The 57,509-nt window shown below is 43.0% G+C and overlaps 2 protein-coding genes and 2 pseudogenes across 18 annotated transcripts in view; 3 read left to right on the top strand and 1 right to left on the bottom strand.

The window, feature by feature from the left end:
• The first annotated feature begins 1,427 nt into the window (after window positions 1–1,427).
• LOC308624309 (glutathione S-transferase A2-like) lies at window positions 1,428–8,362 on the top strand (annotated as a pseudogene). Its single transcript, XR_014017903.1, has 4 exons — window positions 1,428–1,508; window positions 4,415–4,466; window positions 5,677–5,809; window positions 8,219–8,362. The product of XR_014017903.1 is annotated as a glutathione S-transferase A2-like (transcript).
• Window positions 8,363–11,769: 3,407 nt separating this feature from the next.
• LOC308623386 (glutathione S-transferase A2) lies at window positions 11,770–29,913 on the top strand. The gene is made up of 7 exons (XM_081245685.1): window positions 11,770–11,870; window positions 21,343–21,456; window positions 23,525–23,576; window positions 24,799–24,931; window positions 26,597–26,738; window positions 28,540–28,671; window positions 29,535–29,913. The coding sequence occupies exons 2-7, from the start codon at window positions 21,370–21,372 to the stop codon at window positions 29,658–29,660; spliced, it is 672 nt and encodes a 223-aa protein (XP_081101811.1). The 5' UTR covers window positions 11,770–11,870; window positions 21,343–21,369; the 3' UTR covers window positions 29,661–29,913.
• On the top strand, window positions 13,308–17,611 carry LOC308624308 (max dimerization protein 1-like; annotated as a pseudogene). Its single transcript has 3 exons — window positions 13,308–13,419; window positions 14,981–15,041; window positions 15,970–17,611. The product of its transcript is annotated as a max dimerization protein 1-like (transcript).
• An 18,577-nt stretch (window positions 29,914–48,490) lies between the features above and the next one.
• TMEM14A (transmembrane protein 14A) overlaps window positions 48,491–57,509 on the bottom strand; it is a gene marked incomplete at its 3' end in the record, with an annotated part of 15,987 nt that continues 6,968 nt past the window's right edge. For 6 of the 15 annotated variants that reach the window (XM_081245862.1, XM_081245855.1, XM_081245864.1 and 3 more), the window contains 4 exons: window positions 54,093–54,177; window positions 52,135–52,236; window positions 50,504–50,591; window positions 48,491–48,781 (listed from right to left, as the gene is read on the bottom strand). In XM_081245862.1, coding sequence (XP_081101988.1) covers window positions 48,742–48,781; window positions 50,504–50,591; window positions 52,135–52,236; window positions 54,093–54,162 — 300 coding nt within the window. In that variant the 5' untranslated portion in view covers window positions 54,163–54,177. The other 9 variants (XM_081245865.1, XM_081245863.1, XM_081245851.1 and 6 more) reach the window with 7 other exon arrangements.

Genomic DNA, 57,509 nt, shown 5'->3' with positions numbered 1-57,509 from the left:
CCTGGTTTGGGGTTTTGGTTTCTGTAAACCCATCTAACATTGTTCACAATAGAGTAGTGCCCGTCAAGGGCCACTATAAATCTCTTCCAGACACTGAAGAACTGGGAAATTACTGAAGACTGCAAGTCTATTCTCCAAAAAACCACATCCTGTAGAGACTCAGCCAGCCTGGGTACTGCTGTGGACCAGAATAGACATAAACCCACCCCCTTTTCCAGCACCTTGCCCTCTGAAGCCCAATAAAAGACTCAAACTCCCACCCTTCGGTGCCGATGCCACTCTATGTGTCTGGCCCCTTTCCTCCCTTGGAAAGTAAATAAAAACTCTCTTTTCTCTCGTTGCTAATATTTCTGTGAATTCTTTCACAATCTATGTTGGCTCACCGAACAGTTTCCAGCTTGCCCAATTTTTGTTAACACGGATATTTTGACCCATGGGTTTGCATTCCGAGCCTGGGCCAGGCTTGGTCTTCTCTGTTACAGACACTCACACACAACATAACTATAACTGAAATGAAAGTTTTAGTAAAAAGTACTTAGCCTTACTATGTATGATACACCCTGGTATTTACTATTATATTGCAATTGAAAAATGGTAATTAGAACCCGCTGTGTTGATTTCACAGTCCACAATGGGCCAGAACCCATAGTTGGCAAACACTGGTATGGAGAAGTTCTAAGACATTGGTGTCAAATAAAAGTGCATTTGAATAGGTTCCCCACTCGTTTTAGGCTAGTCGCTTAATCTCTAGAGACATCAAAATCCTCAACTGTAAACTTAGAATAATAACAGAATTTACCTCAAGTAATTTTTATGAACATGAAATGAGGATAAAAATGAGAAATGCCCGCTATGTGGTAGACACTAAACATATGTTAGTTCCTTTCCATATACTATAAAGGTAATGTACTAACATCTCTTTCTCTAGATGGTAAAATAAAATTCACCCAGCAGTGAAAAAATACAGAATTCCAATAGAAAAAAAGGAATGAGCTGCCTCTTCTGTGGAGAGAATTTAGAAAGGTTTGGAGACAGTCAAACCAGGATTCAGCCCCAGTTAATGTTTTTGAACAAGTGTATAATGGCAGCCAAAGACTGACACTGCTCCCTGCCCCTCTCTGTAAGTGAAGTTTTCTGGTTTCAAAGCCCCTCACAGGCCCAAGGTGACAGCTATGTAAGAACAAAGCTGCTCTGTTTATGTCCTCAGAGTGAGGACAGATGCAATCTGAGGCTTGGTTTGGTGCAATTTCACAATGATGCCCACTGATAGGTGAGAATTTGGTCCAAGGAAGGACCACATGGGACCCCTCCAATGCCGCCATGAAGAAGGCAGACACTAACCCTTCCATTTGAACATACATTATAAAGTGCAGTTTGCTTCTGTGGTCTGATTCATCCAGCTTCACGGTAACTGAGGGACAGCTATCATGGCAGGAAAGCCCAAGGTTCACTATGTCAACGCATGAGGCAGGATGGTGGCCATCCGGTGGCTCCTGGCTGCAGCTGGAGTGGAGATAGGCCCTCTTAACTTGGATCTAAATTGACTCTCAAAGTGCTTTTCTCGTATAAGGTAGGAGGCTTCCACACTTGAGGAGCTGGGGATGATTTTTCATTACATAAAAGTAGCTGCACATTAAAAAAGAAATGGACTGATTTGACCAAATGAATATGTAAATGATCCTGCCCATGGAAGAGCAGGAAAACAATTTTTTTTTTCAATTTTAAAGGAAACAAAATGGGGAGGGTGGGAGGGAGGGAGATGCATGAGGGAAGGGATGTGGGAACAGATGTATATGTATGACTGATTCACTTTGTTATAAAGCAGAAACTAATAAAAAAAATAAAATAAAATAAAAAAAGGAAACAAAAGAAACATCAACTAATCCAGTTGCGTGAAGCTTATTTGGATTTCATTTCAACAAACTGTAAATATTATTTGTGACACATACAACAAGTGGAAACTTGATTGTTGATTGAGCATAAGTTATTAAAGAACTATTGTTAATATTTTAGGTGTGATTTTAGGTTTATTATTGTGTTTATGTTCAAAATAGTTCTTACGTTTTAGAAATATGCATCAAGTATATAAGGATGAAATGATATGCTATCTAGGATCTTCTTCCATTTTTACAAGAAGGGGAGGGTGGATGGTCATATAGATGACACAAGATTGGCTTGAGCTGATAATTATTAAAGATGTATGAAGGGTATGAGAACCACTGTACTTTTATTTTTGTACATGCTAGAAATTTCCACAATAAAAGGATAAATGTATATAATATTAGAAAATAAATGTAGTTAAAGTTGATATAATCACAAATATGGGAATGAGCCAACTGTAACAAACCATCTGTTAAAGATTTAATATATTGGGCTTCCCTGGTGGCACAGTGGTTGAGAGTCCGCCTGCCGATGCAGGGGACACGGGTTCGTGCCCCAGTCGGGGAAGATCCCACATGCCGTGGAGCAGCTGGGCCTGTGAGCCATGGCCGCTGTGCCTGTGCGTCCGGAGCCTGTGCTCCGCAACGGGAGAGGCCGCAACAGTGAGAGGGCCGCGTACCGCAAAAAAAAAAAAAAAAAGATTTAATATATTCACTCAGCAATGATTTGGGTGGGGGGGCACCTTTAGTACCTGGCTCTGTACTAAGTTCTGGGGATACAGAAATGAATGAGACAGACACAGTCCCTGCCCTCAGGCAGCTTACACTCTAGTGAGGATGCAGACAAGTAAGTAGGTGATTAAAAGAGGGGTGGGAGGGCTTCCCTGCTGGCGCAGGGGTTGAGAGTCCGCCTGCTGATGCAGGGGACACGGGTTCGTGCCCCGTTCCGGGAAGATCCCACATGCCGCGGAGCGGCTGGGCCTGTGAGCCATGGCTGCTGAGCCTGCGCGTCCGGAGCCTGTGCTCCGCAACGTGAGAGGCCACAACAGTGAGAGGCCCGTGTACCGCAAAAAAAAAAAAAAAAAAAAAAAAAAAAAAAAGAGGGGTGGGAGCATCTAGGAGGACACCCAAGCATTTTACAGTGTTAAAATGCCATATTCCCAGGAGCACATGTGGGACTCTGTTGAGTGCTTCTCTCTAGAGGTGTCACTGAGAAAAGCACATCTTAACTCAGGTCAGAAGGACACAGCAACTCTGTGTGGGTTTCCTGGGGAGGGGGTCATGGACAGACTCCAGAGATCTGGTCCCTCAGGGGAGAGCAAGCAGTAAAGGAGGGTTTCAGGTGAGGTGTTGTCCTGCAAAGGGAACCTCTAGTGTGCTCTCTTAGCCTCCTAACGGCATGTTTACCTAAGCCTCGGGATTGCACTTTCTCGATTGCTTCATGAATGCACAGGACGTTAGCCTTGTCCGTTATCAAGTTCATGAAGAAACAAGTACATAAAAATTCAAACAGTGCCAGTTTAGGTTGTTTAGTTTCTATAAATCAGCAACCCACAGTTTTCGCTGTGGTCCAGCTTTGGGGCTCAAGGATGTGTTCAGAGCCCCCAGGCAGGATGAGTTCAGCACAGGAGGCTGAAGTAGGGGGGGATTTTGAGAGGATCCCAGGCCTCCTCTTCTTCAGCTCAGCTTGACTGAGGAGGGTGTGGGGCAAGGCTTACCAGAGGCTCTTGGTCAGGACTTCTGGGTTCTCTGGGCCCAGAGGCTGATCCTCACAACCCCATCTCCATCAGTCTCACAAGCAACATCACACCAGCAAGTCCTATCCTACCTCGGCCACCCTCCCACACTGACCACCCACCATCCCTTATGTTGTTTTGAACTGGGTGCTTTATAAATTGTTTCCCACACACCTCACTGTCTGTATAGTCTGACCCTATAGGATCATGTAGAGGCACAATAAACTGTTCCACTGAGCAAGTTAGAAACCCCCAATTCTCAAACTTTTCACCATCAAGACCCCTTTTCAAAATATAAAATTGAATGGAGGGAGGTAATATACAGCAGAGGCCCCCGGTGGCAGCATCTTGGGGGTCAGTGGCCCCATGGGTACCCCATGCTGGGGGACACCCAATACCCTGTCCTGATCTCACAGGGAGAGAAAGTCTTTCCAGAGATATTGAAACTCCATAACTAAGGAACTTCCCAGTCTCTTCCCACCAGTGATATCCCCCTCCCAAATCACTACCTAATCACTGACAGAGGTGGAGACAGGGTGGAGGTGAATTGAACTTGCAAAATAAGCAGTTACATGCTGCAACCCGTGCTTTTATCTTGGTGGCTCTAATCTAAATTTCCAGGTGGCCATGATCACTGTCCTCTGTGGACCCCTCCAAACTCAGAAATCCTAGTCTCCATAGTCTGCACCAGACAGAGGCCATGCTGTGGAATGAAATAACAAAAATGCTGTGGAATGCATGCTCAGTAATGCTGTGGGATGAAATAATAAAAATTCACTGACTATTTCTGCTTTCCAGTTTGAAGAGATATTTATGGAAACTTCAGAAGACTTGGATAAGTTAAGAAATAGTAAGACCAAGAAATTAAATTCCTCTGATGGGAGGATCTAGTAGAAGTCATAAGTTGAGGTTTGAACCCCAGCAATGCCGTGTGTGTGCACGGTGGGAGTGGGGTCAGTGGAGAGGGAGAAACATGGTTAAAGGTAAGGGGTGGGGCTTCTTGAGCAGGTCTTGCAGCTCACTCAGGACTAGGAAGGGCTGGAACTCTGAGTATTTGCTAAAGGAACCAGCCCTGGTGCCCTGTGAATGCCCTCTCTGTGCACTCCCTGCCTTTCTGCACCGTGAGTGACTGTATCAGTTCAGGATGCCACACAGCCCTCCCGCCCAAGGAAAACAAATGCATTAGAAAGAAGAGGGGAGAAACAGGCCCAGCAGTTGCCTTGAATTCTTTTCTCTGGCAAGTTTGACAAGGTAACATCCTAGCAATATTGCAGACTTGGTGAGCAGGGAAAGGGACCTCCACATACAAATCTCTCAAAACCTGCCTTATATGATGTGAGACTTACGTGAGAACTTCCCATTTGAAATGGCAACCTATTGCAGCTTCTTCCAACTTCTTTCTAAAATATCCGTGAAGATAAATTGACACAGAATTAAAAGGGACCTCCCATGTATCTGAATGGGAAATAAAAAGAGAAATGAAATAATAAGTTCAAAAGTAAAAGGCAGATTGATAGGAAAAAGAAGGACTATAGGAAGCTAAAACCAAAATGCCACCCTGCTTAAATGTACCAGATCATTTTAGCGTTTCATTTTATATCTGCAGTTATTTCAACATTTTTTTCATCCTAGAAGGGTGTAATTCATCGAATACTTCACTCTATTTCTCTTCTTCTTTCAAAAGAAGGGAGTTTGGGCTTCCCTGGTGGCGCAGTGGTTAAGAATCCGCCTGCCAATGCAGGAGACACGGGTTCGAGCCCTGGTCCGGGAAGATCCCACATGCCGCGGAGCAACTAAGCCCGTGAACCACAACTACTGAGCCTGTGCTCTAGAGCCTGTGAGCCACAACTACTGAACCTATGCGCCGCAACTACTGAAGCCCACACGCCCTAGAGCCTGTGCTCCTCAACAAGAGAAGCCACCACAATGAGAAGCCCGTGCACTGCAACGAAGAGTAGCCCCCGCTGCCCGCAGCTAGGGGAAGCCCACGTGCGGCAAAGAAGACCCTACGCAGCCATAAATAAAAATAAATAAATAAATAAATCAAAATAAATCAAAAGAAGGGAGTTTGATGTTCCAGCAAGTGCCCATGGTTGAAATTGATGGGATGAAGCTGGTGCAGACCAGAGCCATCCTCAACTACATTGCCACCAAATACAACCTCTATGGGAAAGACATGAAAGAGAGAGACCTGTACAGTATTTTTTCTCCTCTTTCATTAATGATTAATAGGAACGATCTAGGTCCTTCCCTGAGTGAGCAGGATGTGCTCACAGGGGTCATGACCGACAGCAGTATAGACCTTAGTGGGTATAACTGAGTACAGTAGAGACCTATGAGGATGAGGGAAGAGTGGAACTTGGAGTGGAATCAAGAGCTTATGAAAGAGGATGTGGTCCATGGATATAGTACAGTGACAGAGGTTTCCAAACACGGATGAACTATAAAGCCAGGAGGATGCTGGAACCATGACTCCAGGAGCTCAGGCTGGACACCCACCAACAGCTAGAGACAAGGGACAAAGTGTCTGAGTGTCTAGAGGATAAAGACTGGAAAGGGAAGGATCTAAAGGAATTGATTCTTACGTTTCAGAAATTTTAGAATGATGACCAGGAACCTAATTTATCAGTCCTTTATATGGACTGGCCACTTGACAGAGTAAACAAAAGCTGGTCCTCAAGATGCCAGGATTATCTGGAACATTTTACTGTAAGTCTGAAGCAACCAGATTTTTGTTTTTACAACTTTATTGGAGTATAATTGCTTCACAATGGTGTGTTAGTTTCTGCTTTATAACAAAGTGAATGAGTTATACATATACATCTGTTCCCATACCCCTTCCCTCTTGCGTCTCCCTCCCTCCCACCCTCCCTATCCTACCCCTCCAGGCTGTCACAAAGCACTGATTTGATCTTCCTGTGCTATGCGGCGAAGCAGCCAGATTTATTCAATACAAGCGTGTTTGAGGGAAATTTGTTCTCTGTTGTGATGGGGCCACATGACTGATATTAAAATCCTGTAATGAACTGTGAGCAGTTACTCAAAAAGTTAAACATACAGTTACCATATGACTCAGCAATTCCACTTCTAAGTATATACCCAGGAGAGTCAAAAATACATCCATACTAAAACTTGTACACAAAAGTGCATAGCAATGTTGTTCATAATATTCAAAAACTGGAAGCAAACAAAATGTCCAGCAACTGATGAATTGATGAACAAAGGGTGGTACATCCATACAATGGAAGATTTTTAGCCACGAACAAGAGTCAAGTACCGATGCATGTGACAACATGAATGAACTTTGAAAAATACTAAATGAAAAACTCCAGACACAAAAGGCCACATACTCTATGATTCCAAATGTATGAAATGTCCAGATGTTCAAATCCATAGAAATAGAAAGTAGTTGAGTGGTTACCTGGGGCTGGAATGTGGAAGAACTGGAGAGTGACTGTCAAGGGTACTGGATTTCCTTTTGGATAAAATGATAAAAATAATGTTCTGGAATTAGAATGTGGGGATGGTTTCAGAATGATAGTATAATTTAAAGGATGAAAATGATGCCATGCGAAAATATTTCAATAAAGGTTTACTTTAAAAAACTCCTGTAGGAAGCCCTGTTTGGAACAAAAACAAAAAATCACCCAGAATATACATTGTTGAAACTGTGTGAAGAATTGAACTATTTCACGATATATTTGGGTTTTTTTTAAAGATTTATTTATTACTTATTTATTTATTTTATTTTATTTTTGGCTGCATCAGGTCTTAGTTGTGGCACACAGAATCTTTCGTTGTGACATGCAGGTTTTCTCTCTCTAGTTGTGGTGCACAGGTTCCAGAGCGGTGAGCTCTGTAGTTTGCGGCATGCAGGCTCTCTAGTTGTGGCGCTCGTGCTTAGTTGCCCCTCCACATGTGGGATCTTAGTGCCCTGACCACGGATCAAACCGCACCCTCTGCATTGTAAGGCGGATTCTTTACCACTGAACCACCAGGGAAGTCCCCTCACGATATATTTTGGGTGGAGTCTTGAGAAATGCAAACAAGGCCAGAGCCAGGCAACCGTATGTGGAGAGGGTTGTGGAGCCACGTTCTGTGGGAAATAGTTGGAGGAACTACTGATATTGGGCATCTAAATGGTCCTGGTGGTGTAACAGGATGGGACAGGGAGAGGGATGTGACTGGGACCGTAGTGCCAGGACTCTCTCTGGACGTGACTGAGGTGGTACTAATGCATCACACTGTACACAGAACACACCACAACAGACATGGCAAACCCTATGTGTGGTTTCAGTGGTTACCTGTAGTGATTCACCCATTTCTCTCTTGCCTCTGACTCTGGATGAGTCACCGGTGTGCTTTGTCCCTATATTTGATTTGTGTATAACCAAAATATTAGACATATATCTACCTTAATGGCTTGTTCTAGAATGAAATGTTACAATTAATAAAACTCATAACTGAATGACTGGCATAGAAAAATGCACCCAGTGGAGGAGAATTACTTTCATCACCTCCTGATGCCCCACTCTTATCCATTCTTAAACTATAAAATCTAAGGCAGGAGACATTTGACAATTTGGTCATTTTGTCTTTCAGGATTGATATGTATTCAGAAGGTGTGACAGATTTGGGTGAGATGATCATGCTTTTACCAGTGAACCCACCTGATCAAAAGGATGTCAAGGTGACCCTGATCTGAGAAAGAACAACAAACCGTTACCTCCCTGCATTTGAAAAAGTAAGTGGACTGTTTAGTATTTTTGGCACTGAGATCAGAGGACCAAGAAAAATAGTGCCTGGCATTGCAGGGGCATTGACCTTCACCTCTGTGAGTATTCCTGAATACTAATGTAACATCCTGATTCTCAAGGTATTTTATAAAAATCGACTATGAAGAAGAATTGTACCAGTTTTACCCAAGTTGTAATGTTTCAGCAAAATTTTGATTTACTTAGACCCAGTCTGGAATTCTCTACTTGATTACATTTCGTGGTTGTACTTAGAGCTTGGGCTGTAGAAGCTCTGAGAGCCACACTGGAGCCTGGAGTAGATGGATCCTGCAGAACACAGGGCAGGGGCTTTGATCCAAGAGGAGCACAATGACAGCAATGCATCAGAAAACATTCTGGTAGCATGTGTAGGGGGACATGAGACCAGATGTCCTTCAGGAGAATGTGGTACTGTTTCGGGGATGAATGAGATGTTTCTAAACAGAGATGGGAGCAGTGGGGTGGGAAGGAAGAGACAGAGGAAAAGCTGTTCAGGAAAAAATAATCTACAAATTTTGAGGACATGGCTCTCAGAATTTTGAAGAAAGTCATACAAAACCAGGGAAATGATGTTCCATCATTATACCTAGTATATATCTCAGTTAATGTTTCTCTTTGAAGGTAAGAGGAGAACATTTCAAGATCAAAACTACCTGAAATCATGGGAAACAAAAATCATGAACCAAAAAAAAAAAAAGACTTAAAGAGATTCAGGAGGCTTACATATAAATAAAAAGATTAACACCAACACCCACATTTTTATAAAGCATAGGGTCATTCTTTCATTTATTCAGCAAATGCTAATTCATTGCTTGCATGTCCAGCCATGATATTTAAGGAGTGAAGAATTTAACAGTAATCACAAAGCACACCCTCCTGGCCCTTGTGGTGCTGAGTGTTTATGGAACTTTCACATGATGATAAGCTCTTCAGTGATTGCAGTTTGAGTACAACTATACTTTGAAAACAAAGGGCCCCATGACAACATAAGTAAAAATTATATATTACAAAATACATTTATTGTTTGTTTGTTTGTTTGTTTGGCTGTACTGCGCAGCTTGCAGGATCTTAGTTCCCCAACCAGGGATCAAACCCGTGCCCCCTGCAGTGGAAGCATGGAGTCCTAACCACTGAACTACCAGGGAATTCCCTATTACAGAATACGTTTTGATGTTATTATATTCTTTTCCAAATAATTATCCGTTTGTCCATACTTCTATATGTATACATAAACTGAAAGTGTATTTGCTAAAATGTTATTATCTTTAGTTGGTGGTGCTGTGTGTGTTTTTTCTCTTTGTACTTTATGATTTCCAGATTGGTGGAATATTTTAATAAATATCACATATTTCCCTAACATATTATTATAAAACGTTTCATACATTCAGAAAAGTTTAAAGATGTATAAAATGAACTCATATGAACCCACCACGTGGATACCAAAAAGCTGTGTTTTCCATTATCATATGTCATTATCTCTCCATTCTTGTTCTGTCAATCAAACGTATTATTTTGGATAGATTACAAAGTGACCTTAAGTCATCAGGGAAGTTCATTCCCAGACATTACAGCATGTGGATCGTACATGCTGCAAATTAGGAGTGCAAGCGTGGAGTGCAAGTTAGGAGTCAGGGAGATGGGAGTTCAAGTTGATCCAGGTTTATTTCAGGTCCCAGAGAGAGAGACCAGGAAATCAGGAAGCAGAAAAGAGGAGAAATGTAGACTCTGAAATGGTTTTCACAGGATTGAAGAAGACTGTCAAGAAGTTGGAGTCACCGCCCAAGGGAGAAAGATGAGAGAGATATGAAGGGCCATGTCATGAAGCCCAGGGCTGCACACTTTAGGGTGTGGGGCAACAGAAACACGGTGCAGACAGTGCTAAGCCCTCGGCCCAGGGGAAGAAGCAAGTAAGGCAGCCAGAGTGAGGTGGGCCCAGGACAAGGAAATGGTGGCCGGGCTTCCACTGAGGATGAGGAGGGAACACCAGGGACCCACTTGGCCCATCTTACTGATTCAGGGGGAGCAGAAGTCTTCTTTATTGAGAAGCCTCCTCAATGAAAAGCCCAAGTAGCCCCCACTCACCACAACTAGAGAAAGCCCACCCGCAGCAACGAAGACCCAACACAGAAAAAAAAAAAAAGTCATGTTTATGGCAACACTATTTAAAATAGCGAAGACATGGTAGCAACCTAACTGTCCATCAACAGATGAATGGATAAAGAAGATGTGGTACATATACGCAACAGAATATTACTCAGCCATAAAAATGAACAAGATGGGGCCATTTGTAGAGACATGGATGGACCTATAGACTGTCATACAGAGTGAAGTAAGTCAGAAAGAGAAAAACAAACATCATGTATTAACGCATATATGTGGAATCTAGAAAAATGGTATAGATGAACCTGTTTGCAAGGCAGAAATAGAGAGACACAGAGGTAGAGAACAAACTTATGGACACCAAAGCGGGGAAAGGGAGGGTGGGATGAATTGGGAGATTGGAACTGACATATATACACTAATATGTATAAAATAGGTAACTAATGAGAACCTGCTGCAGAGTACAGGGAACTCCACTTCGCTGCACAGTAGAAACTAACACAACATTGTAAAACATCTATACCCCAATAAAAAAATAATAATAAAATAAAATAAAATTTATTATGTAAAAAAAAATGAAATAATGCCATTTGCAGCAACATGGGTAGACCCAGAGATTATCGTATTAAGTGAAGTAAGTCAGACAAAGACAAATGTCATATGATAATATATTGCTTATATGTGGAATCTAAAAAAAAAATGATACAAATGAACTTATTTACAAAACCGAAATAGACCCACAGACCTAGGGAAAAAAAAAAAACTTATGGTTACCAAAGGGGAAATGTTGGGGAGGGATAAATTAGGAGTTTGGGAGTAACATATACACACTACTATATATAAAATAGATAACCAACAAGGATGTACTGTACAGCACAGGGAACTCTTCTCAATATTTTGTAGTAACTTATAAGGGAAAAGAATCTGAGAAAGAATATATATATGTATATATATGTAAATATGTATAACTGAATCACTTTGCTGTACACCTGAAACCAATACAACATTGTAAATTAACTTCAATTTAAAAAGAAAAAAAAGGTTTTAAAAAAAAACTGAAGAAAAAAAAGCCATACTTCAATACTTCACTCACTGGCAGAAAGGGTCCAATCAACCTGAAATTTTGTATTTAATTTTTAATTGCCGACCTTGAAAAGATATTAACCAGTTGTATCACGATAAGGGAATGACTCATCATTTTTCTTTTTTTAAATCTAGCATGGAACCAGCGGCCCTGAATGCTGTGGGAGGGGCTTTTCGCTAACCCGACTCTCCCTGCTTCAGAGAGGAGGAGTTCAGTCGACTGTAACAACAGCTTATAAACACATGTGGACTTGGCATTGAGGTGCTGAGCCAAGTGGGAGACAGACTTTCATAAGGTACGTACTGATTTTATACATCTGTATAGTGTGCTCATAGCACAAGAAAAACTGTTTTATACTCACATTGTGCCTTCTTGCTGTGCTTAGGGGACAATTTTAGTCCATTGCTGTTGGATACCTCATTACAGAAATGTAAAAATGAAGAATTTAGAAACCTAGGCATGAGAATTTAGATCTGAGAAAAATTAATGATATGAGGAGAAAAAAGAATGGTAGCATTTTAGACAATTGGAGAATATGACCAGTGTGTGAGGGAGTGTAGGTGTTTATGCTGCGGTAACTTTCTCTGTAGAAGTCGTCAGTTCACAACAAGTGCAAATTGTGATGCTGTAATACTGTGTGGGCTGGGAAAAATCAAAATTAAGATTCATTAAAATGGGAATAAGTCTGAATGTCAACAGAAAATCAGAGTGGGCTGTGGCAATTCCCCTTCTCTCTCTGGGATTCAAGCAACGCATGGCAAACCTCCAAAGGAAGTCTTGATGGGAAAACTACATAATACGGGAGCAGAGAATTAGCTTTTAAAAAGTATAGAAATCCACCTGGCTAGAAGGTACAAGTCATTCAGATTGGAATGTAGGCGTGAACAATGCACTGTTATAAGTATTAATGTTGGGGGGAAAAAACAAAGGCCTTAGGAGAGGTTCAGTGAGATCCCTTGAAAGTCCTAGAGCTGTCCGGGGCAGGATGAATTCACGGGAGAATTATAGCACCTGAGACTGAAAAGAGAAGATATGGATACAGCAACGAGGAGAAGCACTTTGCAAGATGCTACAGACAGCAGCATTTGGATCCCATAACACGTTGGGGAGAGTCATTAACTTGGAGGTTGAGATGCAGTGGAGCTGGGGCCACCTGGGCAGGTGGGCAGCAAGCTCTGCTTTCTCAGCCTGCAGCCATTCCCCTTGCTTTGCCCTCCTTGGCTAAGAGAATCATGGTTCTTGGGTAGAACCAATAAAGTGAAGTCACTGATGGGCCCTTTATGCACTGTCAGCTGTCTACAAACCTGTTTTTCTGACTAGATTTAAACCCCTTTAGGGCAGCCACCACATCAGGCTCTTATCGTGTTCCCCAGCAGCCATCATTTCTTAGCATAGGAAACTGCCCAATGAGTCTTAGTTGAGGAAGTTTGAAGGAAACTTGTTAAGAGAAGGAAATACATTTACACGTCAACCAGAAACAAGGTGCTCAAGAAGGATCAGTGAAACGTCTGCATTTCCAGGGAAGAAACAGGAGGTAGGAGACAAGGGATCTTTTCCATGAAGTGTTGACAGTGAGACCCTGAGCTCCTGCTCTAAAAAGCAGTGGGTGGAACCCACTGCCATGGCTGGAACCCATGCAAAGGGGCTGGGGGACCAGAAGATTCCGGAGTTGTCCAGATCAGGGAGTGAGTGGGGCTGGGGCCAGGCCTGAGGGGAAAGGCAGGTAGGGTGCATGGTTCAGGGGCAGAACCAGGGGTTAGCTGCCGTCCTGGGGTTTCGAAAGGCTGTGTTCAGTGCTGTGCCAGACTGCACTGAATCTTCGCCAAAAACTTCCTGCATTCCAGGTTAACTAATCAGTGAACATCACTCATCTTTCACACAAGTCAAATAAAAAGGGAGCCATTATATGACTTGGCTGAAAAAAAGTCTGGATATGTATAAAATCTCATTCCTACTGGAGCTATAGGTCAAGAGGTAGATAGGTAGATAGATAGATAGATGTAGATAGACAGACAGATACAGACAGAAGAAAGAAGACATGTGGGCTATCCTGTGTGCTCAGAGACTTGCCTGTCTCTCAGGAACTGAGAGCAGGAGGGAAATTGGATTGCCTGGTCCCTAATGTGAATTTTTTTTTTTTTTTTTTTTTTTTTTTGCGTTATGCGGGCCTCTCACTGTTGTGGCCTCTCCCCTTGCGGAGCGCAGGCTCCGGACGCACAGGCTCAGCGGCCATGGCTCACGGGCCCAGCCGCTCCGCGGCATGTGGGATCCTCCCAGACCGGGGCACGAACCCGTGTCCCCTGCATCGGCAGGCGGACTCTCAACCACTGCGCCACCAGGGAAGCCCCTATTATGAATTTTTTATACCTTATCTAGTTTTCTCAACCATCCTCACTAATAGATATAACTATAGCTATGTATATATATATATATATATTTTTTTTTTTTTTTTTTTTTTTTTTGCGGTACGCGGGCCTCTCACTGTTGTGGCCTCTCCTGTTGCGGAGCACAGGCTCCGGACGCGCAGGCTCAGCGGCCATGGTTCACCGGCCCAGCTGCTCTGTGGCATGTGGGATCTTCCCGGACCGGGGCACGAACCCGTGTCCCCTGCATCGGCAGGCAGACTCTCAACCACTGCGCCACCAGGGAAGCCTGATATAACTATATTTTAAAAGAGAACATTGAGGTACAGAGATAAGACAACCCCCCCGGGTTTATGTACCTTATAAAGGAAAGGAGTTGGGCTTTGTCTCTAAGCCTCCCTTCTTTCTGCTAAGAAACGCTGTCCTTAGGAGCACCCCCAGAGACACAGATCCTTTAGTTCACAATGGAATTATCCCAGGATACATTCCTTTTAGGGAATATAAGCCTACTTCTTTATGAAGGTCAAATATAGTTTCCTAATGCTCAATTTACTCACAGTAAATTTTTAGGATGTCAGAGTAAAACAAGGCACCCTTTTGTCCATTTTTCCTCATATCAAGCCCTTAAGAATCAGCTAACAAAAAGGAACTCGTGAATTTGATGTTTCCTTCTCTTCTTCCCATTTAACTGTTAGTTGGCTAACGGATTCCGAATGGGGAAAAAATTAATAAACGAGGGTCTCAGAGAGCAGCAGAGAGACTGCCTAAGCATTACTTGGTTGGGCGGTGGCAGCCCGGGACCAGAAGTCAGAAGATGCCTTCAAACGACCCTAATGCTCACAAAACGTGTGAGCTAGGAAAGTAGCTTTATCTCTTTGAATTTCAGTTTCCTTCTCTGGATAATAGGATATTAGAAGCTGTTTCCCGGGGTTGTCCTGAGGGTGGACACAGTTGCTAGATATTGAGTGTGAATCAGGAACACACGTGTGTGACTGATGGCAAGTCATCGAATCTCTCTCGTTCCTCATTTTCTGGGGACCAGGAAGTTTACGTCACCTTTGCCCCAGCCTTGAACAGGCCTTTGGAAACCTCTTATTTGAAAGGTGAAGAAAGTTGCTTACAAGGAACATACGATAAAATATTACATAAGTGAAAAATTCATTTCCTTTTGTAAGGTGATCCTCAGTCACTGGATAAGGGAGCTTAGTGTGAAGGGGACCTGTGACCTCTGGTTCACAGCAGCACCCTTCAAAGAATTCTGCTGAATCACAGCACCTCCGTTAACCATGACAAGAAAGTACACAATCTCCAATTACAAGACAGATGAGTTAAGTATGTTTCCAAAGGATTCTTTACTTTCTAAAGGTTAGACCATTGAGTCCTTACTTTAAAAATGTGGATGTTGGGACTTCCCTGGTGGCGCAGTGGTTAAGAATCTGCCTGCCAACGCAGAGGACACGGGTTCGAGCCCTAGTCCCGAAAGATCCCACATGCTGTGGAGCAACTAAGCCCGTGTGCTCTAGAGCCTGCGAGCCACAACTGCTGAGCCCACGTGCCACAACAACTGAAGTCCGGGCGACTAGAAGCCCGTGCTCCACAACAAGAGAAGCAATAAGAAGGCAGCGCACCACAACGAAGAGTAGCTTCTGCTCGCCGCAACTAGAGAAAGCCCGTGTACAATAACGAAGACCCAATGCAGCCAAAAATAAATAAAATAAATTTATTTTTTAAAATGTGGATATTGAAAACTTTTATATCTAAAATCAAGTCATAACGTACTTTTCAGGGAGATCTTTATTGGGTAAAGAGAAGTCTATTTTTGTCCCAAACGCCACAATCACGAAATTTTGCAAGAGAATCTTAATGTTTTTCAAACGGAGCTTGAGAAACTGTCCGCGGCCGTGGCAGCGGCTGCTCTTCTCTGGGTTCTGTCACGGTGGCCGGTGGTGCCCAGCTCTCCGGTCCCCTCCCCCTTCCGGCGCGAGGGGTCGCCAGGGAGGCTCTCTCAGCCCTGCTCTGTGGGGTCCACAGGGGGGCGTGGGTGCTGGGCGGCGGCGAGCCGGTGGGCTGTGGGGCTTGTTCCCGGGGCCCCGGCGCCCGGTGCAGAACGGTGGCGGCGGTTCGCGTGAGCATCCAGGTGCTGCTGGAGGCGGCCGACCGCCTGGAGCGGCGGGAGAGAGAAGCTGAACGCCGTATGCCTCCATGTTACCGTGCAATAACAAGGACAGAGATGCCTTAAAACGGAGGAGCAAATCCCACAAGAATAACAGCAGTAGCAGATCTGCTCACAGTGAAATGGAGACGAATAGACGGGCCCACCCTGGCTTGTGCCTGGAAAAGTTGAAGGGCCTGGTGCCCCTTGGTCCGGAATCAGATGGACACACTACGCTGAGTTTATTAACAAAAGCCAAAGTACACATAAAGACACTTGAAAGTTGTGACAGAAAAGCCGTTCACCAAATACACCAGCTTCAGCGAGAGCGCGACACCGGAAGAGGCAGCTGGAGAAGGTGGGAATCGAGAGGATACGGGTGGACAGCACAGGCTCCACCGTCTCCTCGGAGCCTGCGACTCCGGCAGGGAAGAGATCGATGTGGATGCCGAAAGCACAGACTGCCTCACCGGCGACCTGGCCTGGGGCAGCAGCAGCGTGAGCGACTCGGAGGAGCGGGGAAGCATGCAGCGCCTGGGCAGTGTGGAGGGCTGCTCCAGCTCCAGCATCAAGAGAAGAAAGCTCCAGGACGGTCACAAGACGCGTCTGGGTCTCTAGGAGAGCGTGGTCGCTTCGGCTGCTTCCTACCCGTCGGTTCTGATTAGGTAGCTTATCGGACCTTCTCACAATTCCCTCGCATGTCGGCTTCCGTGTACCACCGTCACCAAAAGCAGCTGTGTGAAAGTTGTCAAGGAAGTGCTTAGGATTGTGGGTTTCTTTTCTTTTCTTTTCTTTTTATTTTTTTAATTTAAGTCCCCATCCCCATCTTGAATGGGGTTGAGCGGGCCCCCGCACCTGCTGGCGTAGGGTAGGCACAGCCGAGCCAGTCAGTGCAGCCAGGGCACCTAAGGGCATCACAGACCCGTTATTGCTCAGTCTGGGGTGGCTGAATGCCACTTGTCCCTCTAAGAAGTTGGAGGACGCAGACCAGGATTGTGGGTTTCTGATTGTATCCTCTAGCTTCTCACTTTCTCTCCGTAAAAATTCGTCTCTGAGAGACTGTACATTCCAATCAATTTGAAGCACCCAAGAATTCTTAGACCGAATAAGCACTTCTCACGTCTCGGCCATTTCCCCCCTCTTATTTACTGTCCCGGTGTAGTCTACCAGACCTTCCTTAAAGTTTTCTGGCTTCCTATGTGACTTGCTTAGCAGAAATGTCCGAATGTGTCTTGTGCTTAGGAAACTGAAGGAAACAGACTTTTAAAGTTGAGATCCTGATCTCAGAACTTCAAAGTAAGCTTTGAAAGTGGGATTTAAGAGCGCTTAACCATGGCCCTCACCGCCCGTGAGCAGGCAGGAATACCTCCAGAAAACACACCCTTCACACACACCCCGCGCCAACGCCACCGACCCGCGTGTGGATGGGAGCAGTATTTCTCACTCTCAAATGGACCCCTTGCGAGCACGTCTTTGGGGTAGCACAGCTAATAAAAGTTCCAACATCGTTTGTTCTCACGAACAGAACGGTACAATCCATTTTTGTGCACTGTTCTTGGGATCGTGCTGTGTCCCGCTCTCCCAAGACACATTTCCCCTCCAAGGTGGTTTTATTCTCCTTGTCTCTGGAACATTTTTTTTTTCCTACCTCAGAGATAAATGAGATCTCCATTTCCCACTTAACACAAACTGATTATGTCTCTTTTTTTTGTTTTTTTTTTCTGAATAAGTGACATTTTGTCCAATTCTAATCTATTTTCCTATTTAACTTTCAGCAATAACTGAGCTTTGGCACTAGCTGAGCTAGTGTGCAACATCAGTGAAAGGAAAAGTCCACATTTCTACTCTCTGTTGCAGGTGAACAGGAGGGGATGGTACAGTGTTACTAGAATTCCTCTCCTTATTGATTATTTTTGGACACACCCAGAAACTTCTTTAAGGAGGCTTTGGATTAATAGTTTAAAAGGCTGATTTTTCTTTTTGGTTATGATTTCTCCCTTAAGTGGTCTCCCACTTTGTAGCATTTTTGTTTAAGCTGAAACAGAGCACATGTATATGTACATGACACATTAAATCTATAAATACTATTTATTCATTTTATATAAACTAATGTAATGGAAAATAAATTCTTATGACTGTGCTTTTATAGATGTTCTAGAAACTTTGTATGTAGGTATCTACAGACTTGGTTCATTTCCCCTTACTATTTTTGCATTCATATTTTTGAGGTCTCGATGTTTTCAGCCTCTGGTGAATCTTTTTCATTGAATTTGAACCATTTGTAAAACCTGTGACGCTGAAACAGAGCGTGCGTCACAAAGTGATGAGAACATTCTTAAATCCACAGCCGCACTGCAACTTCAGGGCTCCCTGGCTGAACCAGTAGTGGCGGCGCCTGTGCCCCCGGCTGGCCTGTGGTCTCCCCGGCCCCAGCCTCACGTCCTCAGCGCCTCTTCCTTGCCCACGACTAAAAGTTCAAGCACGCTCCTCACGGAAGCTCATTCTAGACGTGAAGAGCAGTCGAAACAAAGATTACTTTCGTGTTTATTTTGTCTTTTTATTGATTTCTTAATGTATTAAATTTTTTAAATTGGAAGTAATGATTCCTAAATGATTCCAAAGTCATCTGTAATTCTTCTATTTTTGTTTTGTTCTCTTTTTCTCTTCCTTTCATCTCTGGGTGCGGGGAGGGGCAGGTGACACAAAGGACTTTTTCTTTTTTATTGTTGGAATCTTTTCCAGTTACCAGCTGAAGATTTGCACTGAAATACAACTTATATGCCTTTTGCATTTTTAAAACCTGCTTCCTGAATTTAAGCAGTGTGATAGTGTTCAAAGAGCCAGTTCAGCCTGTAACATGTTTGAAAAAGATATATCTGCACTTTGAGGTCCCTTTCGAATGCCATTCGCTAGACCTCACAAGCATTTTAATTGCTACATTCAAGCGCCCCACAAGTCCACGATGCTGGGTGCTGTACAGCATCGAAAACTCAAGACTTTGGGAAAAGCTTGTGGGCTTGCGCTGGTGGAGTGAAGGGAACAAAACTTGTGTATTTGTTTGTTTAATTTAGAAATAAGGCACCTGCGAGATGCCATTATTTTCTGTATTTTAATTGTTGTGCCTTTGAGTTGAACTGCATTTTTGTCTTTTGGTTGAAATATGAAATGTACTGTCCCAATATTAAATAGTAATTATTTGAAAGAAAAAACAGATTTGGATAGAAAATGCAACTGTTTCTCCCTAAGTCCTGGCTTTGGGACTCCTGCTTTTAATAAGTCCTGTGTGTTTCCCATTCACACCCATGATGGAACTAGTTCTATCTATTGTCGAAGCCTTTGAGTTTCATTCTCTGGTTCCCTGCTATGTCCACTCCTCATGCAGGCTGCTGTAGACCAAGGGCTTTCAAACTGCACTCACCCAACAAGACCCAAGTATCTCTTACCATTACAGTGAACAAATGAGTGTGTACACGTGCTTTCTTTCGCCCATACACGCAACAAAACTAAAAACTCATAGAACGATGCTTACCTCTTCAACATGTAAGGCACTCTGGTATTTTCTATTTTCTTCTACTTTATTTTAAAAATTGGTGGGGCCTCCCTGGTGGCGCAGTGGTTGAGAGTCCGCCTGCCGATGCAGGGGATACGGGTTCGTGCCCCGGTCTGGGAGGATCCCATATGCCGCGGAGCGGCTGGGCCCGTGAGCCATGGCCGCTGGGCCTGCGCGTCCGGAGCCTGTGCTCCGCAACGGGAGAGGCCACAGCAGTGAGAGGCCCGCATACCGCAAAAAGAAAAAAAGGAAAAAAAAAAAAAAAAAAAAAAAAAAAAAAAAAAATTGGTGGATTTCACAATCCACTGAAGGATTGTCATGCATATTTTGAAAAACATGAATATGGAAAAATGAAGCCTAGACTTGGGTTCATATAGAAGTAGATTTGAATCCCAGGTCCGCCACCTACTTTGAGCAAGTTACCCTAGACACCTCAGTACCCCCAACTGTAAAATGAGAGCAATGACAAACTTCACTGCAGTTGATTTTTGTAGGGATAAATGAAAATAAATTTGTGAGAATGCCCAGTGTATGACAGACATTGAACAAATCTTAGTTCCATCCCATGCTGTAAAATTAATGCAGCAACATCCCTTGTTCTAGGTATAAGATGTACCAAGAGAGGTAATGTAGAATTCCAAAAAAAAAAAGGAAGGAATTAGCATCCTGTGTTTGTAGAAAGAACTAGGAACTTCTGAGCGACTGTTAAGCAAATCTGAGCCCCGTCTCAGCTTTTGAACAAATGCAGCATAATAGCCAAGGAGCTGAAGACAGACTCTGCAGCTTCCTTCTGTCAGCGAAGTCCTCTGGCTCCAAGGCCCCTCCCTCCCAGGCTCCCAGGGCCTGCATCTGTGTGGGTTCCAGCCCTGCCCTCTTTTTAATCCTGGGCGTGGATTTCCATGAATGTCATTTAAGCTCTGAGTGTCTGTTTCATTAATGGAAAAATGGAGATAATAACTATTTCATGAGACTGTTGTGAGGATTAAAGATATAATGCATCCAAAGGGGTTAGTGTTGGGTCAGGACCATTAGGAGGTCTTTTTTTTTTTTTTTTTTATGTTGGCGGTAGGAGTTTATTAATTAATTAATTTATTTTTGCTGTGTTGGGTCTTCGTTTCTGTGCGAGGGCTTTCTCTAGTTGTGGCAAGTGGGGGCCACTCTTCATCACGGTGCACGGGCCTCTCACTGTCATGGCCTCTCTTGTTGCGGAGCACAGGCTCCAGACACGCAGGCTCAGTAGTTGTGGCTCACGGGCCTAGTTGCTCCAAGGCATGTGGGATCCTCCCAGACCAGGGCTTGAACCCGTGTCCCCTGCATTAGCAGGCAGATTCTCAACCACTGCACCACCAGGGAAGCCCCATTAGGAGGTTTTTAATAAATACTAGTTCTCTAGTCGTTCTGCTCCCTAACCCCCAGCCATGCATCCTCACCACAGACTCACCTCTTAGCCTGCCAAGACAATCAGATTTTACCCAATGGAGACTGGACAATGGTTTGGTGCGATTTCCCATGGTTGGCTGTCGGGGATGGGAATTTGGGCCAAGGCAGATATTCCAGGGACTCTTCCAACTCTGCGACAAAGGAGGCCAATACTTCTTCAGCATTGTTGTTGCTGTTCAGTCGTATATCATAAAGTACATTTTGCTTCTGTGGTTTTATTCTTTGTTCATTCATTTACTCATTCATTCATTCTTCCATTAAGGTTTAGAGAAACCAGGAGACTGCCATCATGGCAGGGAAACCCAAGCTTCACTACTTCAATGGACGGGGCAGAATGGAGGCCATCCGGTGGCTCCTGGCTGCAGCTGGAGTAGAGGTAGGTCCTGAGTTTGTTCATCTGAAGTTGAATCTAAATTAACTGTATCAAAGTACTTTTCTCACATAAGCTAGGGGACTTTTCTTACTAAATGATCTGTTAAGAGTTTTGCATTAAAACAAAGTTGTCAGTTATTTAAGAGATAAACAGATTTGTCCTAATATGTTATTAAAATGTCCTCTTATTAGAGAGAATAAACAGTTAGAGTAAATTTAAGAAACTAATCACATCGTGTGGGCCTAATTTGGATTTTGATTTTTAAAATTATAAAATATTATTTATGACATTTATACAGTTGTTAAAAACATGAACATTAAATATCAGTTGATATTTAGTAAACTTTGTTAATGTGTTAGGTGTTATAATGTATTGTGGTTATTTTTAATAGTTTTAATGTTTTAGAAATATACACTGAACTATTTAAAGATGAAATACAAGATATCTGGGATTTCTTTCAAATTATTACGAAGGGGAGAGGGGGTAGGCATATAGATAACTCACAGCTGGGTTGAGCTGATAATTATTGAAGCTGGTTGATGGATACAAGGAGGATTATCATAATTGCTGTTCACTTTTCTGTACGCTACAAATGTCCATAATAAAAAGACAAAAATATACATATTAGAAGATAAATGTAATTAAAGTTAAAACATAAACCAGAAATACAGAGAGGGGCGGATTGTAACAAACTGCCTGTTAGCTTTAATGCATTCACTCAGCAATGAATTTGTTGGGCACCTTGAAGTGCTAGGTTCCCTGCCACGTCCTGGAGATACAGGGGTGAACTAGACAGACACAGTCCCTGCCCTCAGGCAGCTTACACTCTAGTGAGGATGCAGACAAGTAAATATGTGATTAAAAGAGGAGTGGGAGCCCCTAGGAGGACATCCAAGCACTTTAAAGTGTTAAAATGACATATTCTCAGGAGCAAGTGTGGGACTCTGTTGAGTGCTTCCCTCTAGAGGTGTCTCTGAGAAAAGCACTTCTCAGCCCAGGTCAGAGGGACACAGCAGCTCTGTGCGGGTTTCCTGGGGAGGGAGTCATGAACAGACTCTGGAGACTTGGTCCCCCAAGGGAGAGCAAGCGGTAAAGGAGGGTTTCAGGTGAGGTGGCATCCTGCAAAGGGAACCTCTAGTGTGCTCTCTTATCCTCCTAACGGCATGTTTACCAAGCCCCTGGGCAGGATGAGTTCACCTCCAGAAGGTAAAGTAGGGGGAGATGCTGAGAGCATCCCAGGCCTCCTCTTGTCCCGCCCAGCCTGACTGAGGAGGGTGTGGGACAAGGCTTACCAGAGGCTCTTGGTCAGGACTTCTGAGTTCTCTGGGTCCAAAGGCCGATCCTCACAACCCCATCTCCGTCAACCTCACAAGCAACAGCCCACCAGCAAGTCCCATCCTACCTCGGCCACCCTCACACACTGACCACCCACCACCCCCTATGTTGTCTAGAACTGGGTGCTTTATAAATTGTTTCCCACACACCTCACTATCTGTATAGTCTGACCCTATGGGATCATGTAGAGCCACAATAAACTGTTTAGCAAGTTAGAAACCCCCAATTCCCAAACTTTTCACCATCAAGACCCCTTTTTAAAATATAAAGTTGAATGGAGGGAGGTAATATACAGCAGAGGTCCCTGGTGGCAGCATCTTGGGGGTCAGTGGCCCCATGGGTACCCCATGCTGGGGGACACCCAATACCCTGTCCTGATCTCACAGGGAGAGAAAGTCTTTCCAGAGATATTAAAACTCCATAACTAAGGAACTTCCCAGTCCTTTTCCACCAGTGATATCCCCCTCCCATATCACTACCTAATGACTGACAGAGGTGGAGACGGTGTGTAGGTGAATTGAAGCTGCCAAATAAGCAGTTATGTGCTGCAACCCATGCTTTTATCTTGGTGGCTCCAATCTAAATTTCCAAATGGCCATGATCATTGTCCTCTGTGTAGCCTGCCAAACTCGGAAATCTTAGTTTCTCCACAGTATGCACCAGACATTGGTCATTCAAGTTCAATAAAGTTATAGAATGAAATAACAAAAACTCATTGACTGTTTCTGCTTTCCAGTTTGAAGAGATATTTATAAAAACTCCAGAAGACCTGGATAAGTTAAGAAATGGTAAGACCAAGAAACTAAATTCCTCTGATGAGAGGATCTAGTACAAATCTTAAGTTGAGACTTCAACCTCAGCAATGCCATGTGTGTGCATGGTGGGAGTGGGGTCAGTGGAGAGGGAGAAACATGGTTAAAGGTAAGGGATGGGGCTTCTTGAGCAGGTCTTGCAGCTCACTCAGGACTAGGAAGGGCTGGAACACTGAGTATTTGCTAAAGGAACCAGCCCTGGTGCCCTGTGAATGCCCTCTCTGTGCACTCCCTGCCCTTCTGCACCATGAGTGACTGTATCAGTTCAGGATGCCACACAGCCCTCCCGCCCAAGGAAAACAAATGCATTAGAAAGAAGAGGGGAGAAACAGGCCCAGCAGTTGCCTTGAATTCTTTTCTCTGACAGGTTTGACGTGGTAATATCATAGCAATATTGCAGACTCAAATAACCAGGTGGTGTTGAATTAGTTCGAAGTCCAGGTGAGCGTGTGAGGAGGGAGATTAAGAGCAAGGGGCAGCATCAGTGGAGTTGGGAAAACAGGCCTGCCCTGCACACCATCCAGTGGTGGGATTTGAAGAGCATACAAAACACTCTATGGGGCTTCCCTGGTGGCGCAGTGGTTGAGAGTCCGCCTGCCGATGCAGGGGACACAGGTTCGTGCCCCGGTCCGGGAATATCCCACATGCCGCGGAGCGGCTAGGCCCGTGAGCCATGGCCACTGAGCCTGCGCGTCCGGAGCCTGTGCTCCGCAACGGGAGAAGCCACAACAGTGAGAGGCCTGCGTACCGCAAAAAACAAACAAACAAACAAGAAAACACTCTATGTAGGAGTCTCTCTTAGAACTGACCTTAATGCCATGAACCCCATGAGACTTACTCTGAGAATTTCCCTTTTGACTTGGCAACTGTCTGGTGGAACTTCTCCTATATTCTTCTTAAAAATCCATGAAGACAAATCAAACACATAAAATAAAGGGACATACCATGCTCTGAATGGGAAATAAAAAGTTAACTGAAATAATAGACTGAAAAGTAAAAGGCAAATTGATAAGCAAAAGGATTACAGGAAGCTAAAAGCAAAATGGCATTTCCATTGAAATTTTACCAGGTAAAAGTTTTGTTTCCTTTTATGTCTTCAGTCATTTCAACAAAAATTTTGATACATAAAATGTTTCAGTTCACCTTAACAGTATGATTCATCCAATATTTCACTCTATTTCTTTTCTTCTTTCAAAAGAAGGGAGTTTGATGTTCCAGCAAGTGCCCATGGTTGAAATTGATGGGATGAAGCTGGTGCAGACCAGAGCCATTCTCAACTACATTGCCACCAAATACAGCCTCTATGGGAAAGACATGAAAGAGAGAGCCCTGTACGGTATTTTTTCTGTTCTTTCATTAATGATTAATAAGAACAGTCTAGGTCCTTCCTTGAGTGAGCAGGATGCACTCACAGGGATCGAGACAAGGGACAAACTGTCTGAGTGTCTAGAAGATAAAACCTCAGAACGTAAGTATCTAGACGAGTTGATTCTCCAGTTTCAGAAATTATAAGAATGATAACCAGGAACCTAATTTAACAGCCCTTTATATGGACTGGCCGCTTGACAAGGGTTTGCAGAGACTGAGCCCATGATGCCAGGGTTATCTGGGACATTTTAATATCGGTTTGTAGCAGGCAGATTTATTCAATACAGCCATATTTGGGGGATCTCCTCTGTGTTATGATGGGACCACATGATTGAATCATGGAATGTGGCAGTTACTCAAAAAGTTAAACATAGAGTTACAATACAACTCAGCAATCCACTACTAGGAATATACTCAAGAGAATTAAAAATATTAAAAATACAACCACACTAAAAGTTGTACACAAAAGTTCATAGCACTATTGTTCATAATATTCAAAAAGTGGAAACAACAACATGTCCATAAATGCATGAACAAAGGCAGGCACATCCATACAGTGGAATGCTGTTTGGCCATGAAAAGGAATGAAGTCCTGATCCGTGTTACAACATGGATGAACCTTGAAAACATTCTCTTACAGAAAGAAACCAGACACAAATGATGCATATTGTATGATTCCATTTGTTTGGCATGTGCAGAACATTGCTATCCGTAAAACCAAAAGTAGTTTAGTGTTTGCCAGAAGCTGGAGGGAGGGAAGAATATTGAATGCCTGAAAAAACACTCAGCATCTCTTTTGCAAGTGATGAAAATATTTTGGAATTAGAGTATGATGATGGTACAGGATTCTGTGACTTTACAAAGAAAAATCACACAATTTTACACTTGAAAAGGGTGACATTCTGGTATGTGAATTATATTTCAATAAAGCTTTTATTTAAAAAGACTATTGTAGGAAACCATGTTTGGAAGAAAAACAGCAAAATTACCTGGAATTTGCACTGTAGGAACGAAATGAAGAAACGCACTATTTCAGGGGATATTTTGGGTGGAGTCTTGAGAAATGCAAACAAGGCCAGAGTTGGGCAACAATATGTGGAGAGGGTTGTGGAACCATATTCTATGGGAAATAACTGGAGGAAGTGCTGGTTGGGCATCTAAAGGGTCCTGGTCGTGTAACAGGATGGGACAGGGAGAGGGACATGGCTAGGTCCGTGGTGCCAGGACTCTCTCTGGACATGACTGAGGTGTTACTAATTCATCACACTAACTGTGTACAGAACACACCACAGAAGAGATGGCAAACCCTAGGCGTGGTCTCAGTGGTTACCTGCAGTGATTCCAGCCGTTTCTCTCATGCCTGTGACTCTGGACAGGTCACTGATATGCTCTGTCCCTACATTTGGTCATGTATATAACAAAAATATTAGACATATATCTTCCTCGATGGCTTGCTCTAGAATGAAATGTTAAAATTAAGAAAAATCATAACTAAATGACTGACATAGAAAAATGCACCCAATGGGGGTGACTTACTCTGCCACCTCTTGATGCCCCATTCTTACCCGTTCTAAACTGTAAAATCTAACGCAGGAGACATTTGACAATTTGGTCATTTTGTCTTTCAGGATTGATATGTATGCAGAGGGTGTGGCAGATCTGGGTGAAATGATCATGCATTTGCCACTGTGCCCACCTGATCAAAAAGATGCCAAGACGACCCAGATCAAAGAGAGTATAAAAAACCGTTATCTTCCTGCATTTGAAAAAGTGAGTGGACTGTTCAGTATTTTTGGCACTGAGATCAAAGAACAAAGAAAAATAGTGCTTGGCATTGCCCTTCACCTCTGTGAGCCTTTCTGAATACTAATGTAGCACCCTGACTCTAGGGCATTTTATAAAAATTGACTATGAGGAAGAATGGTAACCAAGTTTTACCCAAGTTATAATTTTTCAGCAAATTTTTTTTTTTTTTTTTTTTTTGCGGTACGCGGGCCTCTCACTGCTGTGGCCTCTCCCATTGCGGAGCACAGGCTCCAGATGTGCAGGCTCAGCGGCCATGGCTCACGGGCCCAGCCGCTCCGCAGCATGTGGGATCTTCCCAGAACCAGGGCACGAACCCGTGTCCCTTGCATCGGCAGGCGGACTCTCAACCACTGCGCCACCAGGGAAGCCCCTGTAGTATATATCTTAGTTAATGTTTCTCTTTGAAGGTAAGAGGAGAACACCTCAAGATCCAAACTACCTGATATCATGCTAAACAAGAATCATGAACTGAAAAAAATAATGATCGTAAGAGATGCAGAAGGCTAACATAAAAATAAAAAGCTTAACCAACACCCTCATCTTTATAAAGTTTAAAACACTTTCATTTCACAAGTATTAATTCATTGCTTATGTGTCAGGTCCTAGTCAAGGAGTGAATAATAGTAACCAGAAACTACATCCTTCTGGCTTTATGGAGCTCATAGTTTAGGCACATTCACATGGTGGAAACCGCTATAGTCATTGCAGTTTAAGTACATCTGTGTTTTGAAATCAAAGACCCCCATGATAATATCAATGAAAAACGTATATTACAAAATAGCATTTGATGTCTTACTATGTTCTTTAATTTTTAGCTATACTTCTATGTTCATACATAGTCTGGTAGGATATTTGCCAAAATGTTATTATCTTTACTTGGTGGTGATATGTGTGTTTTTGCCTCTATGATTTTCATATTGTTGCAATATTTTAAGTAAGCATCATATATTTTTTCCAATATTTTATTATGAAAAATTCAACACATAGAAAAGTTGAAAGAGATGTACAATCAACTCATACATACCCACCACCTAGAATCAAAAATTAGTATTTTGTTATTATGTTTGCTTCATCTTGTATCTCCCCATCCTTTTCTCCTCTGATCAAACATATTATTTTTGGGGGTGTTTCAAAGTAAGTTGCAAACATTAAGTGCAATCACCCCTAGACAGTTCAGCATGCAAATTATAACATATTCCACAGTGTTATTGACAGACACAGGTGGAATAGGAGTCAGAGTCAATGTTGTCAGGGAGATGGGAATTCAGGTTGACCCAGGTTTATTTCAGGTCCCAGAGGGAGAGACCAGGAAATGAGGAGAGCAGACAAGAGGAGAGTAGAAATACAGACTCTTCAATAATTTGCTTAGGGTAGTAGAAGGCTGTCATGAAGGTGGAATCACCGCCCAAGGTGGGGGAGGGGAGAGAGAGAGATGGATGAAGGGCCATATCATGAAGTTCAGAGCTGCACGCTTTAGGGTGTGAGGTCAACAGAAACACGGTGTATATAGTGGAATCAAGCAAGGCAGCCACAGCGCGGTGGGAACAGGAAAAGAAAATGGTGGCCTGGCTTCCACTGAGGATGAGGAGGGAACAGCAGGGACCCACCTGGCCCGCCTCACTGATCCGGGGGCAGCAGAAGGTCTGAAGGTCCACACCCACCCAGTGAGACGCAGAGGGGGAAGTGGAGCAGGGGAGACAGAGGAAGAGCATTGGGCCCAGCCTGCCCAGGCCTGTGTTCCTGATCTGACCCCTCCATTCACCAGGTGTTGAAGGGCCATGGACAAGACTATCTTGTGGGCAACAAGCTGAGCAGGGCTGACATCCACCTGGTTGAACTTCTCTACTATGTGGAAGAGCTGGACCCCAGCCTTTTGGCCAACTTCCCTCTGCTGAAGGTGAGCTCTCTCACAGCCTTTGGGGGCCTCCCACATCTCCCACCTCGGCATCTGCTCTCTGGACCCTGGGACTGTGATGCTAGTGTCCCCGACACTGTCCGGGCCTCACTGCCCCCAGGTCTCCACAGTTCACTCCAAGGCCTTGGTCTGGGGCATGGAAAGAATCTGGTCACGCCAAAGACATTGGAGATGGTCGCTGCCCCAAGGAGAATGACTCGCCTTTTTCCAGGAGAGAGACCCAGGACTTAGCGCCTCTCTCTGCCCCTGTTCCATTTCAGTCTCTTTCCTCATTTCCTCTTTGCTTCCCTCTCTTCCAGGTGTGTCTTCCTCTTTCTTTTCGTGAGTCTGTCTGCACAGGTCTGCCACCATCTCATTTCTTCCCCTCAGCTCCTGTTCCTTCTCTTACAAGTTCATTTCTCTCTCCCCATTTCTCCCTCTCTCTGAGGGCAGATTGGTTCTGACTGGCCTCATTGTCTACCTTTCATGTTTTCTGTCTTCAGTTCCAGCCCAATTCCCCTATACCTTCCTGTCTTGATATCTTGGAGCCTTTATCTGTGTTGTCGTGTGAGACACATTACTCATCCTCGTATTGCACGACAGGGTGAATCTGCAGAATTTATGTGTAGGAAGAATATGAGGAAGACTTGAGCTGAGTGAAGTCTTAAACTAAGACATCTCTGGGTAAAACGTTATTATGCTTTTATCTTCCTGCCTCATTAGGTGTCTGTGTCCAGCCTCATCCTGGTGCTGATGGAGGGGCCTTGGCTGGTCCTTTTCTGGGAGGGTCTCAGAGTCCCTGGTTTGTGCTCATGACAGGGCTGGTCTTTGGCTGCACTCTTGAGCTGTGCTATTGTGCATTGCAGGCCCTGAAAACCAGAGTCAGCAATCTCCCTGCCGTGAAGAAGTTTTTGCAGCCTGGCAGCCAGAGGAAGCCTCCCATGGATGAGAAAAATTTGGAAGAAGCAAAGAAGATTTTCAGGATGCAATAATGCGGACATGGCTGCCCAGAACACAGGGAAAACTTCAGGAGATTGAAGTTTTCCAACAGCGAAGTGCTTTACCTATATGTAACAGATCCTGGCTACTGTGAAGCTAATAAGTTTTCCAAAGTATAAGGGCTAATTTAATTAGAATGCTGATTTAGTTGCAGAACAATCCATTTTGTTTTGATCACATACGAAATCATGATCTCCTCCTAGAATGTGCCTGGGACTTAAACATAAATAAAGGGAGAGAAAGTGTCATGGACTCTGATCTGTTCAAAAAATTGTCATATACCAACTATCATAGTCAAAAAGAGTTAAGTAGAAATTGTCATCTGATATTCTTGGTGACACAAAGATAGTCTTTTTTGCATTTTGCTGCCTTTCTGACCCACAACCTAAAAACTTTTCTTCTCTTTTTTTTTTTCAGAGGACCTTTTTCCTTCAGGTAATCAAACTGTTTTCCTATTCAGTTATGGAACTAATATTTATTTTATATCTAATATGGAACGTTCTGTGTTCCAGGAGCTCAGTAACTAAGGATAAACAAGCCAGATATAGTCCCTGTCCTCAAGGAGATTACGCTAGTGAGAAAAACAACAAAATGGGTAATTCTAATCCAGAATCATGCTGGCCTTGTGTATCATGCTCCTACAGATGCTGTAACAAATGACAACAAGTATAGTGGTTAACACAATGGAAATGTATTCCCTCACAGTTCTGTAGGCTCTTCTAGGCTCTTCGTGTGAAATCAAGGTGTGACAGGGTCATACTCTCTCTGAAGGCTTTAGAGATGATCCTTCCTTGCCTCTTCCTAGCTTCTTTTTTTAAAATTTATTTATTTATTCATTTATTTAATTTTTGGCTGCACTGGGTCTTTGCTGATGCACGTGGACCTCTTCTAGTTGCTGAGAGCAGGGGCCACTCCTTGTTGTGGTCCACAGGCCTCTCACTGTGGTGGCTTCTCGCGCTGCAGAGCACGGGCTCCAGGTGCACAGGCTTCAGTAGTTGTGGCTCACAGACTCCAGAGCGCAGGCCCAGTAGTTGTGGCACACGGGCTTAGTTGCTCCGCGGCATGTGGGATCTTCCCGGACCAGGGTTCGAACCCGTGTCCCCTGCATTGGCAGGCAGATTCTTAACCACTGCACCACCAGGGAAGCCCTCTCCCTTTTTCTTAGTTTCGTGATTCACACGCCTTTCGTGCCAACATGCTGTCACACTAATCCCATCCAATCCTGCTTCATTACAAAAGGCCAGAATTTTCATGAAATAAATAATGTATTATCAGTGACAGCCCTCCCCGCTCTGGAGCTCAGGCTCGTGAAGAAGGCTCTGAAAAGGCTCCAGAGTCTGACGTTGGGCAGAAATGCAGCGTGTGGCAGGGCAACCTGGATGAGCCCCAAGAGCGGCATGGTAGGGATATGAAGAAAATTAAACAGGGTCTGTAACGGAGACTAACTCTGGGGGGAGGCGAGGGGAGAGCTCTGCTCTATTTTTTCCTGCTTTAACGCAGTATAACTGACAAATAGAATTGTACAATATTTAAAGTGTATCATGTGCTGTTTGATATACACCGTGAAAGGATTGCCCCCATCAAATTAATTAACACATCCATCATCGCCTTACATATTTACTGGGTTTTTTTACATCTTTATTGGAGTATAATTGCTTTACAATGGTGTGTTAGTCTCTGCTTTATAACAAAGTGAATCAGTTATACATATACATATGTTCCCATATCTCTTCCCTCTTGCATCTCCCTCCCTCCCACCCCTCTAGGTGGTCACAAAGCACCGAGCTGATCTCCCTGTGCTATGCGGCTGCTTCCCACTAGCTATCTACCTTACGTTTGGTAGTGTACATATGTCCATGCCTCTCTCTCGCTTTGTCACAGCTTACCCTTCCCCCTCCCCATATCCTCAAGTCCATTCTCTAGTAGGTCTGTGTCTTTATTCCTGTCTTACCCCTAGGTTCTTCAAGACATTTTTTTCCTTAAATTCCATATATATGTGTTAGCATATGGTATTTGTCTTTCTCCTTCTGACTTACTTCACTCTGTATGACAGACTCTAGGTCCATCCACCTCATTACAAATAGCTCAACTTAGTTTCTTTTTATGGCTGAGTAATATTCCATTGTATATATGTGCCACATCTTCTTTTACTTTTTTTTTTTTTTTCTTTTTTGCGGTATGCGGGCCTCTCACTGTTGTGGCCTCTCCTGTTGCGGAGCACAGGCTCCGGATGCGCAGGCCCAGCGGCCATGGCTCACGGGCCCAGCCGCTCCGCGGCATATGGGATCCTCCCAGACCGGGGCACGAACCCGTATCCCCTGCATCGGCAGGCGGACTCTCAACCACTGCGCCACCAGGGAGGCCCCTTCTTTTACTTTTTTAAAATACAATATAGTGTTATCAACTAGAGTCACCATGTTATACATTAGATCCTCAGACCTTATTTGTCCTATAACTGAAAGTTTGTACCCTTTTCCCAATGAGAGCAGTACTTTATTTTTTTTAATTTTTATTAGAGTATAGTTGCTTTACAATGTTGTGTTAGTTTCTGCTGTACAGCAAAGTGAATCAGCTATACATATACATATACCCCCTGAGAGCTCTACTTTAGATGGATGGTACGGGAAGGTCACTCTGGGGAGGTGACATATAGGGTGAGACACAAAAGTGAGAAAGAACCAGACATACAAGAAGATGGGCAAGAGGGCTCCACACGGAGGAACCAGAATTTTCAAAGCCTTAGCATGGAAAGCAGTGTCTTTGGTACACCAAGCCAAAGGAGACATTGCTGGAGAATGGGTGTGCCATGTGGCATGAGAAGGGGCAGCAGATGGCAGATGACACGCTCCTTCAGTCCTGTCAAGGAATTTGGATTTTATTCTAGGTGAAATGGGAATCCAATGTCTGGCTTTCTTCCATAAGATTTTGCCCAGATGATACAGTATTTTGGGAGGTATAGTTTCACACTATAGCTATTTGAAAGCATAGCTTGAACTAAAGAAGTAAAATTCATCTGCTTCTGCACCAAAAAAGGATGGAGAGAAAACTGAAAACCAGTCACAGAGTGTGGATTTGCCAAACTAAACTAAATTAGCTTTCTGGAGTTTCATGGATAAGTATGCTGGTATAATTTGTAAAACTTGTAAAATAAACGAATTGTAAATGACATTAAAAGGACAGGGGTCGAGAATTCCCTAGCAGTCCAGTGGTTAGGACTCTGCACTTTCACTGCCGAGGGCCTGGGTTCAGTCCCTGGTCGGGGAACTAAGATCCCACAAGCCGTGCGGCCAAAACATAAAATAAAATTCTTAAAAAAAAAAAAAAAAAAAAAAAAGGACAGGGACCAACTAATAACCTTAATTAACACTACTATTTACTATTTGCTGGTATAACTCACTGAGAAGGTAAGTGTGGATCAAAATATTTTAATAGAATCATTTAAACATACTCAGGGAGCTACCTGCTTAACCTCACCAAATCATTTCAAAACCTAAAGCAGCCCTATAATAGTGGGAATAACTGCCTCTAATATTGTGGGGGGTTTTTTGTTTTGTTTTGTTTTTCTGCGGCACGCGGGCCTCTCACTGCTGTGGCCTCTCCCGTGCGGAGCACAGGCTCCGGATGCGCAGGCTCAGCGGCCATGGCTCACGGGCCCAGCCGCTCCGCGGCATGTGGGATCTTCCAGGACCGGGGCACGAATCCGTGTCCCCTGCATCGGCAGGCGAACCCCCAACCACTGTGCCACCAGGGAAGCCCCTAATATTGTGTTTTATAAATGGATATTTTTTTAGGCCCGTTTGTGTCTACATTACTAAATTTCTGTAAATGTGTGTTTTGGAGCTGTAGTCTTCTGTTTGACCTGTAATATCTTAGCATGTGGAACAAGAATTATTAACCTGCTTTGTGCTATGGACCCTTTGGCAGTATAAGATAGACTCTTAAATCAGGAAAATATTAAAAACAGAATAAGATACATAGGATTACCAAGGAAACCAATCATATTAAAGTATTGCTATTAAAATATTAGAAAACACATCTGTAGTAGGTAATATATGTACATTTTTAAATACATATTTTAAATAACAAGATCTTGTGACAGGTCTAACAACTTCTGTGATTTTGAGGTAGAAAAGAGTACAAACAATAACAAATGGACATTTTTATGCTAAGCTTTCTTGAAACAAAGCTTCCAGTACAAGAATGTATTTGTGGACTTCCCTGGTGGCACAGTGGTTAAGAACCTGCCTGCCAATGCAGGGAACACGGGTTCGAGCCCTGGTCTGGGACAATCCCACATGTGGCAGAGCAACTAAGCCCGTGCGCCACAACTACTGAGCCTGCACTATGGAGCCCGCGAGCCACAGCTACTGAGCCCGTGTGCCATAAATGCTGAAGCCCGCGCACCTAGAGCCCGTGCTCCACAGCAAGAGAAGCCACTGCAATGAGAAGCCCGCGCACCACAATGAAATAGAGAAAGCCTGTGCACAGCAACAAAGACCCAATGCAACTAAAAATAAATAATAAATTAATTAATTTTTAAAAAAAGAATGTACTTGCACATTCACACAGATGCTCCATGCACACATACATCTGTGAAGAAAGCATGTACTAAATGCTGATGGGCTCGCTGCTTTGTGACCGCCTGGAGGGGCGGGATGGGGAGGGTGGGAGGGAAGGAGATGCATGAGGGAAGGGATGTGGGAACAGATATATGTATGACTGATTCCCTTTGTTATAAAGCAGAAACTAAAAAAAAAAAATTAAAATTAAAAAAAATAAATAAATAAATAAAAGAAAAGGGAAAAAAAAATGCTGATGGGCTGCATTGCACTTAATTGCAAAGTTCCATATTTTAAAATTCTTTGAGAATTTAAAAACATGAGATTAAGGATAGTTAGGGAGTTTGGGATTGACATCTACACACTGCTATATTTAAAATGGATAACCAGCAAGGACCTACTGTATAGATCAGGGAGCTCTGCTCAATGTTATGTGGCAGCCTGGGTGGGAGGGGAGTTTGGGGGAGAATGGATACATGTATATGCAGGGCTGAGTCGCTTTGCTGTGCACCTGAAACTATCACAACATTGTTAATCGGCTATACTCCAATATAAACTAAAAAGTTTAAAAAAGTAAATAAAAAAACATGAGATTGATATATAATATGTCATTGGGATTTCTTAGAGAATTGATTTTGCCTAAATTTTTTCCAATATATTTTAAATAAATTAACTTGTTTGCTTATCTATTTATTATCTGATTGGTGAATTTTATATTTTTTTTACAAAGTCTCATTTTCCACTGTCAGAAACAATTTAGTTCCTGGTATCACTGATCCTTCTGCAAGAAGACTGAAGCACAGACCTTGCCAAATCAGAGCAGCGTGTTCTAGGCCAGCATCTTTTTATGGGAACAAAGCAAACCTCACTTTATGTCATAAGCAGGACATAAAGACTTTCCATACACCAGAAAATATATATTCAATATCCCTTAGATGGACACAGGAAAATGAACTGTGTACCAGGTTACTAGATTGACTTTCATAGAAAGGAATATCCTTAGTCTTTCTCTTAAATTACCCAAGAATTCACATTACTAAAACCCAATTTCCATGGACAACGCAGAAGGGAGGCATGATGCCAAGACAATTGGAGACAAAGTTCTAGAATGTAGGCTGAGGATAAAAAAAATAAAGGCATGCAGTTACTGGTCTACTTAATTCCTTGTATTCTTACACACTTTAAACAATGGATTATGCCCTTTAATTTTTTGACTTCAAAGGCACATTTGAAAGCTGTGAAATTACCTACTGAGCAGGTTTGCCTACCTGCATAAATTCTTCTGGCTAGAATGAGATAAATGCACAATAATTGCTTTTAATCCCTCCTTAATACCAAATAGGTGAAGAGAATTGTGATCAGAGTTCTTAGAGTCTATTGAGCCTTCTTCTTATGATTTCCCTTGACTTCAGTAAAAAACAGATTCAAAAGTAAGTAGTTACAAAAGGAAAGAGAGAGCTGGAAAAAGCTGGTGGAGGACGATATCTATTAATACTTGTTGCTCAAAGCTCTGCTTGGTGTCATTGGTCTGAAGACGTCAGTACTTCCTCTTAAGCAAACAAGTTCAGTTGTTAAAATCCAGCAATTATTCTAGAATATTTTTACTGTATGCGTAACACTTAAGTCACAGATACTAAAAATATTTCTAATTTTTTATGTTTATAATAAAATGATAAGTTTAATGAAAGACACAATTATGATTCAAATGGTTTAAAATGAATTAGCCGTATTAATTCAGTCATATTTGCCAAATACTATTGTTACTCTCTCGCCTCATATTAATAATATGTAAAATTTGAACAAGTAGACTGGAGATTTACCATTATATGTTACATATATGGATATTTTATTTTAAATATACGCATGTGGGCATGCAATATCAAGAATATATTTCTAAATAAATCATCAACCTGTTTTCCATGTTTGAAATTTTCATTTTGAGTTTATTTAAATTCTTTTTTTTTTTTTTTTTTTTTTTCTTTCTTTTTGCGGTATGCAGGCCTCTCACTGTCGTGGCCTCTCCCGTTGCGGAGCACAGGCTCCGGACGCGCAGGCCCAGCAGCCATGGCTCACGGGCCCAGCCGCTCCGCGGCATATGGGATCCTCCCAGACCGGGGCACGAACGCGTATCCCCTGCATCCGCAGGCGGACTCTCAACCACTGCGCCACCAGGGAGGCCCTTAAATTCTTTACATATCTTTTTTGGTTAGTCGTTTAATTGAAATCAAGTTTTATATAAATCATGGTACCTCAGTTTTGACCTGTACTTTCATATCATTGTAAGTTTTTCAAATTATTATAGAATGATGGTACATCTTTTCAGAGGTAACCCACCTTAATCTAATTTCGTTCTCTTTTAGGAGATAAACACCCCAGTAAAATATAAGGTCAAGACATTTATTCTTGAAATATTTAACCCAGCCCACTAATTTAGACCCTGGCATTCAGAATATGCTTTTGCTTTTAGGAAATATTAAAGCATTTCCAGTTTTGCTATTCAGAATAAATTCTACCCAGGTCATCTATCCGGGATTCTAAAACTTCGAGACGTATTAGAACCTCAGAAATTATTATGAAGAACTGACCTTTGAACACAAAACAAAGGTGTCAACAAAGGAAACATGTTGAATGTTCCCTCTATTCGGTGTAATGTAAATGTGGGTGTTTTATGGTTTATTTTCTTTTAATAATTAATATTTTACTGATTGTTAAAATTGATTCTAAGCAGTGTCCACTCTGAAAAGGGAACTTTATGTTATATGTGGAGATAGGGGTGAATCAGTTCAGAAATTCAAGAGTGAATTTCTTTCTATTTTTATAACTGAGTTTAATTTCTATTTTGAGCCCCATTCCACCAAGGGAACAAACTAACTACATCTCAGACAGTCTCCTCCCCAACATACACCCCCATGTTTTCCCCAGGGTTGTATCTAAGTCTCCAGGCACAGGGAGAGAACATCCTGTCCTCAACAGACAACCGTCCACCCAGGAGGCTGCCAAGACATCCTCATTCCCACCTAGTCTCAGGGGGACAGTCTTGCAGAAAACTGCTGCGCCCTTCATTTGAATTTGTCTTTTTTTTTTTTTTTTTGCGGTACGCGGGCCTCTCACTGTTGTGGCCTCTCCCGTTGCGGAGCCCAGGCTCCGGACGCGCAGGCTCAGCGGCCATGGCTCACGGGCCCAGCCGCTCCGCGGCACGTGGGGTCTTCCCGGACCGGGGCACGAACCCGTGTCCCCTGCATCGGCAGGCGGGCTCTCAACCACTGCGCCACCAGGGAAGCCCTTCATGGGTCTTTTGACTTTGGAACTGTGCATTGGAGACACCCGCTCACCTCGTGCCTTGCTGGGATGAGGAGAACTCTGAGACGATCTCAAGCCCATCTGCCTAGACACAGCACCTAGACATTTCTACTCAATGCTTTTGAGTCATTCCGAGTTTGCAAGACGCAAGCAAACATTCCCCGGGCTCTCAGGTACCCTAAGCCACACTGGGATTCTGGCGTTTCTTAGCTTGCTTCCTCCAGCCTTTGACCGGGATGAAGTGAGGAAAGAGCAGTGTTTCCTCTTTGGCATACTTCCGTGTCTCACTTCCGTTCCTTCCCCTCCAACTCTCTCCCTCAACCTCAGTTCCAGAGGGTAACTGGGCTCCTTCCCAATTCTTCTAAGTCATTTGTTTGTGGCACATATTAGATCAAAAAAGGAGGCAGTTTCTTTGGCGTTTCTCCCCAGGAGAGGTGAGGTATAATTCCCCTCCCCTTGTGTCTGAGCTGGCCTCAGTGACTCACTTGGAACCTATAGAATATGGTGACAATGATACTGTGCTTAGATTAATCACCAGAAAATGCTCTATATGCCAGGGAACACCTCAAAGACATTCACTGGGCAAACATTTAAGAACTTCTTTCCTCCATGCCCCAGATTGACCACACGATCTTACACTGACCTGGGGTCTTTACTGAGAACATCATCAAAGCTGATTCATCTTCTGTAATGTTCAAAAACCACAATCAGCTGAGTCAGCATAATCATAAACAAAGAGAGATAATCACTCTCTTTGTTTGGTACGTAAATATCCCTGCAGAGGGAAGCCTTTGTCCCAAATCATAACAATAGCTGCCAGTTATTGGATGCTTACTCTCTGCCTGTGACTTGATAAGCCCTTTGAGAGCATTACCCCATTTAATGTTCACCTTAATACTACGGGATTAGTGTAATCATTCCTATTTCCCAGATGGAGAAGTGAAGTTCAAAGGTTAAGTAACTTCTTAGCAAATAAAGAGCAAGACTGGGATTCAAACCAGTTCTGTCTGTTGATTCTTTGTGGTGGTTGTTTGTTGGTTTGTTTTATTCTTTATACAATTTTTAAAGGTTACACTCCATTTTACACTTATTACACAATATTGGTGTCTGTTGATTCTTGACACACTTGCCTGGAAGCATGCGCCCTCGCCTCTCAGCCCTTCGTCCCCAGCTGACCCAGTGTGCACATCAACCCACCCCACCCGTCCCCCACACCTCCCTGAAAAAGAAACAGCGGGGAACTTCCCTCTCCATCCTAGTAGCTCCCGCAGGAATTTCAATGTTCCTCCATAGCCCCATTCTCCCTCCTCTTCACAGGTGACGGGGCCCTAAGAAGTAGGCTCTAGTCCCCAGCTGAGCTGATCAGATCCTTGTCCTGTATCTTTGGATTTGGGGTCAAGAATTTTCACCAGGTCTCTCTCCAGCTGCTGTAGCTCTGATACATAAAACGTAGGAGCTACCAGTGGTTATGTTTGCCACTGTGTGAAGGGAGTAGAGATGAGAAACAGAGACCGGTAGAGCTCTAGCCTCTGGTCCCCACTTTTATGATACAATGATGTGACCTCAGACGGACACACAGTAGGGCCATTAGACGGTCACCTTCATGAGAACCAGGGTCTGCCTGGTCTTGCTCACTATTGCACCTTCAGCACCCAGCAGGGTGCCTGGCACACAGCAGCACACAACGAACAGCTGTTGGATGATGAATGACATGTTCTGATGACGTTCTATTCTTTCCTTCCCTCCTTTACTACATATGAAGGGTCTTGACTCAGGAAGGTTAGGGAACTCTATTATTCAAACAGTCTGGTTATTAATGATGTTTTTCATTCTTCCACCCACCCACCCATCCTCTGCTCCATCATCAACCCATGAACCAGGCGCTTCTAGGAACTGAGGATAAAAGACAGAAAGACCAGGGTCATCGAGGGCTTTCTGGTCTTGGTGAGGGGACAGGCCTCTCAGATGTAATCAGTGTTTTCCAGGCCATCCAGCATGGAGGCACGATTGGTTGGCAACAACAATAACCCACAGTATTTCTCTGGCTCTAGCCCCATCTCAGAGATTTCCCACAGATTTGCCCTGCCCTCTGAGAAGCTCCCCAGAGCTCACATTCTGGTCCTGTCATAGTTGCCCACAGCTCCATGCACCCCTTCCACAGAGGGGAAAGGCAGCTCCCAGCTCTGTGTACCATCACATGGTTTGGCTGCTCTGCCTGGCCCCACCCAGAGACAGACGCCAACCCCAGGTGGTGTCTAGACCCTCTGTCAAGGCCATCTTCAGCCATGTCTTCCTTGTTGCTTTGAGCCTGGCAGTCTCTCCCCAGCCTGTTCCTTGGATCCCAGGAGAACCCCGAGAACTCACACTTCTTTGCTACGAACTCTCTCCCGATCTCCCTCCTGCCCCTACCACCATCTCTCTGGTGACCCCACTGCTAAGATGATTGTTCTTGCTCTTTCTAGTCTCCTCTCTCTTCCAGGGTCGGCTTCCTTCCCCATAGATATGGATCACTCATCGGGTTCACTGAGGGCTAAACACATTTCATGCTTTATCTCATTTAAAACTCTCAATAACCCATGAGATTGGTGTTACTATCCCCATTTTACAGATGAAGAAACTGAGGCTCAGAGAGGTTATTTGTGCTAGGTCAAACCCAGACAAAAAAGCTTAATTTTTTCATTGCATTTCTTCTGTAAGTTCTGCAGAAACGATGACGTTTTATAGATTCCGTTGAGACAACGTCACTGTTTAGACAGTGCCCGCAGGGCTTGGAATCATTAAACCTGAATTCAGAAGGCTCATCTGGGTGGAGCATTGATCACACCCATTCATCCCTAAAGCTGGAGTGAACACAGTTCCAAATCTCATGATTCAGAAGTCACACCAGGGCCTTTAAAGCTTTAATCCATTACGAATAACATCAGTTTTTGCTGAGCAATTAAAAATATTTTTTATGATGGGAAATTTCATACATTTACAAAAATAGAAGTGTATAAAAAACCCTATGTACCCATCACCCAGCCACAGAAATTAGCAACAAAATGTCATTCATGTTGCATCTGTATTTCTACCCACTCCCCCTCACAGCTGGGTTAATTTGAAGCAAATCCCAGTATCATATTATTTTATCCATAAATACTCTGACATGAGTCTCTAAAAGATAAAGATCCTTTTGGGAAAACATTCTATAATATTATTATACTTAAAAAATTAACAGTAATTCCCTTATATAAATGTTCAGTCATGGTTCAAATACTCCCGATTGTATCACATTTAAAAAGAATAACTGCTATGTTAGAATGAGAAGCTAAAAAATGTCTACACATTGCATTCATTTGAAGAATGAATACATTCTCTTAAATCTCTTTAACCTATAGGCTCCCCCTGCCTCTTTGACTTTCATGCAATTTACACATTTTCTTATAGAAATATAAAAGTAGAGAGTCATTTGAAATGTATTAATCACTTGAGCTGGAGAACAGTGCTTCTCAAACTTGAATGTACATACAAATTCCCAGGGGTCTTAAAATACAGATTCTGGGGTAGCGCTTGAGTTGCTACAACCTCCCAGGTGATCTGTATGTTGCTGGTCTGGGGACCACTCTATGAAGAGCAAGCCTGTTGAGTTCCACATTATAAATATTGCTGATTTTGCTGATTACATTCCTGAGGTGCTTCTCTGTTTCCTGTGTTTCCTGTAAATTGATATCTAGAGGTTTGAATGAATTCCAGGTCAATTATTTTGGCAAGAATTCCTCATAGGTACTGCTGCATGCTTTCTATTGCTTCACACCAGGAGGACCATCATGTCTGGTTGTCCCACATTTAGTGATGTTAAATATTTAGGGCAGTCAGCCCGATATTTCCACTACAGAGATCCCTATTAGTAGGTTTAGCAGCTATTGACATCATCATCGTCCTGATGAATGGTTCTCAACACTGGCTACACAGTAGAATCAAGAGTCCTATTCCAGATCAATTATATCAGAATCTCTGGGGTGAAGCCCAGGCAGTGTGTGTGTGTGTGTGTGTGTGTGTGCATGCTTGCACACTCGTGTACCTGAATGTGCTTTAAGCCCCTCACATGGTTCTAACAGGTATCATGTAGGGTTGAAAAACCATTGGCCTAGATCACTTTTTTTCATTCTGGTTTCCAAATGGTGATATCCTCAATCTATCCTTTTTTCTTTATTTATTTTGCTGAGCTCTTAATGTGTGGAAACGCTGGCTTAGAAAATGAGCCAGGTAACAGGCTACAAAATAAATCAGCTCTCATTCATACCATGAAGACACTCACTCCTCCTCCTCCCAAAGCCACTCCCTCCCCTCCCCACAGCCCTCCTTGTTTTCAGGGACCCCCTCCCCAGGTACCTCAAGCTGTCCAGAGCCTATCACTCCACCAGGTCTCCCCCATCATGCCCCATCAACATCTCAAGGCTACCTTGGGGAGGTGGGGATGGGCTTCTAATTTCTATACTATTTTATCTTCTTCAAAATGAGCATGGTTTATGTTTCTAAAAAACATTTTCATTTTCAGAAGAAAAGGAAAATGTGAAAAGACCCACTTTTTCTAACTCTGCACTTTTGCTTTAAATCCCCATGAGTCATAGAAAATCCTCTTGATTGACGTCTTTGGGCTACAGAGGATGCCAGCCTCAAAATACAGAGACGACTGTAATTTGGAAAGTGAAAAACCTCAGCATCCCCTAATCTCACCCCATTTCACCAGTCAAGGCTTGTCCTGGAAGGAGGATGATCTGCAAGTAGATAAAAAGATAAAAATCTGGAAAGCTAAAATCTTGCCACCTGTCACAGGAGGAAAGCTGGTCAGAATCTTATTCTTCTATCTTCCTGGCTTCATCACTCTCATCCTCTTTCTCTATTTTAAAAATATATCATTTATTTAATTAGAACACCAATTTGCGAGCATAAACTCCATTTGTGAGAAACAACACAGAACACAGGTACCTTGCAGCTGAGGAACAGCTTTGATTTTTGGCATAAGTTTTGAGTCTACAGCCTTCTGGTCAACCTTGTGCTGCTCTGTAAGCTTGTATTTCTCTGTGTGTGTGTGTGTGTGTGTGTGCACAGAAGAGTTGTAGGCTCACTCTTGATTTTCGGGAATCCTTAAGCATGGCAGGGAAGCCCAAGGTTTACTACTTCAATGGAAGGGGAAGAATGGAAACCATTTGGTGGCCCTTGGCCACAGCAGGAGTAGAGGTGAGATGCTGGAGTTATTTAATTTACTTTCATGTCATGGATAGGAAGATGTGGTATATATATACAATGGAATACTACTCAGCCATAAGAAAGAATGAAATGTTGCCATTTGCAGCAATGTGGATGGACTTGGAAGGCATTATGCTTAGTGAAATAAGTCAGACAGAGAAAAACAAATACTATATGATATCACTTATATGTGGAATCTAAAAACTACAGCAAACTAGTGAGTATAACAAAAAAGGAGCAGACACACAGATATAGAGAAAAACTAGTGGTTACCAGCGGGGAGGGGGGCAATATAGCGGTGGGAGAAAAGGAGGCACAAACTATTGGGTGTAAGATAAGCTCTAGGACGTATTGTACAACATGGGGAATATAGCCAATATTTTGTAAAAACTTTAAATGGAAAGTAACCTTTAAAATTTGTATAAAAAACTAAATGCAAATAATTTTAATAAAAATAAAAGCTCAGCATAAAAAAAATGACTTTCATCTTGGGGGTTCATTGAGTACTTACTTAGGGAGCAGTTGTGGAAAACTCTTCATATGAACCCAAAAGAAAAGCAGTTTTTACTACTTGTTCTTTAAATGTTGATTTGTGAATGAATGAGTTAGTTCTTTTAAATGAGTTAGTTCATTTAATTATTTGAGTTAGTTAACTCAAATAAAGTGGTAACTGGTTGTTGATACTGAGCTCATCCAAGGTCATGAAAACAATGATAAACAAAGGAAGGAAGGAAGAAGGGAGGAGGGAGGGGAGGAAGGAGGTAGGAAGGGAAGAAGCGACTCACTCCAACACACAATTCTTTTCATTTCATTCTTACCAGCCAAGTATTGTGTTTGTTTAACTACAGTTGTCTCAAGAATATTAAGAAATAGGTAACCGGGCACTAAATACAGTTTAGTATAGAAAATTTTTAACTTGAACTTGTCACTTCTTTTTCTGATGACCTAATTTTTTCAGAACAGTAAAAGGCCAGTTCTGAGCCACACGAAGCTCTTCTTGGGTCTTCTGATTCCTCACAGTTTTTATATTCAGCATTGATACTGTCAGAGCTGGCCAGAGTTAGGAGAAAGTTTGATAGTTAATATCTACCTCTGTGCCCGAATTTTCCTTTTGATGTGAATCACAGCAAATTTTCAAAAGCTGAATCATCATGCTCTAGGATATACAACTTTGCCAAATGGCTGTGCTTTGTGTATCTTTGGAGCCCCAGCAGTCATACAGTAAGCCTTCAAGCATATGATAAAACTGAGGAAAACACATCATTTTTGTAAAAATGTTCCCTGGGAAAACTGTTCTGTGTGATCTGGCAAAACTCAATCTAAATCTACCAGAAAATTCCTCAGATGGTATCTACTCAGGAATTTTGAGGCATACCATGCTGTTTCATGGCCCCATCCAGACTGTGCATCCCTGGGCCTGGCGGGGCTCACAGCTGCCCTCTCTCCCCTTCCCCAGTGGCCCGTAGGGCCTAACAAGGTAACAAGAATGCCCTTGTTGCAATTTGAGACTGGGCTCCGCTCTACGAGCTTCTGGAGCCTGGCCAAACCAGACAGTAAAAAATTAGCCTGGGCCTCCCTGGTGGCGCAGTGGTTGAGAGTCCGCCTGCCGATGCAGGGGATACGGGTTCGTGCCCCGGTCCGGGAGGATCCCATATGCCGCGGAGCAGCTGGGCCCGTGAGCCATGGCCGCTGAGCCTGTGCATCCGGAGCCTGTGCTCCGCAACGGGAGAGGCCACAACAGTGAGAGGCCCACGTACCGCAAAAAAAAAAAAAAAAAAAAAAAAAATTAGCCTGGAGTTCCTGACATGAGAAATTTTAGGAGAAATTGAAATCATGAACGTATGCTTTTTTTTTTTTTTCAAGTCACACTTCATAAAAGTCACAAGTAATCTTTAAATTTAGGGGAAAATGCTTTTGGGGGAAGCTTTGTTTTATATTTTGGTTACCCCTATCTGTATCCTGTTTGTTATTAACTTTAGAATATGCTTCTTCCTATAAAAAGTAGTTAAATACAAATTAGACATCTGCTAAGATGAAAATATCTGTAACGTAGTGGGCTTGGAGAGAAGGGATTCCAGCCCTGCTTCTTCCACCCTTTAGCTGAGGGACTTTAAGCAAGTCACTTAACCTCTCCGGGCTTCCCAAACATCAGATGAAGACTTGGAGAAGAGCATGAAGGTGATCATGTCAGCTCTTGTGTGTTTTTTTTTTTTTGCTGGTGAAAATATGTGAGAGAGAAAGAGAGGGATCCCCACCACCGACTCCCTGAACCAAGAAAGTTTTGGGGCATAGAATAAGAGGAGGTGGAGAGATATACTTAATATTGGGCATCATTGAGCAGACTCAGAGACTCATGGCTGAAGAGTGCAGACCCAGTGTCCTCTCGGGCTTCCCTCTGCTCCAGGTACTGCTCCCCAAACACCTCCCAAGAAAGCAGGGAGGAGGGATTTGTATCACTCATTTAACCTTCCCTTCAGTCATTCATTATCCTTTAAGAACTTCCTAACTTCTTTATGCCAAGACCTTTGCTAAGGGTGCAAAGATGCCCTCCAGGAATACTCCCTAGTGGGGGAGACATGCACACAGACAGATAACCCCCACGTAATGGAGTAAATGAAAAATAAAACGATACATGGGAATGCAGATGAGGGTCACCCGGGCCAGGCTTCTTGCAGGAGTTAAGTCTCAAAGACTTTGCCTGGAATGTAGCAAACCCTCAACACCAGTGGCTTCTTCTGGGGATAAGGTGAGGGGGTCACACTCAACATAATCCCATCCTAACAGAGCCACAGTATACCAATAACCATAACCACAGACTATGCTCTTACTACACGCCAAGCTTTGTGCCAGCACTGAATGCACTTTATTCCATCCTCTATGTAGACAGGAAACGAGACTCGGGGGGGTTAACTAACTTTTCTTAGGTCACACTGTTAGTAGGTGGCAGGACTGGTACTCACACTTATCTGTCTAATTCCACAGCCTGAGTTCAAAACACTTTGCTATGTTGGTGGATTCCTTTATATCCTTTTTAAAATACGCTGACTTAAAATAGTTGTCATCCAAGTTTGATAATTCTGCAGCCTCAATCTTCCACTTCACATTACATTATAAGCATGTGTTAGTATTGTTATATTTAGTCTGGCTCACTTTTATACAATGTAGTCTGTTATATATATATATATATATTTGACATTTTTCATGATTATATAATATTCTATTTATTGCACTCAGAATAATTTTCTTTTCTTTTTTTTTTTTTGCGGTACACGGGCCTCTCACTGTTGTGGCCTCTCCCGTTGCGGAGCACAGGCTCCGGACGTGCAGGCTCAGAGGCTCCGTGGCATGTGGGATCTTCCCAGACCGGGGCACGAACCCGTGTCCCCTGCATCGGCAGGTGGACTCTCAACCACTGCACCACCAGGGAAGCCCCAGAATAATTTTAAATTGTGAAAATCGTTAACAACCTAAATATTCAATACCTGAGAAATGTCTACACAAATGAGGATACATCCATGAATAGAATTTTACACAACCACTTAAAGTTATGTTTTCAGAGATAACATAACATGAAAAATGCTTATGACATAAGAAAAATGAGAACTTCTAATACAGTTATGCATCAGGATGCTCTGGAATATTTCTTTTATAAATAATGTTGCAACAGCATCTTCACAGATATGAATTTTTCCACATTTAGGATTACATCATTAGGATACAACCTTAAAAATGGGATCACTTGGTTAGAGCCTATAAACATTTTTGGGTTCCTTGAGAAATTTTGCTATCTTGCTTTCTACAAGGCTGGCATCACTTTGCAGGACCACACAATGTATGAAAATTCCATTTTATACCTCTCCTCCACCAGCAATGAGAAAGATATAAACACTTTTTCTCATATATAAAAATGTGCCTCGTTTATATTTTGTTTATTTTGCCATATTCTCTTTTCATGGATAGTACACATTTGCATTTTAGGAACTCAAGGCCAGAAGCAGCTACATCCCCACAACTAACAAGTTTCTCCAGCCTGGAAGCCAGAGGAAATCTTCACTAGATGAAGACTCCATTGAGACTGTGAAGAATATATTCAAATCTGAACATGGCATATTTCTTAAAAACATGGGCACTATAATAGCTGAGTATTAACAAATGAAAAAGTCTAATGACCTCAGAAAATATTTCACTTTACATTTGTAGCACCACCCAGAAAGGAATCATAAGGCCATTTTAATAAAGTAATAAAAAGCATAAAGAAATAAACTACCTAACACTTATCTGTAAGTCAGACGACCCCTTTTCAGTTTCTCATAAAAAGGTAAAACACCAAGTAATCAGAATCATACAAATTAGAATTCTTCTGCATTCTACTGCAAAAGAGTAAAATCATAAGTAATCCAATGGATACCAAGGATTTCTTTAAAAACAAACAAAAAACCAACCAACCCATACACCAACCGTCACCCACTTCCACCTCCTTTGGAAAAGTCCAGGACATAGCTTCAAACTAGCTTCTTACACTTCCAATCACTGGAGTACTTTACAGATAGGGTATACATTTCTATGATCAATTTCCCATTTAGTTTCTACCTCAGTATCAGAATCACAATCTGAGTACACGCTGTTGTCCATTCACGTCTGGAGGTCTTTCTCCAACATCTTTGACAGTCAGCACATGCGTGGAGCATCCCAATAACCAGCCTTCCCAGCCTTGCTTGTGGAAACACCTCTTTGGCACCATTAGGACTAGTGAGGTTTTTTTTTTTTTTTTTGAAGTATATCAAAGGATTCTATCTGGATTTCCTATTTGGTTAAACTACTAGGCTTTTTTTCTTTCTTTCTACCCTTAATTGAACGGTTTCTGAAAGTTTAACCACCTCCTTGTAGGTCAGTTGGGAAAGGTAACCAAACACAACCGTATCAGCTGTGCTGCCAGCAGTTGGGATTCTACCCACCATCTCATGTAAAGAAAGGTCTGAGATCTGACACCATTGCACACAGCCAACAGGACCAAAATTGCAGATTTTCAGAGCTTTAAGGAGTCTGGTCGATCACTTAGTCCAAATTCCTCCTCAAGGATGGGAAACTGAGTCCCAGAGAGGGGACATGACCTTCCAAAGGGCACACAGCAGTCAGTGGGAGAACTGGGCTGACTCAGATCTACTGGTAAGAACCTTGGACACGAAGAATCACAACCATGCCTAAAAGTGAAGCGGTAATTTCGGACAAATCGTTTTTGTTTCAGAATTATTACTGTTTCAGAGAGAGCGAGAGCGAGAGAATGAGAATATCTGCTCCTGAGGAAATCTCTGGCTTAAATAATCCTCCTTCCCAATCTCTTGCATTAATCATTGAACACTTACATGTTAAAGATGATTTGAGTATACAGAGAGGACACTAAAATGAGAGAAACAGGTTTAAAACAGAAGTTCTTTTATTTGAATACTGAATACATTCCGTTGGTACAGAGTGTGCTGAGGATGAAGTATTTTAAAGAAAGAAAAAACACTGGTAGCAATACAATTAAAATGGAAAAAAAATAATTTTAAATATAACACAAATGACAAATAGATACATTAGCATTCTTTGAAGCCCACTTAGGGCATTCCATCATCTGTAAGGTATAGTTTAATCTAAGCTTATTTCAGACATGAGTATTTGGAACGGTCAAAAAAACCCCAAAAAACCAAAAAACAAACAAAAACCACATGACACAGCAAATCAAACAGTGTATCACGATTTATTAAATATCTTTAATGAAACCAGTACCTGACAATTAGAAAACAGTTAAACCATTTGTTTAGAAAAAAAAAATCCCTCAAACCAGTGTCCATATTAGAGGTGACAGTGTTTCTTTTGCAGTTTCTACCATAAAATAAGACCACGGTGAACATTCCATATTGGAATTTATCTTTTCAATACAAAGAGTAGGCTCTGCCCATTACAGCAGAATGACTCAAATTTCCTTTTCAGTTCCTGTGGATTCTCAGAGCAGCAGTAAGACAAGTCTCAGGATCATCATGAGGCTAGATTAAAATAAAAGACAGGCAAGGGGAGGGTGACTCAGGAGGTGTGAGACGGGAGGGTTGTGCGCTCACCTAACCCATGTGGTACTAAACCCTGGCTCCCAGCGTTCTGCCCTGCTTCTACTCCCTGGGGCAGGGGTGATCTCACCGTCCCTGGATCCCTGTACTTGAACTTGCAGACGTGACTGAATTAGCCACTTAAAAAGGTTCACTGAGGGCTTCCCTGGTGGCGCAGTGGTTGAGAGTCCGCCTGCCGATGCAGGGGACACGGGTTCGTGCCCCGGTCCGGGAAGATCCCACATGCCGCGGAGCGGCTGGGCCCGTGAGCCATGGCCGCTGAGCCTGCGTGTCCGGAGCCTGTGCTCCACAACGGGAGAGGCCACAACAGTGAGAGGCCCGCGTACCGCAAAAAAAAAAAAAAAAAAAAAAAAAAAATGTTCACTGAATGAAGGAGAAAAATCAGAACTCACTGTTCTGAAAATCTGGGATGAACCTTTGTAAGAGAAAGGTTTGGAAAGAAACACAAAACTTTCAAAAACTAGTAAAGGCAAGCAACTTGAAAAACTAATCAAGGGGTGATTTGGGGATGTCATAATTACAATCTCAGCTTCTTTGCACGTTTGGGGTCTTGTCTTCTTGACCTATAAACCCTACTTCTGACCCCTTCCACCACCAAGTATCATTATTAGAACAGGGCTATCATTAGAACGCAGTCCTTTATAATCACACTTTCATTCCCAAATCATAAACATTATATCCAGCCACACTAGAAAATTCTATTGAAAAACAGAAAGGAGAAAATTACCCATTGCGTTACCACCTAGAGATTACTAACAATTTGAAATATTCCTTCCTATCTTGTTTTTCTATACCCAGACTTTTAAAAAATTGAGATCACACTATATTTGCTTATTGTTTTCATTTCCTATTATGTCAATATTTTCTAAGACCACTAAACAGTTTTTGAAAACATGACATGTAACGCTTGCTCAATATTCCATTAAGTGGACAAAACACCTATTGAACCATTTCCTTACTGGTGAATTTTCAAGCTGTTTCTAATTTTTCAGTTCCTCATGTTTTCCACTAGAAATAAACATCAATCTTTGTATACATCTCATTATTTCTTTGGAATAAATTCCAAAAAGTGAAAACATACATCAAAGAAAATGAACATATCGATAGCTGTCAACATATAAAGGCAGCTTCCAAAGAATTTAAAATGTTATGTATAAATGTTTACTTGGTAATGTGCTTAATCTCATGGATAGAATTACTGAGATTAAGAGAAACTTGAAGCTCCCCAGTTATCTCTTTCAAAAATATTAAGTTTTCTCCCTTAAAATTTCAAAGTAACTGCGACAGACTTTCACTTTGTCCAACTCTCTAAGAGAGATTATCAGATGTAAATGAATACCTTTACTGCCTCAGACAGGTAAATCCTGAGAAAAAATGAGGCTGAACTTAATTCTTTATTCTGAAAAAGGTACCTGTGTACATGTGATCGGACAGCACGGCAACGCTAAGTGTGTTTGATAAAAATCTTCACTCGCACATAAACGTCAACAAGTGATTGACTGGATGATATTTTAAGGTTTTATAATCATGCTGATTGTAATACAAATTACTTTGACCTTTTAAGTTAAAACTGACTTCTGCCAAAAATGCAGCACTTCAGAATGACGGCAGAGGAAAGAATAGATCAAAGTAAGTTTTTCTTACCTTAAACCTGCAACCAGCCCAGCTGGCATGATTTTCTTGGATCTCTTAAACCTCACTCCCATTATGGTGGCCAGGAAGAAAGCTGTAACTAAAAACCAAACCAGTGCGTGAACCAGCGTTTCAAACATGTTATCAGTGTTTGCTTGTGGAAAAAATGGATTTCATTTCAGCTTTCTAATATAACAACTATTATGTATTGGTACTGAGTTGCTATTTTCTTGAAAAGATAAAGTGCTCTATTAAAACACTTTATTAAAGAGCTTATCAAAATGGTTTCTGAGGAAACAAGCATGTTAAAATCCATTCCTGAAATATCTTCAAAAGAAAAAGTCTTTTTCCAACTTAATTTCTATTTATAGAACACTCCTGGGAAGGTCAGGACTGTGTCTTATTCAAGTTTCCTTAGGAACACTAGGCAGTATACCTGGACCCACAAGAGATAGCCAATAAATGTTTAGTTAGCTGAATGGAAGGAAAAGAATCAGTTTCTAAAGTAAATCTTTCAAGTAAGACCTGATTAATAAAATAATCCTAAGAAAAGGCTGACTGTTTTTATTTTATAGCATTCCATTTTGGAAATTTGATGCCTGAAGAGTAAATAAAAACAGCCCAATAATATTAAATTCAGAAGCATCATACCAGCCTTTTAGAAGCTAAACCAATATGATGAGAGAAGCAGTTTTATGTAAGAGATTAGGGCACTGATGTCACAATTTAAGAATTTTCAAGGAAAAATCACTTGCTGATATAAAAAACATGACTGACAATAAACATACATTAACTATTTAAGTGCATATGAATAAAAAGCCCTATATATATACACACATATATATGTGTGTGTATACATATATATATATATTTTTGGCTGATATATTTTTATCTTCTGACATAATTTCATTATTAAAAATATCCCTTGCTCCTATTTAAAATAAGGGGAAAAAATCCCACTTAATTTCTTCCTCTCCCTCAAAGAACTGGTACAATTTGTCTTCCTTTGTATTTTCTTCCACACCCACCAGGGCACGTTGAATAATCATCAAATTAAACAGAGACCATTTCCTTAGTGTAGTTTTCCAAACCTTCCCTGTATTTGTCTTTCAACCCAGACAGAAGAAAGCCAAGCATCCTGGGGCTTTAAACACACACAAGTTTTTTCCATTTACCCTGTGGACATTCTCCTACTATAAGCCCAACAAGGGAAGAAGCTAAAAGAGTCAGCCTTGCTTTTCTAAATCTTAAGGCAAAGTGGGATCTAAAAGCTGTTTGTGAATTAAATAAAATAATGCAAGGCTGTCTCTTTTTAGATATTTTCACAGTAACACAAACTATGCTAATATGCATTTAGGAGCATTAGCAGAAAATCCAGACATAATTCCTTGCTTTTTCTAATTTTATTTTATTTTTCTAGTAACAAGTTTTATAGAAATATTCTTATGAGTTGGAAGGCCTGGCAGCAACATCATTATTTTTGATCAGGTTTGTGTAGAAAGGAACAAGAACAGTGTTCTGTCTCCACACAGGCATATGCCCACCTGCCATGTGACCAGTATCTTCTAGTACACCGAGGCTAGGTATCAAAAAATTATCCCCAAGCCGTGATTCTCCGTAACTGGGAAAAACACCTTACTCACACAGGGACAGTTTTACATCTCGCTTGTCATTGGAGACACGGTAAGCTCCACAGCCAGCCAAAAATCCAACAAGAAGACCAGCAATCAAAGACAGAACACCACCTGGTGAAAAAAAGTACGGGCTCAGAGAGAGAATCCCCAAATGAAAGGTATGCCTTCATCACTTCACATGTGGAAAAATGCATTTCTTCTTGGGCACTGTAACTAGACAAAGCCAAATTAGGTATCGGCTATCCATGGACAGTTTCTAAGACATGACTGTTTCATGCTGAACCCCAAATGCGAGGCAGAGGAACCCCAGGTACATAGCAATGGGAGGGGTAGGTATGGTGATAAAGCCTGCCTTGTAGTATTGCTTCTGACAGCGACTGCATGGCCTTGGACAATTACCTGACTTGTTTACGCCCCTCTTTTATTCCCCCTATTCTCCTTGCCTCCATTTTTTTTTACTGAGGTTGTGATGATAAAAATAAGATGAAATGATATTTTCAGCTCATGGAGGTAGAGAGGGGGTACTATTCAAACCAAGTGATGGTTCTGTCCTGAATAATCAACAAACCTTCCAGCCTCAACACATCAGGACTCGGGGATGGACTGTGACCACACTGAGTAACGGGAAGAACCTGGTCACTGACGCAGCCAGCCAGCTGCCAATCCATTCCCTCCCCCACCCAGCGCCCGCCCTGCTCAGCGCTGCCTGGGGCACTGTAACAGACACGGAGCACTGCAGGGTGCACGTGCCAGTGACACTGTCACCAACACACACAGTCCCCACTTCAGGACACTCAATCTATTTAGAATCTTATCGGATTGGAATCCCTAGGGTCAAGGCATCTCTGGGTTTTTTTTGTTTTTTTAGATTTAAATTTATTTATTTATTTATTTTTTTATTGAAGTATAGTTGATTTACAGGGTTGTGTTAGTTTCTGGTGTACAGCAAAGTGATTCAGTTGTAAGGTATCTCTGTTTTTTAAACAGCTACAGGAAAGTCAGATTGCAGCAGGGTTAAGAACCACCCTTAAATTCAGATTGCAGCACCTCCCACACCAAAACACACAACCCATCCAGAACAAGAAGTCACATGCACTAGGTTGTAGTCTAATTCTACAGGCAACAAGTGAAGGAAGATGCCTGATAACGGAAGTAATCCTCTCCTCTCACACCCTCCAGCAGCCCCAACACACGTACGCATGCACACGCACACACACACACACACACACTCACACACTCTCTCTCTCCCTTTTTCCTACCATTCGAAAAACCACTAACGAAGGAAGTAACCCTGATAACCATATAGACCTGAAACTCAAGTCCCCCAAGGTCACCAATATAACACTCTTCAAAATATAACTTCATTTAATGAATTTCTTAAAAATATAAGAAGCAAATATGACACACCATGACTGCAAACGCTTTTACCTTAAAACAAAGCAAAATAGAAAACTTGATCTTTCATTTTTCTCCATGAAAATCCTTCAATTTATCAACTGGGTGTTTTTTTCCATCTTTGGACAGAGATGAAGAAACCACTTCAGATATGATATCTAAGTAATTTTCCTTTGCAACACACAGTATCAACATAATTCAGTTTTTTGACACTATGAGTATATAAACAAACCAAAAACTTCATTTGATAATGAGTGAGTAGCCCTGAAGAGGGTAAGTCAATTAATTATGCAATTGATATTAACAGGTAAAGGGAGACCCAGATGCCCAGGCTCTGGAATGACAGGCTCTGTCCATCCAGCCCCATGGAACCCCCATCCTTCCGAGAATCCCATCCACCACGTGCTGGTCCTCATTAGCTTCTTGTCCTATTTACAGACCCTCAGACAATCCTAGCACAACCACTAACCTCCCACCAGGTCGCTTATTAGCTTCTTGTCCTGCTTACAGACCCTCAGGTGACCCTAGCAGAAGGACCAACCTCTCTGATGAAAAACCTGGTTTGGGCTCACCTCTCCGCTTATATCCCAAAATGCTTCCGAATGTCACCAGGGCTGCATAACCAAAACCAATCAGGTCCATTGGCAAGGTTCAAGTCTAAAGCAAGGCGAAGAGACATATTTTACAAGATAAAAGACTCTGGGGGAGCAAATATGTATAAAAATGATATGCATTCCACAGAGTTACAGAAATGAATTTCTCTAACCTACTAAGAAAAGGGCAGCTAGATCTTCACTTCTCCCAACACTCAGCTGCTGTCCCGCCACCCTCATCACTCTCAAGGACGCTCAGGGTGACACCTGAGGCTGATTCTCCTTCCTTATCTTCAAGACTTGCTGTTCCCTCAGCTGTGTCCTCCCTTCCACTTCCCCAGGAGGACTTCTGCTCCGGTTAGCCGGGTCTCGTCACAGGGCCGTGATGTTGCCATCTCCGCTTTGCACTCCCGTGCCTGGAATGTTCCCCTGCTCCCCCACCTCCATCCCCAGCTGCCCTCTATGCCCCATCTCCCTCTGAACCTGCTCCCCTTGTCCGCCGCCCCCCAAGCTCCTTAACCACTCCTACCTGCCCCGTCCACCTGGTCTGGAGCATCTGCTCTTCTTCCTCGAAATTCCCTGATCTCAGCAACTCCACCTTAAAATTCTTTCTTTTGTATTTGTACAGATATTTGTCCCCCCTCCTCCTCACACAGAAAAACAGGAAAGGGGTAATGTGGACGTTTGCTTGTTGACTGAAACAAAGATTTCCTGTTTTTTTTTGGCTGAGCCATGTGGCACGCAGGACCTTAGTTCCCTGACCAGGGATCAAACCCATGCCCCCTGCACTGGGAGCGCAGATGGAGTCTAAACCACTGGACCGCCAGGGAGTCCCCAAAGATTCCCTTTCAACATGTGCTTTGCACTAGCTTGGTTATGAGACAGCTCTCCTGTGGTGGCAGAGATGCCCACGCTTGGTCCATGGTAAACCATTAAAGGGTACAATGCAGCCCTGGCACGAAGTTAACTGAGTGACCATGACATTCTGTGGGCATCACAGCAGCAGCTGAAACATCCAGCGGTGGGAAGTTCTACGAAGCTCCACTGAAATCCTGCCTGGGATTCTCTAAGATGTAGGAGGAAGTGTGCTAGCTACAGGCTGGAGACACGGGTTCTGGTCACTAGCGGCTGCTGGGCCCTGGACCACCCCCCATCCCTAAGAACAACTCCCCCAAAGTGAGGGAAAAAGACAAGATAAGCTCTAAGGTTCTTGCAGCTTTTTAAATTCTCAGACTCCTGGTGGTGATGGCACATCTTAAGTTTTTTACGTCTCTATTTCCTCCCTGGAGAAAGTAGTTCTTTGTATCCACGAGGAATGGTATCTGAGAATTCTTTGTATTTTCACAATTTTCTCACTGCTGCCATTCAGGTTAACCTGGTCTTTAATTCTCTGTAGCAACTGGTAACAAACTGGCCCAGAAGAATGGAAAAGGGGTCTTGAGTTGATCTCAGAGAGTAAGCTAGCACGTAACTGTGAGGAAAGGTCTGGGGAGGGAGCCCAAGACACAGGAGGAGGTGATGGCACTGAAAAGGAGGCAACGATGGAAAATCCTCAATGTCTGCGGGACAAAGAATTAAAACAGGATGGTTGTCGATGCCCGAGAAGTTGTCCAGTGGGATTGAACATATAGGAAGGAAGGACCTGTGTTCAAAAACCATTTGTTGACTGAATGATGGGTAAACAAATAACGAGGATGATGTTTCTGAGCAATTACCATGTGCCAGGCACCACTCTAAGGCCTTATATGTAACAATCCATTTAATTATCACCACAACCCTAGGAGGTAAGTACTATCCCCATTATTATCCCCACTTTCCAGACGAGGTGACTGAAGCACAGAGAAGGCAAGCAGCAGCCCCGAGGTCACACAGCAGAACCAAGATTTCAGACTCAGAGAAGTCTCATTCCTAACCAGTAGTACCTCTGAAAACTGAGTTAGCTGCTGAAAGAAGGAATGTGAAAGTGAGCCTGAGGTTCCTCAGAGTTTTGAATTCTGGATTAAGTAATTCTGCTTAGCCTCGTAGCTTAGCCCACGCTGCACCGTCTTCCACCTGGTGACCTACCATCTTCAGCCCTACGTGAGCCTCACGTCCAGTCCTACTTCCTGTCTTTCTCAAAGAGCTCATCACATTCCACAATGCATGCCTGGCTTCACCAGCATGTGATGTTAGGCAAGTTCCTTAATCTCTGTACCTCAGTTTCTCCATCTGTAAAACAGGGATAATAAAAATATCTACCACACAGAGCTGTTGTGGTGATGAAATGAGTTAATGCTATAAGGCACTCAGAACCGTGCCTGGCACACAATGAACACCCAACAAATACCAGCTGCTCAAATAATGATTCCTCTCTTTCGCACTTACATACACTTTTAAGCTTGACGTAAACAAGGGCAATACTATTTCAGCACAGCAAGAAATCAACTGAGGTAGGGTGGATTTATGATGCTGGCATTCATAGACTCAAACCATAATAGTACAACCTGCACTTATACCAAATTCCATCAACGACTTTTTCTTTTTTTTTTTTTTTCTTTTTTTTTTTTTTTTGCAGTACGCGGGCTTCTCACTGTCGTGGCCTCTCCCGTTGCGGCGCACAGGCTCCGGACGCGCAGGCTCAGCGGCCATGGCTCACGGGCGCAGCCGCTCCGCGGCATGTGGGATCCTCCCAAACTGGGGCACGAACCCGTGTCCCCTGCATCGGCAGGCGGACTCTCAACCACTTGCGCCACCAGGGAAGCCCCAACGACTTTTTCTTGAGTGTCTTTTGTGTGCAGGCAGCAGGAAGGGATGGAAAGCCCCACTGAGGACATGGCCCTGGTATGCCAGGACTTCCGGTGCAGCACCATGGAGGCGGCAGCTGCGTGAGGGAGCCCTCAGGAGGAGAGGCACAGGCAGCGCAACCAGGAGCTGCACCTACTGAGGCCTGGAGCCTAAAGGAAAATTCCTCCAGGAAGCAGGGACCCAGCTGAGGTCACGGGGAGGGCAGGAGTAAACCAAGGGAGGAGGGTGGCAAGGAAGCACATGACCTAGGCAGAAGGGAGACACGTGCAAAGGCCTGGTGGCATGAGAAAGCACGGCATGGTTTCAAAATGGAGACAAGTGCAAGGGGTGTGACAGAGGGGGGGCTGGTGAGCAAGAGCCAGAGCTTCCCTGGAAGCCCTGTAAAGGGAGTCTGTTAAAGACAAGCTAGGAGGCAGTAAGCCAAGCAAGGGATGAGGGTGGCCTGGCCTGGAGAAATGAGGGTGGAGCGAGGTGGACAGATTTGAGAGAGGTCAGGAGGTTGACTCAACAAGCCCAGGTGTGGGGAGGGAGCAGGGGGGATAAGCCTCTGGCTTGGACCACTAGGGGAGAGGAGAGCCTTGATGCTGTTCCCTGAGACAGGGAACAATGGAA

Source organism: Mesoplodon bidens (assembly GCF_964165515.1).
Source record: "Mesoplodon bidens genome assembly, chromosome: 10".
Lineage (NCBI taxonomy): Eukaryota > Metazoa > Chordata > Mammalia > Artiodactyla > Ziphiidae > Mesoplodon > Mesoplodon bidens.
Note: the sequence above shows the minus strand (reverse complement) of the source record. Positions and strands in the feature narration are given on the sequence as shown.

Coding starts and splice junctions, on each gene's coding strand:
- LOC308623386 (XM_081245685.1), top strand. CDS start 21,370: ATGGCAGGGAAACCCAAGCTTCACTACTTCAATGGACGGGGCAGAATG. Junction 21,457..23,524: donor TGGCTGCAGCTGGAGTAGAG/GTAGGTCCTGAG, acceptor TCTGCTTTCCAG/TTTGAAGAGATATTTATAAA. Junction 26,739..28,539: donor ATCTTCCTGCATTTGAAAAA/GTGAGTGGACTG, acceptor TCCATTCACCAG/GTGTTGAAGGGCCATGGACA.